Below are 72,089 nucleotides of genomic sequence, written 5' to 3' on the forward strand. Positions count from 1 at the left end.
AGGGTAACAAGATGGGCTTTTACCATAGATATGAGATTGTCCATCTACATCATGTCATCTTGCTTAAGGCGTTACTCTGTTCTTATGAACTTAATACACTAGATGCATGCTAGATAGCGGTCGACGTGTGGAGTAATAGTAGTAGATGCAGAAAGTATCGGTCTACTCGTTTTGGACGTGATGCCTATAGATATAATCATTGCCATAGATAACGTCACCACTTTGCGTGGTTCTATCAATTGCTCGACAGTAATTCGTTCACCCACCGTCTACTTGCTTTCATGAGAGAAGCCACTAGTGAACACTATGGCCCCCGGGTCTATTCACAACTATCGTCTCCACTTTCACTTTTACTTTTCTTTGTTTACTCTTTGCTTTCAGTTCCACTTTGCAAACAATCTATAAGGGATTTACAACCCCTTTATAGCATTGGGTGCAAGCTCTTTGTGTTTGTGCAGGTACTTGTGACTTGACGCGAGCCTCCCACTGGATCGATATCTTGGTTCTCAAACTGAGGGAAATACTTACCGCCGATGTGCTACATCACCCTTTCCTCTTCAAGGGAACACCAACGCTAGGCTCCAATGCCGCGGGGAAATCCTTTGCATATTTGCCAAGGAAGTCCCTATAGGCGTAGCCCGTAGCAGCAGGATTCCTGGCACCGTTGTCAGGGAAGGTCTGTTGTCACAGTAGCAAGTACCCTGACTAAACACCAGGTTATAAATCATCCTTTTATTTATATCTCTATCAAGAAAGTCATGGCGAACCATGCTCTCTCTCGGGAAGAAGAATCTCTTCTTCCTCCTCCAGTCTAATAGGTATCTCAAAGTGTCTAGCAAGACGGGTAGAATAGATACCTCCATAGACAACACCTTTAGAATGGTTCAGGTTCAATCGTTGAGCTACTATAGCGCCCAAGCTATAAGTTTTATCATTATAAAGGGCTTCGCGCAAGACCGCAAGATCTGGGGAACTAAGTGACCCAGCTTTCCCACGGCCAATCAAACATTTTCCCACAAATAATGAGAAGTACCGAAGCACGGGAAAATGAATGCTAGCAGCTCTAGCGCAAGACACTCCTCTCTGCTCTCCTACAGCAATTATATCGATGAAAGCTTCCAAGTCCCATGGACGAGGTTCATGAATATCCCCAACGTAAGGTAATTTGCAAACATTGCAAAAATCCTGGAGTGACATGCGCTGGGGAATATCATAAAGTTTGAACTCAACCATAGGAGGATTCTTCCTCGGATAGAAGTTAAAGCTTTGTACGAAGATATTAGTGAGGAGGTGGTATTGCGGACACTTATCTTCAACGAAGGCAGTAAGGCATGCGTTCTCCACCAAGTGATAAAAGTCCTCATAAATTCCAGCGGCGCGTAAGAACACGTCGCTTGGCCACTCGCACGCTCGAACTTCTGTGACTCGAGGGACCAGATACTTGGGCTTCTTCTCACTCCCATCATTCTTGGGGTCATGGCTTGACGAGCCTCTTAAGAACCTCCTCATCTTTCCCTTTTCTATCTCTGAAAATTTCTGAAATTTTTGGTGATTCTAAGGAAAAGTGAACAAGGCTCAACTAAACTCGTAGCAACTACTCCAACTAGTGCCTAGAGGCCATATCACGCATCAAAACTACTTGGGACCAACTAAAATCAGCATGCAAAGCTCAAGAACATGGCCACCAAGGTAGCAAAAATACGCGGAGTATAAGGCACTAGAGCAAAAACTAATTGGACCAATGGAGGAGTCACTTACCAAGGAGTAATTTCCCCAAAATAGTTCGGAGAATGGTGCTTTGAGCAAAGAGATCGAAAATCCCACCAAGAGGAGCAAGAACACAGGTTTGAGCTGTGAAACAATTTTTTCTGGAGGTAGGAGAACCAGATGAGAGCAAGAATGAGTGGAGGGGGTGTTGGGGAACGTCGCATGGGAAACAAAAAATTTCCTACGCGCACGAAGACCTATCATGGTGATGTCCATCTACGAGAGGGGATGAGTGATCTACATACCCTTGTAAACCGTACAGCAGAAGCGTTAGAGAACACGGTTGATGTAGTGGAACGTCCTCACATCCCTCGATCCGCCCCGCGAACAATCCCGCGATCAGTCCCACGATCTAGTACCGAACGGACGGCACCTCCGCGTTCAGCACACGTACAGCTCGACGATGATCTCGGCCTTCTTGATCCAGCAAGAGAGACGGAGAGGTAGAAGAGTTCTCCGGCAGCGTGACGGCGCTCCGGAGGTTGGTGATGACCTTGTCTCAGCAGGGCTCCGCCCGAGCTCCGCAGAAACGCGATCTAGAGGAAAAACCGTGGAGGTATGTGGTCGGGCTGCCGTGGCAAAAGTTGTCACAAATCAGCCCTAAAACCTCCGTATATATAGGTGGGAGGGAGGGGGGCCTTGCCTTGGCGTCCAAGGACCCTCAAGGAGTCGGCCGAGCCAAGGGGGAGGACTCTCCCCCCCCCCCAAACCGAGTTGGACTAGGTTTGGTGGGAGGGAGTCCCCCTCCCTTCCCACCTCCTCCTTTTTTTTCCTTTTTCCTTTGATTTCTTATCCTTGGCGCATAAGGCCTTTTTGGGCTGTCCCACCAGCCCACTAAGGGCTGGTGCGCCACCCTCATGGCCTATGGGCTTCCCCGGGCTGGGTTGCCCCCCCCCCCCCCCGGTGAACTCCCGGAACCCATTCGTCATTCCCGGTACATTCCCGGTAACTCCGAAAACCTTCCGGTAATCAAATGAGGTCATCCTATATATCAATCTTCGTTTCCGGACCATTCCGGAAACCCTCGTGACGTCCGTGATCTCATCCGGGACTCGGAACAACATTCGGTAACCAACCATATAACTCAAATACGCATAAAACAACGTCGAACCTTAAGTGTGCAGACCCTGCGGGTTCGAGAACTATGTAGACATGACCCGAGGGACTCCTCGGTCAATATCCAATAGCGGGACCTGGATGCCCATATTGGATCCTACATATTCTACGAAGATCTTATCGTTTGAACCTCAGTGCCAAGGATTCGTATAATCCCGTATGTCATTCCTTTTATCCTTCGGTATGTTACTTGCCCGAGATTCGATCTTCAGTATCCGCATACCTATTTCAATCTCGTTTACCGGCAAGTCTCTTTACTCGTTCCGTAATACAAGATCCCGCAACTTACACTAAGTTACATTGCTTGCAAGGCTTGTGTGTGATGTTGTATTACCGAGTGGGCCCCGAGATACCTCTCCGTCACACGGAGTGACAAATCCCAGTCTTGATCCATACTAACTCAACTAACACCTTCGGAGATACCTGTAGAGCATCTTTATAGTCACCCAGTTACGTTGCGACGTTTGATACACACAAAGCATTCCTCCGGCGTCAGTGAGTTATATGATCTCATGGTCATAGGAATAAATACTTGACACGCAGAAAACAGTAGCAACAAAATGACACGATCAACATGCTACGTCTATTAGTTTGGGTCTAGTCCATCACGTGATTCTCCCAATGACGTGATCCAGTTATCAAGCAACAACACCTTGTTCATAATCAGAAGACACTGACTATCATCGATCAACTGGCTAGCCAACTAGAGGCATGCTAGGGACGGTGTTTTGTCTATGTATCCACACATGTAAATGAGTCTTCATTCAATACAATTATAGCATGGACAATAAACTATTATCTTGACACAGGAATTATAATAATAACTATATTTATTATTGCCTCTAGGGCATAATTCCAACAGTCTCCCACTTGCACTAGAGTCAATAATCTAGCCCTCACATCACCATGTGAATTACATTGTAATAAATCTAACACCCATATAGTTCTGGTGTCGATCATGTTTTGGCCGTGGAAGAGGTTTAGTCAGCGGGTCTGCTACATTTAGATCCGTGTGCACCTTGCATATATTTACGTCCTCTTCCTCGACGTAGTCGCGGATGAGGTTGAAGCGTCGTTTGATGTGTCTGGTCTTCTTGTGAAACCGTGGTTCCTTTGCTAAGGCAATGGCACCAGTGTTGTCACAGAACAAGGTTATTGGATCCAGTGCACTTGGCACCACTCCAAGATCCGTCATGAACTGCTTCATCCAGACACCCTCCTTAGCCGCCTCCGAGGCAGCCATGTACTCCGCTTCACATGTAGAATCTGCTACGACGCTTTGCTTGGAACTGCACCAGCTTACTGCACCCCCATTAAGAATAAATACGTATCCGGTTTGCGACTTAGAGTCATCCGGATCTGTGTCAAAGCTTGCATCGACGTAACCTTTTACGCGAGCTCTTCGTCACCTCCATACACGAGAAACATCTCCTTAGTCCTTTTCAGGTACTTCAGGATATTCTTGACCGCTGTCCAGTGATCCACTCCTGGATTACTCTGGAACCTACCTGCCATACTTATGGCCAGGCTAACATCCGGTCTAGTGCACAGCATTGCATACATGATAGAACCTATGGCTGAAGCATAGGGGACGGAGCGCATATGCTCTCTATCTTCATCAGTTGCTGGGCACTGAGTCTTACTCAATCTCGTACCTTGTAAAACTGGCAAGAACCCTTTCTTGGACTGTTCTATTTTGAACCTCTTCAAAACTTTATCAAGGTATGTGCTTTGTGAAAGTCCTATCAGGCGTTTTGATCTATCCCTATAGATCTTAATGCCTAGAATGTAAGCAGCTTCTCCTAGGTCCTTCATAGAGAAACTTTCATTCAAGTAACCTTTTATGCTCTCCAAAAGCTCTATGTTGTTTCCAATCAGTAATATGTCATCCACATATAATATTAGAAACGCCACAGAGCTCCCACTCACTTTCTTGTAAATACAAGATTCTCCAACCACTTGTATAAACCCAAATGCTTTGATCACCTCATCAAAGCGTTTGTTCCAACTCCGAGATGCTTGCACCAGTCCATAAATGGATCGCTGGAGCTTGCACACCTTGTCAGCATTTTTAGGATCGACAAAACCTTCGGGTTGCATCATATACAACTCTTCCTTAAGGAAACTGTTAAGGAACGCCGTTTTGACATCCATCTGCCAGATTTCATAATCGAAAAATGCAGCTATTGCTAACATGATTCTGACGGACTTAAGCATCGCTACGGGTGAGAAAGTCTCATCGTAGTCAACTCCTGGAACTTGTGAAAAACCCTTTGCCACAAGTCGAGCTTTACAAACGGTCACATTACCGTCAGCGTCCATCTTCTTCTTAAAGATCCATTTGTTCTGAATAGCCTTGCGGCCCTCAGGTAGTATCTCCAAAGTCCACACTTTGTTCTCATACATGGATCCTATCTCGGATTTCATGGCTTCTAGCCATTTGTTGGAATCTGGGCCCACCATTGCTTCTTCATAACTCGCAGGTTCATTGTTGTCTAACAACATGATTGATAAGACGGGATTAGCGTACCACTCTGGAGCAGCACGTGATCTCGTCGACCTGCGTGGTTCAACAGAAACTTGAACTGGAGTTTCATGATCATCATCATTAACTTCCTCCTCAACCGGCGTCGCAACGACAGAGGTTTCCCCTTGCCCTGCGCCACCATCCAGAGGGATGAGAGGTTCGACAACCTCGTCAAGTTCTATCTTCCTCCCACTCAATTCTCTCGAGAGAAACTCCTTCTCGAGAAAAGTTCCGTTCTTAGCAACAAACACTTTGCCCTCGGATTTGAGATAGAAGGTGTACCCAACTGCCTATTTTGGGTAAGCTATGAAGACGCACTTTTCCGCTTTGGGTTCCAGCTTTTCAGGCTGAAGCTTTTTGACATAAGCATCACATCCCCAAACTTTAAGAAACGACAACTTTGGCCTCTTGCCATACCACAGTTCGTATGGTGTCGTCTCAACGGATTTTGATGGTGCCCTATTTAAAGTGAATGCAGCTGTTTCTAATGCATAACCCCAAAAGGATAACGGCAAATCAGTAAGAGACATCATAGATCGCACCATCTCTAACAAAGTACGATTACGACGTTCGGACACACCATTACGCTGTGGTGTTCCAGGCGGTGTTAACTGCGAAACAATTCCACATTGTCTTAAGTGAGCACCAAACTCGAAACTCAGATATTCACCCCCACGATCAGACCATAGGAACTTGATCTTTTTGTTACAATGATTTTCCACTTCACTCTGAAATTGCTTGAACTTTTCAAATGTTTCAGACTTGTGCTTCATCAAGTAGACATAACCATATCTACTTAAATCGTCAGTGAAGGTGAGAAAATAACGATATCCGCCGCGTGCCTCTACGCTCATTGGACCACACACATCGGTATGTATGATTTCCAACAAGTCACTTGCACGCTCCATTGTTCCGGAGAACGGAGTCTTAGTCATCTTGCCCATGAGGCATGGTTCGCACGTGTCAAGTGAATCAAAGTCAAGAGACTCTAAAAGTCCATCAGCATGGAGTTTCTTCATGCGCTTTACACCAATATGACCCAAGCGGCAGCGCCACAAAAATATGGCGCTATCATTGTTTACTCTAGCTCTTTTGGTCTCAATGTTATGTATATGCGTATCGCTATCAAGATTCAATATGAACAATCCTCTCACATTCGGTGCATGACCATAAAAGATGTTACTCATAGAAATAGAACAACCATTATTCTCAGACTTAAAAGAGTAACCGTCTCGCAATAAACAAGATCCAGATATAATGTTCATGCTCAACGCAGGCACTAAATAACAATGATTTAAGTTCATCACTAATCCCGATGGTAGCTGAAGTGACACTGTGCCGGCGGCGATTGCATCAACCTTGGAACCATTTCCCACGCGCATCGTCACTTCGTCTTTTGCCAGCCTTCGTCTATTCCGCAGTTCCTGTTTCGAGTTGCAAATATGAGCAACAGAACCGGTATCGAATACCCAGGCACTACTACGAGAGCCGGTTAAGTACACATCAATAACATGTATATCAAATATACCTGATTTTTCTTTGCCCGCCTTCTTATCTGCCAGATACTTGGGGCAATTGCGCTTCCAGTGACCCATACCCTTGCAATAGAAGCACTCTGTTTCAGGCTTAGGTCCAGCCTTGGGTTTCTTCGGCGGATTGGCAACAGTCTTGCCGCTCTTCTTCGAATTGCCCTTCTTGCCTTTGCCGTTTCTCTTGAAACTAGTGGTCTTGCTCACCATCAACACTTGATGCTCTTTACGGAGTTCAGACTCTGCGACTTTCAGCATCGCAAACAACTCGCCGGGAGACTTGTTCATCCCTTGCATGTTGTAGTTCAACACAAAGCCTTTATAGCTTGGCGGCAGTGATTGAAGGATTCTGTCAGTGGTAGCTTCTTGCGGGAGTTCAATCCCCAGCTTAGCTAGAAGGTTTGAGTACCCAGACATTTTGAGCACATGTTCACTGACAGACGAGTTTTCCTCCATCTTGCAAGCATAGAATTTATCGGAGGTCTCATACCTCTCGATCCGGGCATTCTTCTGAAAGATAAACTCCAACTCCTGGAACATCTCAAATGCTCCATGACGCTCAAAGCGACGTTGAAGTCCCGGTTCTAAGCCATACAAGACTGCACATTGAACTATTGAGTAGTCCTCCTTACGTGCTAACCAAGTGTTCTCAACATCCTGATCAGCCGTAGCGGGTGCTTCATCTCCTAGCGCAGCATTAAGGACATAATCCTTCTTCCCAGCTTGTAAGATTAGCTTAAGATTACGAGCCCAGTCTACAAAGTTGCTTCCATCATCTTTCAACTTAGCTTTCTCTAGGAACGTATTAAAATTCAGGATGACTGTCGCGTGAGCCATGATCTACAACACAAATATATTCAAAGTGGACTTAGACTATGTTCAAGATAATTAGAGTTCAACTTAATCAAATTATATGCTAAACTCCCACTCAAAAAGTACATCTCTCTAGTCATTTGAGTGGTTCATGATCCACTTACACTATCCCAAGTCCGATCATCACGTGAGTTGAGTATAGTTTCAGTGGTAAGCATCCCTATGCTAATCATATCAACTATATGATTCATGATCGACCTTTTGGTCTCATGTGTTCCGAGGCCATGTCTGCACATGCTAGGCTCGTCAAGCTTAACCCGAGTGTTCCGCATGCGCAACTGTTTTGCACCTGTTGTATGTGAACGTTGAGTCTATCACACCCGATCATCACGTGGTGTCTCGAAACGACGAACTGTAGGAACGGTGCACAGTCGGGGAGAACACAATTTCATCTTGAAATTTTAGTCAGAGATCACCTCATAATGCTACCGTCGTTCTAAGCAAAATAAGGTGCATCAAAGGATTAACATCACATGCAATTCATAAGTGACATGATATGGCCATCATCACGTGCTTCTTGATCTCCATCACCAAAGCACCGGCACGATCTTCTTGTCACCAGTGCCACACCATGATCATCCATCAACGTGTCGCCATCGGGGTTGTCGTGCTACTTATGCTATTACTACTAAAGCTACATCCTAGCAAAATAGTAAACGCATCTGCAAGCACAAACGTTAGTATAAAGACAACCCTATGGCTCCTACCGGTTGCCGTACCATCGACATGCAAGTCGATATTTCTATTACAACATGATCATCTCATACATCCAATATATCACATCACATCGTTGGCCATATCACATCACAATCATACCCTGCAAAAACAAGTTAGACGTCCTCTAATTTTGTTGTTGCATGTTTTACGTGGTGACCAAGGGTATCTAGTAGGATCGCATCTTACTTACGCAAACACCACAACGGAGATATATGAGTTGCTATTTAACCTCATCCAAGGACCTCCTCGGTCAAATCCGATTCAACTAAAGTTGGAGAAACCGTCACTTGCCAGTCATCTTTGAGCAAAGGGGGTTACTCGTAACAATGAAACCAGTCTCTCGTAAGCGTACGAGTAATGTCGGTCCAAGCCGCTTCAATCCAACAATACCGCGGAATCAAGAAAAGACTAAGGATGGCAGCAAAGTGCACATCACCGCCCACAAAACCTTTTGTGTTCTACTCGAGAAGACATCTACGCATGAACCTAGCTCATGATGCCACTGTTGGGGAACGTCGCATGGGAAACAAAAAATTTCCTACACGCACGAAGACCTATCATGGTGATGTCCATCTACGAGAGGGGATGAGTGATCTACATACCCTTGTAGACCGTACAGCAGAAGCGTTAGAGAACGCGGTTGATGTAGTGGAACGTCCTCACGTCCCTCGATCCGCCCCGCGAACAATCCCGCGATCAGTCCCACGATCTAGTACCGAACGGACGGCACCTCCGCGTTCAGCACACGTACAGCTCGACGATGATCTCGGCCTTCTTGATCCAGCAAGAGAGACGGAGAGGTAGAAGAGTTCTCCGGTAGCGTGACGGCGCTCCGGAGGTTGGTGATGACCTTGTCTCAGCAGGGCTCCGCCCGAGCTCCGCAGAAACGCGATCTAGAGGAAAAACCGTGGAGGTATGTGGTCGGGCTGCCGTGGCAAAAGTTGTCACAAATCAGCCCTAAAACCTCCGTATATATAGGTGGGAGGGAGGGGGCCTTGCCTTGGGGTCCAAGGACCCTCAAGGAGTCGGCCGAGCCAAGGGGGAGGACTCTCCCCCCCCAAACCGAGTTGGACTAGGTTTGGTGGGAGGGAGTCCCCCTCCCTTCCCATCTCCTCCTTTTTTTTCCTTTTTCCTTTGATTTCTTATCCTTGGCGCATAGGGCCTTTTTGGGCTGTCCCACCAGCCCACTAAGGGCTGGTGCGCCACCCTCATGGCCTATGGGCTTCCCCGGGGTGGGTTGCCCCCCCCCCCCGGTGAACTCCCGGAACCCATTCGTCATTCCCGGTACATTCCCGGTAACTCCGAAAACCTTCCGGTAATCAAATGAGGTCATCCTATATATCAATCTTCGTTTCCGGACCATTCTGGAAACCCTCGTGATGTCCGTGATCTCATCCGGGACTCCGAACAACATTCGGTAACCAACCATATAACTCAAATACGCATAAAACAACGTCGAACCTTAAGTGTGCAGACCCTGCGGGTTCGAGAACTATGTAGACATGACCCGAGGGACTCCTCGGTCAATATCCAATAGCGGGACCTGGATGCCCATATTGGATCCTACATATTCTACGAAGATCTTATCGTTTGAACCTCAGTGCCAAGGATTCGTATAATCCCGTATGTCATTCCTTTTATCCTTCGGTATGTTACTTGCCCGAGATTCGATCGTCAGTATCTGCATACCTATTTCAATCTCGTTTACCGGCAATTCTCTTTACTCCTTCCGTAATACAAGATCCCACAACTTACACTAAGTTACATTGCTTGCAAGGCTTGTGTGTGATGTTGTATTACCGAGTGGGCCCCGAGATACCTCTCCGTCACACGGAGTGACAAATCCCAGTCTTGATCCATACTAACTCAACTAACACCTTCGGAGATACCTGTAGAGCATCTTTATAGTCACCCAGTTACGTTGCGACGTTTGATACACACAAAGCATTTCTCCGGCGTCAGTGAGTTATATGATCTCATGGTCATAGGAATAAATACTTGACACACAGAAAACAGTAACAACAAAATGACACGATCAACATGCTACGTCTATTAGTTTGGGTCTAGTCCATCACGTGATTCTCCCAATGACGTGATCCAGTTATCAAGCAACAACACCTTGTTCATAATCAGAAGACACTGACTATCATCGATCAACTGGCTAGCCAACTAGAGGCATGCTAGGGACGGTGTTTTGTCTATGTATCCACACATGTAAATGAGTCTTCATTCAATACAATTATAGCATGGACAATAAACTATTATCTTGATTCAGGAATTATAATAATAACTATATTTATTATTGCCTCTAGGGCATAATTCCAACAGGGGGTGCCTATGGGCCCCACAAGCCTGGGTGGCGGCCAGGGGGGGTGCCCGCGCCCCAAGGGCTTGTGGCCCACTGGTGCAGCCCCCACACAAGCTCTTTGTCTCAGAATTTTTCAAAAATTCCAGAAAAAATCATACTTGATTTTCAGGACGTTCGGAGAACTTTTATTGTAGGGGTATTTTTCTACCGGACGCTGAAACAAAAAACAGGGAAAACTAAACTGAATCTATCATTTTTCTTCTAAGCAACCTAAAGTGAAAGCTTGGAACAGAGGTTTGCGACTCCTCGATTCATCCATCTCATGGTCATCGAAAGAAAATCCCCCAATGAGGTTGATCAAGTCTCCTCGACAATCCTTTTCGAATCGCAAAAGAGAACGGAGAATTTTTGAATAGCCACTAGGTTACCTCAATGGGGATGTGTATCTCCCCAACAAGCAAATCATACTTCATCTTGTCACGAGGAATAGGGCATTCAAAGCTCCCAATAAGAATCAATGAAGTTTTTTCGATAGCATTGATGCAATGTACTCGATATTGTTTCTTCGGAAAGTGCACCGTATGCTCATTACCGTTGACATGGAAAGTGACATTGCCTTTGTTGCAATCTATAACAGCCCCTGCGGTGTTTAAAAAGGGTCTTCCAAGGATGACACCCATGGCATCGTCCTCGGGGATATCCAAGATAACAAAGTCTGTTAAGATAGTGATGTTAGCAACCACCACAGGCACTTCCTCGCAAATGCCGATAGGGAAAGCAGTTGATTTGTCGGTCATTTGCAGAGAGATTTCAGTGGGTGTCAACTTATCCAGTTCAAGTCTACGATAAAGAGAGAGAGGCATAACACTAACACCGGCTCCAAGGTCGCACAAAGCAGTTCTAACGTAGTTACCTTTAATGGAGCAAGGTATAGTGCGCACACCGGGATCACCTAGTTTTTTAGGAGTTCCACCCTTGAAGGTATAGTTAGCAAGCATGGTGGAAATCTCAACCTCACGTATCCTCCTCTTATTAGTCACAATATCTTTCATGTACTTAGCATACGGAGACATCTTGAGCATATCCGTCAAATGCATTTGCAGAAAGACAGATTTGATCATCTCAACGAATCGCTCAAAATCCTCATTATCATTTTTCTTGGATGGTTTGGGAGGAAAGGGCATGGGTTTCTGAAACCATGGTTCCCTTTCTTTAACGTGCTTCCCAGCAGCGAAGCCATTCTTATCGTATCTCTTAGTCTTAGGCTGTGGGTTATTGTGACAGCCCGATGCCGACGTTCCAGAAGATTCCCCTTTTTTCCGATTTCGTCATGTGGCTTATTTTATTTGTCGCATCATCATCGCATCATGCGCATCATCAGCATTGCATCGGCATCTTCGTTTCCGCCCGTTTTCAAAACTTGCATCCGTTCGTAATTGCTGGTTCTCGTCGTTGTTCGTTCTGAGTCCGACCGCACTCGCACGCGCCTATGGCATCGTTCGAAACCCTGTTTTAAAAGTGTGCGTAAAACTTTCTCCGAACGGGTTGAGATTTGACGTGCGGTGTTATTTTAATATAGGTAGGCCGAGTGTCGAATTTCGTCGCAATCGGAGTCCGTCTGGTACCCGAACGGTCGACCGTAGCGGCACCGTATCCGGTCTATCGTCGGACGTTTTTCGGTATTTTAAATCGCGTTGCCGGGTGCCCGTTTTCCCTCTCATCTCCGGCTAACCTACTCTACATGGCCACTTAGCCCGTCCCGCGTTCGAGATCGTTCGGTTCCAATAGCACGGTTGAAACCGGGGCGAAATTCTGCTAAACCTAGCCCCCCATTGTCTATAAATAGACAACCTCCCCTTCCATTTTTAGTCTCCCCTAACCCTGCCTCGAAAACCGCGCCCCTAAAACCCTAGCCGCGCAGCCTCTCTCCTCCCTCCAGCCGACGGGCCCGCGAAGCCCATCTGGGCCCGCCCAAGCCCGGATCCAGCGCGCCCCCAGCCGGCTCCCTCCTCCTCCCGATCTGCACTTCCCGCGCCTCCCATGGCCGCCGTGCCCTCCGGTCGCCGCCTCCTGCCGCCGCCCTTGGCCGAGCCGTGCTGCCGGAGCCGCGACAGCCAGAGACCAGCCCGGCACCACCTTGCCGCCCCGCAGCTCGAGCTCAGCCATCTCACCATGGATGCCGCCGTCGGCCGAGCTCTCCACGCCTCCTCTTAGATCCGGCACCCCGAGGCCAGATCCGGCCGCATGCGCCCTCGCCCCGTCGGCTCTGCTCCCTTCGCCGGCGCTCGCCTCAGCTGTCGCCACCGTTCCTGCCTGCCTCGGGAGGAAGACGAGCAGGGAATGCCCGCAGCCAGGTGGGCGGGCCTCCCGCTCGGCCCAGGAGCGCCCGAGGCCGAGTCGCCCGGCCTCCTTCAGGCCACCTTCACGCAAGGCCCAGCGTCCCCAAGCCCAAGGTGAGGAGCACCCCGAGCCCCTCTATTTTTCACACAGGGCGCAGTTTAGTTAAATCGCGCCATGCCTCCATTTCGGGCCTGGTTACAAATCGGCCCATAGATGTTTTTTTAAAGGCTTAGATTTAATTATTATTTTTCAAAGGAATAGCTGATATTAAAACGCGTATAACTTTTAATACGTGTGTCGGATCAGAATGTGTAGCATATGGATTTTGTGTAGAATTCTGCGTAGATTTCGAATTTCTAACTTGCATAATTATTTGAGGCAGTTTGAAGTGCCTAATGCATTGTTTTGCGTGTTGTTTCAATAGGATCCGTTCCGTAGTAATTTCTCGTGCGTGTCCGGATTGCCCGTATACCATAGATTAAATGTCCATGTTTTAGGAACCATTTTTGCATGTATTTTAGAGCGATCATTTGTATTTTTTCACGTAGGGATTTGTCGCTAGATTATTTTCTGTGTTTAGGACGTTCTCTCGCATTTATGTGTGGAAATATTGTTGTGTTGCAAGCCCACATATTTTATATGTTTTCGGGGTAGAAAAATCCATGGGATTTTTCTGTGCAATTAGTTTTAGCTTTTGAGTAAGTTAGTTCGCGCGATATTTTGCCGTGATGCCCTTTTGTTTATTTTGTAGGATTTATTCCGTGCTCCGTTTGATTAAGTTGTCAACTAGGGAGTTGTTCTTTGATGTTTAGACTAGCCCCTGGTATTTTTGGTTGCAATAGAAATGGATGTTTGGGTGTCGTTTGCTAGCTCTCAAGTTGCTAGAAATAGTGCTGATTTGGAGGTGCTGAAATATTTCTAAGTCTGGAATATGTTATGTTTTGTTGTTGTCTTGTCTTGCTTGTATCTTCTGATCTGTAGCTCTTTTGAGGTTGGTCCAATGGATTTAGTTGAAGCCCTTGTGTTTCTCTAGCATGCTGTGAATTTCCATGACATTTGGAGTCATGTAGCTTATGGTTTTGCTGCTGTCAATATGGCTTCAGATCGAAAAAACTGCACTTTCATGAGGTGTTATTTTCACTAAGTCTGGAATAGTGTGTGGGATGCCATTTTGTGTCTTCTTTCCCTAGTGATCCATGATGCCATGCTAGTTGTTGTTAGTTGTTTGTAGTAGTGCTTCTTGCCCTCTTTCGCGTGATGCCTTGCTTGAGTTTATCGGAGTTGTGTAGCCCGTAGTTGTGGGGCGTAGAAAATGCTATGTGGCTGATTTTCGCAGTTTGTAGTCATTTCTTGTTTTGCTCGTAGTTGTTGAACTGTAGCTCCGATTTGATCGTGTCCTACATGAAACTTGATTAGAATCTCGTGTAGTTTCATTTTATCTTGCTGGTTGTATGTTTTGAAGTGCTTGTGACCGTCGTTGCACACATATTACATTCATGCCATCATATCTTGCGGTGCTTGTATCTTTTGATCCGTAGCTCCGTTGGAGATGATCTCTATGTGCAGTTTGCTTGAAATGACGCGTAGAATCGCGTGAACCTATTTGTTTTGCTGTTTAACAACTAATTAAAGGTATTAGTTCAGATCTGGACAGAATTGTAAATTAACATGTGAGGTCGTCTCGGAGGTGCTATATGTCATTTCCGACCTCATTTAAAATGCCTAGATAGGTAGATTAATTGCGCTTCACCTCTTGCCATGTTTAACCACATTTAATATTGCCGTGTATCTAATCGGGATAGAACTAAATAATTAACGTGGAGTTTCGTCAATATGCAACTCGTCGCATATTGAACTTCACTTAATGTGTAGTGTTTGATTGTGTGAATTGTCATGCCGTGACTTGCATGTATTCAGCTGTTCATGCATCATTGTGTTGTGCATCGTGTGGTGAATTCCGTGTGATGATTTGTGTTTCCGGTTTGCTTCGTCACGATAGAGTTCCGCAAGCGTGTCGGATGTGAGGACCCGTTCGACTACGTCGGTTCGTCTGCTTCACGGAGGCATTCTTCTTCCAAGCGGGATCTCAGGCAAGATGACCATTTCCCCAGATACCATTACTATCATTGCCATGCTAGTTTTATCGCTTCTATCGATTATGTCTCGTTGCCTACCACCTGTTAAATATCAGCCTCTCAACAATGCCATGTTGACCTTCAACTTGTTCAACCTAGCAAACTACTGATTGGCTATGTTACCGCTTGCTTAACCATGTTGTTAGCGTTGCTAGTTGCAGGTGCAGTTGCTTCCATGTGAAAACATGGGTTCCTTGTCATATCACCATATTAATGCTATTTGATTTGATGCACCTATATACTTGGTAAATGGTGGAAGGCTCGGCCTTTCTAGCCTAGTGTTTTGTTCCATCTTTGCCCCCCTTAGTTTCGGCTACCGGTGTTATGTTCCATAAATGAGCGCTCCTAACACAATCGGGGTTGTTATGGGGACCCCCTTGATAATTCGTTTTAGATTAAAGCTGGTCTGGCAAGGCCCAACTTTGGTACTACATTTTCCGAATCACCTAATAAAATTGCATAGGGACTTTCCGGACCCTGAGGATAATTTAATCAACCCCCGGGCCAGTGCTCCTCATGAGTGTTGGTCCCACCTGAGCGATGTCCGGCGCCCCTCTGGTCACCCGGAGGTTTATCGATCCCGACGTCTAGATCATCCGTCGTGTCCTGACAACGAGGTATGCGACTCCTATCGGGTTCATCGACACGTCAGGTGGCCCTGCTGGATTAGTTTTACCTTTGACGAGATATCTTGTGCATCGGGATTCCGGTGATGCTTTGGGTAATCTCAGAGTTGAGGTTTTCCACTAGGGAATCCGACGAGATCGCGAGCTTCGTGATTGAGGATTTCTATGCGGCTTGTGGTAATTTGTGATGACTAGTTGGAGCACCCCTGCAGGGTTAAATCTTTCGGAAAGCTGTGCCCGTGGTTATGTGGCAACGTGGAAACTTTGTTTAACACTGGTTCTAGATAACTTGAAGTTAACTTGATTAAAATATGCCAACTGTGTGCGTAACCATGACTGTCTCTTTCACGAGTTCTTAATCCGATCGAGGACACGGTGGGGTTATGTCTGACGTAGGTAGGTGTTCAGGATCATTCATTTGATCAACAGTAGTTCACGTCCGTTATGCGTAGATCTTCCCCCTCTTATTTCTTGTACTCGTAAGTTTAGCCACCCAAATATATGCTTAGCCGCTGCTGCAACCTCACCACTTAACCATACCGCACCCATTAAGCTTTGCTAGTCTTGATACCTTTGGAAATGAGATTGCTGAGTCCCCCGTGGCTCACAGATTACTACAACACCAGTTGCAGGTACAGGTAAAGGTTACTTGACGCGAGCGCGTTGATTGTTCATTTGAAGTTGCTCCTTCTTCTTCTTCTTCATCGTCTAGGATGGGTTCTAGTCCGGCAGCCTGGGATAGCAAGGATGGACGTCGTTCTTATTTTCTCGTTTGTTTTCGTCCGTAGTCGGACCCTGCTCTTACTCTTGATGTATATGTAATGTACTGTTGTGACTCTGATGTAGCTTGTGGCGAGTGTAAGCCAACTCTTTATGTATATCTCTTCTTTTCAATACATGTACTTGTAACGATATCCATTCTTGCGACACGACGAGATGCGCTTCTATCCCTGACGAGGCCTTTGTGCCAAATTGAGGATAGGGTCGCATCTTGGGCGTGACAGTTAGCAAGATCAGGTTCAATCTCCACATCCTTTTCATTGCAAGGTTGAGCATCATCATGAACATCACTATTGATATTATCATTAGGCTCATGTTCATCATCAGATTGTGTTTCAGCATTAGAGACAGAGACTATTGGGGAACGTCGCATGGGAAACAAAAATCTTCCTACGCGCACGAAGACCTATCATGGTGATGTCCATCTACGAGAGGGGATGAGTGATCTACGTACCCTTGTAGATCGTACAGAAGAAGCGTTAGTGAACGCGGTTGATGTAGTGGAACATCCTCACGTCCCTCGATCCGCCCCGCGAACAATCCCGCGATCAGTCCCACGATCTAGTACCGAACGGACGGCACCTCCGCGTTCAGCACACGTACATCTCGATGATGATCTCGGCCTTCTTGATCCAGCAAGAGAGACGGAGAGGTAGAAGAGTTCTCCGGCAGCGTGACGGCGCTCCGGAGGTTGGTGATGACCTTGTCTCAGCACGGCTCCGCCCGAGCTCCGCAGAAACGCGATCTAGAGGAAAAACCGTGGAGGTATGTGGTCGGGCTGCCGTGGAAAAGTCGTCCCAAATCAGCCCCAATACCTCCGTATATATAGGTGGGAGGGAGGGGACCTTGCCTTGGGGCTCAAGGAGCCCCAAGGGGGTCGGCCGAGTCCAAGGGGGGAAGGCTCCCCCCCCCCCAAACCGAGTTGGACTTGGTTTGGTGGGTGGGAGTCCTTCCCTTCCTTCCCACCTCCCTTTTTTTTCTTTCTCTTTGATTTTCCTTTGTATGGCGCATAGGGCCCTTTTGGGCTGTCCCACCAGCCCACTAAGGGCTGGTGTGCCACCCTTATGGCCTATGGGCTTCCCCGGGGTGGGTTGCCCCCCCGGTGAACTCCCGAACCCATTCGTCATTCCCGGTAACTCCGAAAACCTTCCGGTAATCAAATGAGGTCATCCTATATATCAATCTTCGTTTCCGGACTATTCCGGAAACCCTCGTGACGTCCGTGATCTCATCCGGGACTCCGAACAACATTCGGTAACCAACCATATAACTCAAATACGCATAAAACAACGTCGAACCTTAAGTGTGCAGACCCTGCGGGTTCGAGAACTATGTAGACATGACCCGAGAGATTCCTCGGTCAATATCCAATAGCGGGACCTGGATGCCCATATTGGATCCTACATATTCTACGAAGATCTTATCGTTTGAACCTCAGTGCCAAGGATTCATATAATCCCGTATGTCATTCCCTTTGTCCTTCGGTATGTTACTTGCCCGAGATTCGATCGTTAGTATCCGTATACCTATTTCAATCTCGTTTACCGGCAAGTCTCTTTACTCATTCCGTAATACAAGATCCCGTAACTTACACTAAGTCACATTGCTTGCAAGGCTTGTGTGTGATGTTGTATTACCGAGTGGGCCCCGAGATACCTCTCCGTCACACGGAGTGACAAATCCGAGTCTCGATCCATACTAACTCAACGAACACCTTCGGAGATACCTGTAGAGCATCTTTATAGTCACCCAGTTACGTTGCGACGTTTGATACACACAAAGCATTCCTCCGGTGTCCGTGAGTTATATGATCTCTTGGTCATAGGAACAAATACTTGACACGCAGAAAACAGTAGCAACAAAATGACACGATCAACATGCTACGTCTATTAGTTTGGGTCTAGTCCATCACATGATTCTCCTAATGATGTGATCCCGTTATCAAGTGACAACACTTGCCTATGGCCAGGAAGCCTTGACCATCTTTGATCAACGAGCTAGTCAACTAGAGGCTTACTAGGGACAGTGTTTTGTCTAAGTATCCACACAAGTATTGTGTTTCCAATCAATACAATTATAGCATGGATAATAAACGATTATCATGAACTAAGAAATATAATAATAACTAATTTATTATTGCCTCTAGGGCATATTTCCAACTGTCTCCCACTTGCACTAGAGTCAATAATCTAGTTCACATCACCATGTGATTCCAACGAATCCAATACCCATATAGTTATGGGGTCTGATCACGTCTTGCTCGTGAGAGAGGTTTTAGTCAACGGTTCTGAAACTTTCAGATCTGTGCGTTCTTTACAAATCTTTATGTCATCTTATAGATGCTGATACTACGTGCTATTCGGAATTGCTCCAAATATCTACTCTACTATACGAATCCGTTTAACTACTCATAGTTATTCGGATTAGTGTCAAAGCTTGCGTCGACGTAACCCTTTACGACGAACTCTTTAACCACCTCCATAATCGAGAAAGATTCCTTAGTCCATTAGTTACTAAGGATAAATTTTGACCGCTGCTAGTGATTCAATCATGGATCACTCTCTGTACCTCTCGACAGACTTTGAGTCAAGGCACACATCAGGTGCGGTACACAGCATGGCATACTTTAGATTCTATGGCTAAGGCATAGAAGACGACCTTCGTCTATTCTCTTTATTCTGCCGTGGTCGGGTTTTGAGTCTTACTCAAATTCACACCTCACAACGCAACCAAGAACTCCTTCTTTGCTGATCTATTTTGAACTCCTTCAAAAACTTGTCAAGGCATGCATCTTGTTGAAACTTCCATTAAGCGCTTTCGATCTATCTCCATAGATCTTTGATGCTCAACGTTCAAGTAGCTCAATCCAGGTATTCCATTGAAAACTCCTTTCAAACAACCTTGTATGTTTTACAGAAATTCTACATTACTTCTCATCCACAATATGTCAACCACATATACTTATCAGAAATTCTATAGTGCTCCCACTCACTTCTTTGGAAATACAAGTTTCTCATAAACCTTGTACAAACCCAAAATCTTTGATCATCTCATCAAAGTGTATATTCCAACTCCGAGATGCTTGCACGAGTCCATTGAAGGATCACTGGAGCTTGCATACTTGCTAGTATCTTTAGGATCGACAAAACCTTCTGGTTGTATCACATACAATGTTTGCTCAAGGAAACCGTCGAGAAAACAATGTTTTGACATCCTACGTGCAATATTTCATAAATAATGCATCAGCAACTAACATAATTCTAACAGACCTTTAGCATCGCTACGAGTGAGAAAGTCTCATCATAGTCAACTGTTTGATCTTGTCGAAAACATCTTTGCGACAAGTCGAGCTTTTCTTAATAGTGACTTATCACCATCATCGTCTGTCTTCTTTTAAAGATCCATCTTTACTCAATAGTCTTATGACCATCAAGTAGTTCTTTCAAAGTCTACACTTTGTTTTCATACATGGATCCTCTCTCGGATTTCATGGCTTCCAGCCATTTGTCGGAATCTGGGCCCACCATTGCTTTCTCCATAACTCATAGGTTCACTGTTCCTCAACAACATGACCTCCAAGACAGGGTTACCGTACCACTCTGTAGTAGTATGCGACCTTGTCAACCTACGAGGCTTGTAGTAACTTGATCCGATGCTTGATGATCACCATCATTAGCTTCCACTTCAATTAGTGTAGGCGCCACACGAACAACTTCATGCGCCCTGCTACACACTGGTTGAAGTGATGGTTCAATAACCTCATCAAGTTCTACTACCCTCCCACTCAATTCTTTCGAGAGAAACCTTTCCTCGAGAAAGGATCCGTTTCTAGAAACAAACACTTTGCTTTCGGATCTGAGATAGGAGATGTACCCAACTGTTTTGGATATCCTATGAAGATGCATTTATCCGCTTTGGGTTCGAGCTTATCAGACTGAAACTTTTTCACATAAGTGTCGAAGCCCCAAACTTTCAAGAAACGACAGTTTAGATTTCTCTAAACCTCAGTCTATACTGTGTCATCTCAACGGAAATACGCGGTGCCCTATTTAAAGTGAGTGCGGTTGTCTCTAATGCATAACCCATAAACGATAGTGGTAATTCGATAAGAGACATCATAGTATGCACCATACCAAATAGTGCATGGCTATGACGTTCAGACACATCATCACACTATGATGTTCCAGGTGGCATGAACTGCGAAACAATTTCCACATTGTCTTAACTGCGTATCAAAACTCGTAACTCAGATATTCATTTCCATGATCATATCGTAGACAGTTTATCCTCTTGTTACGACGAACTTCACTCTGAAACGGAATTGAACTTTTCAACATTTCAGACTTGTGATTCATTAAGTAAATACTCCTGTATCTACTCAAATCGTCAGTGAAGTAAGAACATAACGATATCCACTACGTGCCTCAGCACCCATTGGACTGCATACATCAAAATGTATCACTTCCAACAAGTTATTATCTTATTTCATCTCAATGAAAACAAGGCCTTGCTCATGTGGTATGATTTGCATGTCACTAGTGATTCGAAATCAGGTGAGTACAAAGATCCATCAGCATGGAGCCTCTTCATGCAATTTATACTAACATGACTCAAGCGGCAGTGCCACAAGTAAGTGGTACTATCATCATTAACTCGTATCTTTTGGCACCAATATCATGAACATGTGTAACACTACGATCGAGATTCAATAAACCATTGAAGGTGAATATTCAAGAAAATAGAGTAACCATTATTCTCCTTAAATGAATAATCGTATTGCAATAAACACGATCCAATCATGTTCATGCTTAACGCAAGCACCAAATAACAATTATTTAGGTTTAACACCAATCCCGATGGTAGAGGGAGCGTGCGACGTTTGATCATATCAACCTTGGAAACACTTCCAACACGTATCGTCACCTCGCCTTTAGATAGTCTCCGTTTATGCCGTAGCTTTCATTTCGTGTTACTAATCACTTAGCAACCGAACCGGTATCCAATACACTCATGCTACTAGGAGTACTAATAAAGTACACATCAACATCATGTATATCAAATACACTTCTTTCGACTTTTGCCAGCCTTCTTATCTACCAAGTATATAGAGTTGCTCCGCCTCAGTGACTGTTCCCCTCATTACAGAAGCACTTAGTCTCGGGTTTGGGTTTAATCTTGGGTCTCTTCATTAGTGCAGCAACTGTTTTGCCGTTTCACGAAGTATCCCTTCTAGCCCTTTCCTTTCTTGAAACTTAGTGGTTTTACAAACCATCAACTATTGACGCTCCTTCTTGATTTCTACTTTCGCAGTGTCAAACATCGCGAATCGCTCAAGGATCATTGTATCTATCCTTGATATGTTATAGTTCATCACGAAGCTCTCACAGCTTGGTGGCAGTGACTTTGGAGAACCATCACTATCTCATCTGGAAGATTAACTCCCACTTGATTCAAGTGATTATCGTACTCAGACAATCTGAGCACACGCTCAACGATTGAGCTTTTCTCCTTTACTTTGTGGACAAAGAATCTTGTTGGAGGTCTCGTACCTCTTAACAAGGGCACAAGCATGAAATCACAATTTCATCTCTTTAGAACATCACTTATGTTCCGTGACGTTTTACAACGTTTTCGGCGCCTTGCTTCTAAGCCATTAAGTATTTTGCACTGAACTATCGTGTAGTCATCAGAAACGTGTATGTCGGATGTTCATAGCATCCACAGACGACGCTCGAGATGCAGCACACCGAGTGGTGCATTAAGGACATAAGCCTTCTGCGTAGCAACGAGGACAATCCTCGGTTTTACAGACTCAGTCTGCAAAGTTTGCTACTATCAATTTTCAACTAAATTTTCTCTAGGAACATATAAAAACAGTAGAGCTATAGCGCAAGCTACATCGTAATTCGCAAAGACCATTAGACTATGTTCATGACAATTAGTTCAATTAATCATATTACTTAAGAACTCCCACTCAAAAAGTACATCTCTCTAGTCATTTGAGTGGTTCATGATCCACTTACACTAGCTCAAGTCCGATCATCACGTGAGTTGAGTATAGTTTCAGTGGTAAGCATCCCTATGCTAATCATATCATCTATATGATTCATGATCGACCTTTCGGTCTCATGTGTTCCGAGGCCATGTCTGCACATGCTAGGCTCGTCAAGCTTAACCCGAGTGTTCCGCGTGCGCAACTGTTTTGCACCCGTTGTATGTGAACGTTGAGTCTATCACACCCGATCATCACGTGGTGTCTCGAAACGACGAACTGTAGCAACGGTGCACAATTGGGGAGAACACAATTTCGTCTTGTAGTGAGAGATCACCTCATAATGCTACCGTCGTTCTAAGCAAAATAAGGTGCATAAAAGGATTAACATCACATGCAATTCATAAGTGACATGATATGGCCATCATCACGTGCTTCTTGATCTCCATCACCAAAGCACCGGCACGATCTTCTTGCCACCGGCGTCACACCATGATCTCCATCAATGTGTCGCCATCGGGGTTGTCGTGCTACTCATGCTATTACTACTAAAGCTACGTCCTAGCAAAATAGTAAACGCATCTGCAAGCACAAACGTTAGTTATAAAGACAACCCTATGGCTCCAGCCGGTTGCCGTACCATCGACGTGCAAGTCGATATTTTCTATTACAACATGATCATCTCATACATCCAATATTTCACATCACATCGTTGGCCATATCACATCACAAGCATACCCTGCAAAAACAAGTTAGACGTCCTCTAATTTTGTTGTTGCATGTTTTACGTGGTGACCATGGGTATCTAGTAGGATCGCATCTTACTTACGCAAACACCACAACGGAGATATATGAGTTGCTATTTAACCTCATCCAAGGACCTCCTCGGTCAATTCCGATTCAACTAAAGTTGGAGAAACTGACACCCGCCAATCATCTTTGAGAAACTGAGTTACTCGTAGCGATGAAACCAGTCTCTCGTAAGCGTACGAGTAATGTCGGTCCGAGCCGCTTCGATCCAACAATACCGTGGAATCAAGAAAAGACTAAGGAAGGCAGCAAAACGCACATCACCGCCCACAAAAACTTTTGTGTTCTACTCGAGAAGACATCTACGCATGAACCTAGCTCATGATGCCACTGTTGGGGAACGTCGCATGGGAAACAAAAAATTTCCTACGCGCACGAAGACCTATCATGGTGATGTCCATGTACGAGAGGGGATGAGTGATCTACGTACCCTTGTAGATCGTACAGCAGAAGCGTTAGTGAACGCGGTTGATGTAGTGGAACGTCCTCACGTCCCTCGATCCGCCCCGCGAACAATCCCGGGATCAGTCCCACGATCTAGTACCGAACGGACGGCACCTCCGCGTTCAGCACACGTACAGCTCGACGATGATCTCGGCCTTCTTGATCCAGCAAGAGAGCCGGAGAGGTAGAAGAGTTCTCCGGCAGCGTGACGGCGCTCCAGAGGTTGGTGATGACCTTGTCTCAGCAGGGCTCCGCCCGAGCTCCGCAGAAACGCGATCTAGAGGAAAAACCGTGGAGGTATGTGGTCGGGCTGCCGTGGAAAAGTCGTCCCAAATCAGCCCCAATACCTCCGTATATATAGGTGGGAGGGAGGGACCTTGCCTTGGGGCTCAAGGAGCCCCAAGGGGGTCGGCCGAGTCCAAGGGCGGAAGGCTCCCCCCCCCTAAACCGAGTTGGACTTGGTTTGGTGGGTGGGAGTCCTTCCCTTCCTTCCCACCTCCCTTTTTTTTCTTTCTCTTTGATTTTCCTTTGTATGGCGCATAGGGCCCTTTTGGGCTGTCCCACCAGCCCACTAAGGGCTGGTGCACCACCCTTATGGCCTATGGGCTTCCCCGGGGTGGGTTGCCCCCCCGGTGAACTCCCGGAACCCATTCGTCATTCCCGGTACATTCCCGGTAACTCCTAAAACCTTCCGGTAATCAAATGAGGTCATCCTATATATCAATCTTCGTTTCCAGACTATTCCAGAAACCCTCGTGATGTCCGTGATCTCATCCGAGACTCCGAACAACATTCGGTAACCAACCATATAACTCAAATACGCATAAAACAACGTCGAACCTTAAGTGTGCAGACCCTGCGGGTTCGAGAACTATGTAGACATGACCCGAGAGATTCCTCGGTCAATATCCAATAGCGGGACCTGGATGCCCATATTGGATCCTACATATTCTACGAAGATCTTATCGTTTGAACCTCAGTGCCAAGGATTCATATAATCCCGTATGTCATTCCCTTTGTCCTTCGGTATGTTACTTGCCCGAGATTCGATCGTCAGTATCCGTATACCTATTTCAATCTCGTTTACCGGCAAGTCTCTTTACTCGTTCCGTAATACAAGATCCCGTAACTTACACTAAGTCACATTGCTTGCAAGGCTTGTGTGTGATGTTGTATTACCGAGTGGGCCCCGAGATACCTCTCCGTCACACGGAGTGACAAATCCCAGTCTCGATCCATACTAACTCAACGAACACCTTCGGAGATACCTGTAGAGCATCTTTATAGTCACCCAGTTACGTTGCGACGTTTGATACACACAAAGCATTCCTCCGGTGTCCGTGAGGTATATGATCTCATGGTCATAGGAACAAATACTTGACACGCAGAAAACAGTAGCAACAAAATGACACGATCAACATGCTACGTCTATTAATTTGGGTCTAGTCCAGCACATGATTCTCCTAATGATGTGATCCCGTTATCAAGTGACAACACTTGCCTATGGCCAGGAAACCTTGACCATCTTTGATCAACGAGCTAGTCAACTAGAGGCTTACTAGGGACAGTGTTTTGTCTATGTATCCACACAAGTATTGTGTTTCCAATCAATACAATTATAGCATGGATAATAAACGATTATCATGAACTAAGAAATATAATAATAACTAATTTATTATTGCCTCTAGGGCATATTTCCAACAAAGACATCGTTTGGACTCTCAGGTGTAGCAGCAACAGGGTTGCTAGCGTGCAGGTTCCTATCATCTTTCTTCTTCTTTCTAGGATGACTAGGTGCATCAGTGCTAACCCCTTGAGAATCTTGTTCAACTCTCTTCGGATGACCCTCGGGATACAAAGGTTCGTGGGTCATTCTACCGCCTCTAGTGACGACTCTGACGGAATTGTCATTCAACTCATTGAGCAAGTCATTTTGAGCTTTAAGTACTTGTTCTATCTGAGTAGTAACCATAGAGGCATGTTTACTCAGAAGCTTAAGATTATTGACGTTTCTGTCCACACAAGCACTTAAATGACTAAGCATACGAGCATTCTTTTCCAATTGTCTGCTAACATAATCATTGAAACTCTGTTGTTTGGCAACAAAGTTATCAAATTCATCCAGGCATAGGCTAGCAGGTTTATCAAAAGGAATATCACTCTCATCAAACCTACGCAGAGAATTTACTTCTACCACCTGTATCGGGTTATCAAGACCATGGATCTCTTCGATAGGTGGTAGATTTTTGACATCTTCAGATTTAATGCCTTTCTCTCGCATAGATTTCTTAGCTTCTTGGATATCTTCAGGACTGAGGAATAGAATACCTCTTTTCTTTAGAGTAGGCTTAGGAGGTGGTTCGGGAATAGTCCAAGCATTCTCATTGCACAAGATGTTATTCAATAGAATCTCAGCTTGTTCTACAATTCATTCCCTAAAAACACTACCGGCACAACTATCTAAGTGGTCTTTGGAAGCATCGGTAAGTCCATTATAGAAGATATCAAGTATTTCATTCTTCTCAAGAGGGTGATCACGTAAAGCATTCAGTAGCTGGATGAACCTCCCCCAAGCTTGTGGGAGACTCTCCTCTTCAGCTTGAGCAAAGTTGTATATTTCCTTCAAGGCAGCTTGCTTCTTATGGGCAGGGAAATATTTTTCAAAGAAGTAGTAGACCATATCCTGGGGGCAACGCACACAACCAGGAGCAAGGGAAGTGAACCAGGTCTTAGCATCATCCTTTAGCGAGAAAGGAAACAGCTTGAGGATATAGTAGTGGCGGATCTTTTCCTCACTAGTGAATAGGGTGGTTATATCGTGCAGTTTGGTAAGATGGGCTACAACTGTTTCAGACTCATAACCGTGAAAAGGATCAGATTCAACCAGAGTGATTAAATCGGGGTCGACAGAGAATTCATAATCCTTATCGGTCACAAAGATAGGCGAAGTAGCAAACTTTGGGTCATATTTCATCCTAGCGTTCATAGATTTTTCTTTCCACTTGTGTAGTAATTTCTCAACATCATAGCTATCCTTACACGCAAGAAAATCCTCAGCTATCTCTCCCTCCATAACATAACGCGTATCAGGCATATCAGGCAATTCAGGCATAGGAGAGCTAGTTCTAGCAGGCAAAATAGCAGGTTCTACTTCAATAGTATCAGCAGTTTCAGAAGTATCATCACATCTAGCAGCAACTCTAGCAATTTGTGCATCAAGTAATGCACCTAGTGGCAAAGCAGTATCAAGCATAGCATCAGCAGGCATAGTATCAAGAATAGCATTATCACGCATAGTATCAAGCATAGCATCATCAGGCATAGTATCAGGATTTCTAGCACGAGGCGATGTCGCAAACTTACTCATAACTGAAGGTGAATCAAGTGCAGAGCTAGATAAAAATTCCTTACCTGTCCTCGTAGTGGAAGGCAAGATTTCAGTTCTTGGATCTTTCGGATTCTTCATAGTGACCAGCAGACGTAAATCCCAAGTGACTCAGAGAATATAGTTGTGCCTCCCCGGCAACGGCGCCAGAAAAAGGTCTTGATAACCCACAAGTGTAGGGGATCGCAACAGTTTTCGAGGGTAGAGTATTCAACCCAAATTTATTGATTCGACACAAGGGGAAGCAAAAGAATATTCTCAAGTATTAGCAGCTGAGTTTGTCAGATTCAACCACACCTGAAAGATTAGTGTCTGCAAGCAAAGTATCAGTAGCAAAGTAGTATGATAACAACGGTGTCAGAAAAAGATCTGTTGACGGCAGTCTATTCCTAACTGTTGTATCAATGGCGCCAGTAAATAGCACGTTGACGGGAGACTATTCTTCCCCAGCAACGGTGTCGGAAAAGTCTTGCAACAAGTAACAGCAAAGTAACAGCAGTAGCGACAATAGCAGCAAGTAACAGCAGTAGTGACAATGGTAGCAAGGAACAGCAGTAGTGATAGCAGTAGCAAGGAACAGCAGTAGTGACAGCAGCATCAGAGTAACATCAGTAGCAACAGTAGTAGCGACAAAGTAACGTAGCAAGGACCAGTAGTAAAAGACTCGTAGGCAGTGGATCGGTGATGGATGAGTATGAGGGATGTGATTCATCATGTAACAGCTATAACACGGAGAGATATGTAACTAGCCCCCGTTCGTCAATCTAATGTAGGCACGTATTCCGTATGTAGTCATACGTGCTTAGGGAAAAGAACTTGCATGACATCTATTGTCCATCCCTCCCGTGGCAGCAGGGTCCTAATGGAAACTACGGGATATTAAGGTTCTCCTTTTAATAAAGAACCGGACCAACGCATTAAGGTGAATACATGAACTCCTCATACTATGGTCATCTCCGGGAGTGGTTCCGGCTATTGTCACTCCGGGGTTGCCGGTTCATAACACATAGTAGGTGACTACAACTTGCAAGATAGGATCTAAAACACACATATATTGGCGACAACATAATAGGTTCAAATCTGAAATCATGGCACTCAGGCCCTAGTGACAAGCATTAAGCATGGCAAAGTAGTAGCAACATCAATCTCACAACATAGTGGATACTAGGGATCAATCCCCGTCAAAACTAACTCGATTACATGATAGATCTCATCCAACTCATCACCGTCCAGCAAGCCTACGATGAGATTACTCACGAACGATGAAGAGCATCATGGAATTGGCGATGGAGGAAGGTTGATGATGACGATGGCGACGATTTCTCCTCTCCGGAGCCCGGAACGGACTCTAGATCTGCCCTCCAGATGAAGAACAGGGGGTGGCGGAGCCTCCGTATCGTAAAACGCGATGAATCCTTCTCTCTGATTTTTTTCCCAGGAGAGACGGAAGATATAGAGCTGAGTTTCGAGGCGGTGGTGCCACGTGGGCCCCACAAGCCCTCATGGCGCGGCCAGGGGAGTGGTCGCGGCCCAGGGGCTTGTGGCCCACTGGCACACCTCCTCCGGTGGATCTTTGCGCAGGTATTTTTCATTTATTTCAGAAAAATTCTCCGTAAATTTTCAGGACATTCCGAGAACTTTTATTTCTGCACAAAAACAACACCATGGCAATTCTGCTGAAAACAGTGTCAGTCCGGGTTAGTTCCATTCAATTCATGCAAATTAGAGTCCAAAACAAGGGCAAAAGAGTTCGGAAAAGTAGATACGACGGAGACGTATCAGGCGCTCATACCAAATACTTTAGCTACCTTAGGAGCAGAAGACGAGCCGCTAGTTTTCCTTTTATTTGCTTGTGCTCTGAGATGTAAAAGCAACAAAGTTAAGACATGCATCGGTATTGGGAAGGAAAAAGTCTAGTAAAGGAACTTGCCCCTGAACATGAATCATTGGGGGGAGAGTCGACATTAATGAGTCGCCGGATGAAGGAGGTGAAACCTGACGAACGAAAATTCAAGAGTGAACGAATGGCAAAGAAAATCTTACCAAGAAGGAAAATATGCTCGCGGGAACATACCTCACTTTGTCGTTTTCGACCAGTTGCTTTTTCGGGTAACCCATACATCAAGTCGCCGGAATGGCTTCGGGTATGGCGTTTAGGGGTGTAACTCGCCTTCTTCAAAAGGAAATTGGGGTCCAAATGAGCATTCGGGTGAGACATGGGAACTTTTGCACAGATCCGCCTGGCCGGCCTGGGGGGAGAAGAAGTTGAGTCGGAAAAAATAGAAATTACCTTGACAGCGTCATCTTGGCTTCCATAGCCATCATCCTACGGACAAAGGTAATGGAGCATAAGTATAAGACAGAACGCAATAATAAGGAAAAGGTAACTTTTACCTCTGATTGCTCTTCGGCAGCCCGAGACTCGCCAACGATAGATGACTCCTTGGCGGTGGCTTTCCCCTTGTTCTTCTTCTTCTTTGGAGGCGGCTTGGTTGTTTTTTGGACAGTCACTTTGGGCTTTCGAGACCAAAATGCTGAGCCCCTTTGATTGATATAATGACAGTTCGGATCAGGAACATGGGTAAACATATTGAAAGAATAAAAGGAGGCGACTTAGGTTGTTACCACTGGAGCCGGGTTGGAGAGACAGAAGGGCTTGAGTCCAATCTTGGCGCAGTTCTCGAAGGGCTCGCTAGTTAACTTCTTGATAATTTCAACAATGTCTTCTTCAGTAAGTCTTGTATGGAAGAAACATTGGGGGTGGTTCAAGCTACCATCATACTCGCACATCACGTCGTCCCAGCGACTCAAAGGCAGAATCCTCCACTCCACCCAACAACTGATTAGGTCAATCCCAGTAAGACCATTGTTGGTCAAGGACCTTAGCTTGGAGAAAGCAGGGATAAAAGTTGATTCTTCTTCTTCAGTTAGTTTTTCTGGCAGCTTGAAATCCATGGGCAAGCGTTCTTCTCTGAAACCCGGAAGTGGGTTCTCGTCGGGTGGAGATGTCTTGCGGCAATAGAACCAAGACCCTGCCCAACCTTTGGTATGGTTGGGCAAAACAACAGATGGGAACCCGCATTCACGATGTCGTTGAATGTTAATGCCCCCAAGTTCCAAGCAGGGCCCGCTGGCGAACTCGGTCTGGCAGTTCAGATGAAAACAATTCCTAAACAGTAACACTGTGGGTTCTATCTGCAGATAAGCTTCGCAAAACACTTGGAATTGGCAGAGATTGCTGATGGAGTTTGGCCCCAAGTCTTGAGGATGAAGGTTGAAAAAGTGCAAGGCATCTCTGATAAACTTGGAACCAGGAGGCTTGAAGCCTCGTTCAAGGTGATCGGCGAAAACAACTACTTCTCCCTTTGCGAGTTGAGGAATTCTCTCGCCAAAGGCGGTTCGCCAACCAACAACTTCTTTGGGGTCAAGATAAACCGCCAAAACAAACTTATCAAGATAAGCATCATTGACTTTGGTTGGCAGCCAGTTGCATTTCGAGATAGTGCCCATAACTACAAAAGAAAGGTGCAAGGCGGGTCATCAGAAACCACAAAATGTTCTAACTCGCCAGTTGAGTGATTTATGGTGTCTCTGCAGGGATATTATGACTCTCCAGCTAAAATGATCAAAAATGTATCTATGGGAATGTTCTAACTCGCCATGGTGAAGGGTGATGAGTGGCGGTTCTAAAAAGGGTTTTTTCCTTAGGAACATTCTTGATTGGAGACAAACATGTTTCTAACATCAAATGGTAATTTACGGATCTACGAGCGTTTCCAGCCAAGAAAAATAATGTTGGCCAAGGGTTCGAACACTACAAGAACACGGAAGAACACTATGAAGAATGGTGCGTAGATCTACGAACAACGGATTGATAGGAGACTTAACAAGAACTACCGCAATTACTATTTCGTGGATCTACGGTACCGCATCTAGGTTTGACGACAAGCAAGAACATGGGGCATTCATGGAGCTCTAACGGCGCCCTAAGAAATATGAAGGTTTGGATCTACCTCTACCGAGAAAGAGAAGTTTACCTGGAAGAAGAAGAAGATGCCTGGCGAGGAAGACCTGCGATGACGGCCGGACGTTCGACTGGGTCAGGAAGTGGCCGGACGGCGATTGTTTGCGGCAGAACACCGGCGGCGACGAAGCAGTCGAGGGGCGGTTGGAGAAGATGATGCGTGTGGAAGAAGGAAGTGGGGGTAGGTGGCGTTGCCTCCCCCCCCCAGCTATTTAAAGGCCTGGTGCTTGAGACGAAGCGGCAGGCGCGGGAATAGAGGCGACATATTGAAAACCAACAGTGATGGCGCCTAGATTTTCAGGATAGCAGGATGAAAACGAGAAAAAAGATCAGATGGGAATGATGTCATCAAATCCCGAAAATGAAGGAAAAAAGTGATGTCATCAATAAGTAACCTGGCGGCTTAGACAATTTGGGAGAGATGGCGACTTGTCACCTATCAAAAGGATGGGAGTAGTACGAGTCGCACAGGATGAGCATGAAAGTTTATTGGCATGGATAAATTCAAGTCAATCTGGGGCCTAATGTTGGCGATATTACCTGCGGTGTGACCCGCCCTAATTGGGTCGGGTCAGGAAAGCGGCGACTCATACATGGTTAGTATAAGCCTTGGCCCAGGGCTGAGGCGTGTTGAGAGATATTCTTCAGAAGGCCGCCGGGGCCCATGACCCGAATGGCGGTTCAGGATTGATGAAGAAGATAAGCCGCCAAGGAGGTTTCCTGGCTTGGTAAACACGACGACTTAGAGATATGGAAGGCCACGATTTGTAATGTGGCCAAGACTTTTGTAAACCCTAGGGCCTCGACCTGTATATAAAGGCGAGTCTCTCGGGCAGATAGATCAAGTTAGAAATCATCGAGACCTAGGTCAGGCGAGTTACGCCCTCCTTGTAATCGAATCCACCACCAATATACACAAAGCATGACGTAGGCTTTTACCTCCACACGAGGGGCCGAACCTGGGTAAATCTGAGTCTCGCTTCCGCTCACCCCCTTTGAGTCGCCACCAAGGTGCGATGGCTCCTTCACTAAGTCCTTTCACGAGGACATCTGTCATGACAAAACCACGACAGATGCCACGAGTCCGATGAGAAGTGGTGGTTGGATGATCCATGTTCTATACTTTCTTTATTGTCTTTGGTATCTAGCAGCTATCTACATATTGCTTCTTATTTGGTTATTCCTGAGACTCTACTTTTACTGGTTAGTTGATAGAAAGCTAAGATAGTTGTTCTGCATAACAACACCCCCTTCCTGTGACTGGTGCGCCAGTATGGAGAATTTGGAGGGAGTTGGAGCTCAGGGTATTCCTCTATAGTGCTTGCTTTTGGTACTTGTCGGCAGCTTTGTTAGATGCTTTTAGATTGGAGTAGTAGTTTTCTGTCGTCCTTAAGACTGGTTGATTTTTAGTAATTAAAATCGAAAGGGGTGAAAGCCTTTTCCTAAAAAAACTTTGTTAAAAACATCACAGCTGATCGAATGACGCTGACCACCGGGCAGACAATCTGATGTGACAGAGGCCGGATCAAAAGATGAGAACGGGATAATTATTGATTTGGTGAGTTTTGACCTTCACAGTTCGGCTATACCTTATTCGACAATATGCCTTGTCAATAGCTGAACCGATCTCTGATGATTATTGATTTTACCATAGGCATGATTAAAATTGCTACAAGTAACTAAAGAACCTGACAAGAATTCTAATAATGAAGTCTGAATTGCAAATATAGATTAAGCATAAGATAATGATGGGTTCCTGATAGTAAATCTAAATAAGACGATAGTACTACATGTCTCGCTAACACGAATTATAGCAAAACTAAACAATGTCTAAACAAGAACTCAAGTCCAAAACTGATTAATCAAGAAATATATAAACATGTTATCAAAAGGAGACAATCAATCTATTAAAAAATTGCACTCGGCTGACCCACCGAATTGACTTGTACGTTGGTTCAGGTTGGGAGTGTATCTCGTGCACCCGGGCAATTGATGCTACCGGTGCACGGGACCCGTTTGCACATTTTAAAATGTTCAAAAAAAATCCAAAAAAATAAGCATTGACACAACACAATGTATGTTGTCACAAAAAATCAAATCAAAATTCAAAACATTATTTGAGATAAAAAAAATATAAATTTGACACCGAATAGTACATAACACAAGTTAGGCTTCAGATTGGGCCCGTTAGCACATTGATGCCAAATTTGTCATTTTTGTATTTCGAACAATGTTTTGAATTTTAGTTTGATATTTGGCGACAACATATATTGATGTTATGTCAATGCACTAAATTATTCTTGGATTTTTTTGAACATTTTAAAATGTGCAACGGGGATCCGGTACACGAGATACATCCCCAGTTCAGGTTGTTGAACTATACATGATATGTTTATATGGTTTCTCATCTGAACTGCACATCTATGATTTGCATATCCATATGTATATATTTTCTGTGTTTTCATCTCGCATCTTGACAAGTGACTTGTACAACTCTCCATTAGTTCTACACACACAAAGATTGTGTCGTATTCCTATCTGGAGAAACAATATAAAAATTCATATAATAGGTAATATAAATCCTTTAATTATTGGGTAGAGACCATGTCCACATGACATGACCCGTTTGATTTGGCTTTTCTTCTATGATTTCTCTCCTTCATAACCAACTCCTAATCAAATGGTAAAATGGGCCACGTAGATTCCCTCAAAAGCAGCCAAAAAATGTAAACCCAAGTTTAGCAGAGTCGTCATATCTTCGGCGAGCATATGGGATATGGAGTGCACTCGTATGGGTAAGGAGGCCGTGGCGGCTAAGCGCAAACATGGATTTGTCAAAAAGACATCTACCATATATTTCTTACATTTGCATTCCACTTGTCATTGACTATAACGGTTCTTACCCAAAAATCTAGAACATATAACAATTTCATCCAACCTTCACTTCAATTTCATTCCCCACCTCAACAATGCGAGTTTTTCAATATAAGGTTAAATGTGTAAGTCCACTAGGATTTCAACATTAATTTACATGCCAGACTTTAAGACAGATTACAACTATTCTCTAAATTATGGGTTCTTCCTCCTCTTAGAAGTGACATCATAGGCGGTGAAGGCTTCGGCTGCTGCGACTTCCGCGACCACAAGTGGAAGAACGAGATAGGACCATAGTTTTGAAGGCCGGTGTGCGTGCGTCGGTCATTTCTATGGCAGGGGCATCAAAATACGGTCAAAGTACTCTAGGGCAGCGTGGAGGCAAGTGCGACTGAGGACCAATTCAACCTTAAGACACATGTCATCCTCGAACCATTCTGATTACTCACATGCCCTCTCTTAGAACTCTCTCTCTTTCTCTCGCGCGCGCGCGTGAAAAAAGATGGGGTAGAGGAAAGATAGGGAACGGGGTGGTGGTCGACAGGGGAGGGGAGGTAGATAGGGTGAGTGTGGTGGTGCAGAGGAAGGAGGGGATGGGGGTTATATACTCGAAATGGGTGTGCTCCACCGAGAAACATGGGGAGGGGATTTGGCACATGTGGGTGGGGAACTTGTGCAAAATGCGAAGATAACCATTAATTGGGGATCTCCCTGGTCGATAAACAACTATCGCATTGGAAGAGGCGGACTCGGCAAGTGTACATATGTTAACGACATTGACTGAGCGACGCACGGGAGGAAGAATCCAAACTGAAAATTCCCTCCCACACGAGCGGTTACGGATGGAGGTCGCTCTATATCAACACCACTGCCGCCAAATATGGAGACACGTGGACTGAATATGAAGTACGCTCCATAAATGATGTAGGGCAAGGGGCGGATAACAACTCACCTAGAATGACACTTTTAGATAAAATTGTCATATTTGTGGTTGTTATGCCAATTGACCAATAAGGTAACTCTGTGGGAGTTGTTGTAATTACGGGTGAAAGGGCCCCCAAAGAGTTCTTTTTCCCATTTCCTCGCTTTTCATTCATGGTTCCTTGAGATTTACCATTGGACTTGATGTAGAATTGCCCATCGCTGCGACACAAAGTATCGAACTAGTATAGATTCTGCAAAGGAAAATAATTCAGAACGACTTCTGGTCGGTTGCACGTGCACCGTTCGATCAATGCCAGATCCCATATGCTCCCACCAACCAACTGTCACATCGAGAACTTATCCACGAAAGGATAGAAGCGCTCCCAGCCACTCATTATTTTCTCCCTCGCACAATTCTCATCTCGTTTCCCATACCTCAATGGATTCCTTGCCCGCAATGGCTCCTTCGAGCTTCTTCCTCGACTGCAATAGGCCCTTTCCACCCGGTCCGCTGGGAATGAGGGTGTTGCTACGCAAAGGTCGATGTTGCCGGAGAATATACGCCCAGACACAATGGTCCTACAACCATGACCTATCGGCACCAACCGTTACTAATAGGAGGAGCACTATTTGCTACAACTGACCAGCGCAGAGATGACAGAATCACATGCTGGAATCGGACGTTACCCCCGCCAGTTCAAAAAGCTGCAACCATTGACGATAAAAGTGGCAAACTCCTGACAGGGATGCTAGAACAGGTGTTGGCTTAAGTTGTGATCAATACCATCAGTGTTGGGGACGACGTGATCGGACACCTTCATGCTACAACCGACACCCATTATTGCTAGAATGACGACCATCATTTCTTTCAATTCTCCAATGCACGACATGATGACACCATGATACGTCTCAAACGTATCTATAATTTTTTATGGTTTCACGCTGTTATCTTGCCTTCTTTGTATGTTTTATGTACCTTTTTATATCTTTTTGGGACTAACTTATTAATTCAGTGCCAAGTGCCAGTTCCTGTTTTTCCGTGTTTTCGACTCTTTTCAGATCTGATTTTGGAACGGAGTCCAAATGGAAGAAAAAAAATCCTGAAATGATTTTTTCCCAAACGGAAGAAGGCCAGGGGGCCTTTGGGCCAACCCAAGTGGGCTCCAGGGAGCCCACAAGCTCCCACCACGCCACCAGGGGGAGGCGGCGGTGGGCAAGCTTGTGGCCACCCTGGCCGCCCCCTGACCTAGGTCTTTGGCCTATAAATTCCCAAATATTCCGCAAAAAATCAGGGGAGCCTCAAAAATACTTTTCCGCCGCCGCAAGCTTCCGTTTACGCGAGATCTCATCTGGAGACCCTTCCCGGCACCCTGCCGGAGGGGACTTTGGAGTTGGAGGGCTTCTTCATAATCATCATCGCCCCTCCAATGACTCGTGAGTAGTTCACTTCAGACCTACGGGTCCGTAGTTAGTAGCTAGATGGTTTCTTCTCTCTCTTGGATCTTCAATACAAAGTTCTCCATGATCTTCATGGATATCTATCCGATGTAATCTTCTTTGGCGGTGTGTTTGTCGAGATCCGATGAATTGTGGACTTGTGATCAGATTATCTATGATATATATTTCAGTCTTTGCTGATTTCTTATATGCATGATTTGATATCCTTGTAAGTCTCTCCGAGTCTTGGGTTTTGTTTGGCCAACTAGATCTATGATTCTTGCAATGGGAGAAGTGCTTGGTTTTGGGTTCTGCCATGTGGTGACCTTTCCCAGTGACAGTAGGGGCAGCAAGGCACACATCAAGCAGTTGCCATCAAGGGTAAAAGGATGGGGTTTTTTATCATTGGTTTGAGATTATCCCTCTACATCATGTCATATTGCTTAAGGCGTTACTCTGTTCTTATGGACTTAATACACTAGATGCATACTGGATAGCGGTCGACGTGTGGAGTAATAGTAGTAGATGCAAAAAGTATCGGTCTGCTTGTTTCAGACGTGATGCCTATAGAAATAATCATTGCATAGATATCGTCACGACTCTGCACAGTTCTATCAATTGCTCGACAGTAATTTGTTCACCCTCCGTGTATTTGCTTTCATGAGAGAAACCACTAGTAAACACTACGGCCCCCGGGTCTATTCACATCCATCGTTTACAACTCCGCTTTTACTTTGCTTTGTTACTTTGTTGCTTTCAGTTCTCACTTGGCAAACAATCTATAAGGGATTGACAACCCCTTCATAGCGTTGGGTGCAAGCTTTTTGTGTTTGTGCAGGATCTTGAGATACTCTTCCGCCGGATTGATACCTTGGTTCTCAAACCGAGGGAAATACTTACCGTCGCTGTGCTACATCACCCTTTCCGCTTCGAGGGAACACCAACGCAAGGCTCCAAGGCCACGGGGGAAATCCTTTGCATACTTGCCTAGGAAGTCCCTTAAGGCGTAGCCGTGGCTGAAGGATTCCTCGTGCCGTCGACACAACTATTTCTGGCGTCGTTGCAAGGGATACACAACAAACATCAGAAGTATTTCTAGCGTCGTTACCGGGGAGGATAAATCATGATCTATCCAAGTAGGTCTCACAAACTCTTCTCTTGCATTTACTTTTGTTGCCAGTTGCCTCTCGTTTTCCTCTCCCCCATTTCACATTTGCCGTTTTCATTCGCCTTTCTCCTTCGTCGTTCTCTTTTGCTTTTTGCCTTTCCCTTTCGCCGCCTGCTCCTAGGTTTGTTCGTCAGAGATCTTTCCTCACGGCCAAACCAAACTATTTCAGAAAATTGGAGGAGATTGAAACTAATATCAAAGGTTTCATGTCTTCACAGTTTGACCAAAATAGTTACTTCCGTAGGGAATTAAGAGAGCAAAATTCCTTTTTGGTCTGCTTGAATAAAGAGGTTGATGATATGGGCAATGATTTTCTTGCACTTAGTTCCCAGTTTGCTAATCTTGAAAAATTGGTGGGCCAAATTTCTGACAAGCACGCTACCTTAGTCAATAAAATGGGAGCTAAACCTGAAATTTGTGATGAAAATCACGAAGATCTTAAAGTACTTGGTGTGTCTCCTCTTGAATCTTTGTTTTCGCGTGTCAAACCTACTTATGGAGGGGCTGGATATGAATCCACTTTGGTTGAAAAACGCCTCAATGATTCGGAGTCCACCTATCTTGATGATAAAGGTGTGGAGAGTGGAGTAGAAGAAGTCAAAATTTTGGTTAGTAATGAAACTCCCACTTTGGATTTCAAGGACTTCAATTATGATAATTGCTCCTTGTTTGAATGCATTTCTTTGATGCAATCCATTGCAAACTCTCCACATGCTTATAGCCAAAGCAAAGCCTTTACCGCTCATATCGTAGATGCTATGATGAAATCTCTTGAAGAGAAGCTCGAACTAGAAGTCTCTATACCTAGAAAACTTCATGATGAGTGGGAACCTACTATCAAAATCAAGATAAAAAACTATGAGTGCAATGCTTTCTGTGATTTGGTGCTAGTGTTTCCGCGATTCCAAAGTCTTTATGTGATATTCTTGGTTTTCATGAGATTGAAGAGTGTTCTCTTAATTCGCATCTTGCAGATTCTACTGTCAAGAAACCCATGGGGTGGATCGATGATGTTCTTATTGTTGCAAATAAGAACTATGTACCTGTGGATTTCATTGTACTTGACATAGATTGCAATCCTTCATGTCCCATTATTCTTGGTAGACCTTTCCTAAGGACTATTGGTGCTATCATCGATATGAAGGAAGGGAATATTAGATTTCAATTTACCTTAAAGAAGGGCATGGAGCACTTTCCTAGAAAGAAAATAAGATTGCCTTATGAATCTATGACGAGGGCTACTTATGGTTTGAATACCAAAGATGACTATACGTGATTCCATCACTTTCGCCTAGCTAAGGGCGTTAAACAAAAGCGCTTGTTGGGAGGCAACCCAACGAATCTATCCTTTTTCTTTCTGTCTTGTGTTTTCCACACTTTCATAATTCTGTTATGATTGTGTTTTTTGTGTTTCTTTTTGCGTTTGTGCCAAGAAAAACCGTTATGATTAGTCTTGGGGATGATCGTTTGGTCATGCTGGAAAAGACACAAACTTTCTGCTCACGAAAAGAATTGTCATTTTTTTCTGTAAGAGCTTTTGAGTTGATTCTTTTTGCTGCTGATTTCTACTCAAATTCTTAAGACTGTCATAATTTTTCAGAATTTTTGCAGTACCAGAGGTATACGAAACATACAGATTGCTACAAACTGGTCTGCTGTTAACAGATTCTGTTTTTGTTGTGTTGGTTGCTTATTTTGATGAAACTATGGATAGTATCGGGGGGTATTAGCCATGGAAGATTGCAAGTATAGTAAACCAACATCACACAAGTAGAATTTAAAGTTTGATACAGTACCTAAGGAAGTGGTGGTTTGCTTTCTTGTAGTAATGTTATCACGAGTTTCTGTTTAAGTTTCGTGTTGTGAATTTTCAAGTTTTGGGTGAAGTTCTTATGGACAAAAAGATAAAGAGTGGCAAGAGCTCAAGCTTGAGGATGCCCAAGGCACCCCAAGAGATTCAAGGATGTCGTAAAAGCCTAAGCTTGGGGATGCCCCGGGAAGGCATCCCCTCTCTCGTCTTCAATCCATCGGTAACGTTACTTGGGGCTATATTTTTATTCACCACATGTTATGTGTTTTTGCTTGGAGCGTCTTGTATCGTAGGAGTCTTTTATTTTGTTGTGTCACAATCATTCTTGCTGCACACCTAGAGAGAGAGACATGCACACACCGTGATTTTGTCGAGCTTCACTTATATCTTCTGGTAGACAATTCAGCTCACATGTGCTTCACTTATATCTTTTGAGCTAGATACTTTTGCTCTGTGTGCTTCACTTATATATTTTAGAGCGCAGCGGTGCGTGGCTTGGTAGTTGATCTATGCTTTGAAAGTAGTCTCAAAAGGGGTAGTTATCTAAAGGGATACGAAAACTTCCACCTTCATGTGCATTGAATAGTTAGAGAAGTTTGATTCATCTCAATTAGTTTTGAGTTGTGGTTATGGTAATATTAAAGTCATGCTAGTAAGGTGTTGTGAATCTAGAAATACTTGTGTTGAAGTTAGTGATTCCCGTAGCATGCACGTATGGTGAACCGCTATGTGACGAAATCTGAGCATGATTAGTATATTGATTGTCATCCTTTGCGTGGCGGTCGGGATCGCGCGATGGTTTATACCTACCAACCCTTCCCCTAGGAGTATGCGTTGAATGCTTTGTTTCGATTACTAATAAAACTTTTGCAAAAAGTATATGAGTTCTTCATGACTAATGTTGAGTCCATGGTTTAGATACACTTTCACCTTCCACCATCACTATCTTCTTAGTGTCGCGCAACTTTCGCCGGTGCACAAAACCCACCATTAGCCTCCCTCAAAACAGCCACCATACCTACCTACTATGGCTTTTGCAAAGTCCTTCCGAGATATATTGCCATGCAACTACCACCATGACATGTGCCACCACGTCTACATTTCCTTTGCATGATCGTAAGATAGCTAGCATGATGTTTCCATTGATGTCTATGCCATGCTAGATCATTGCCACGGTACACCACCGAAGGAATTCCATATAGAGTCACAATTGCTCTAAGTTTTGAGTTGAAAGTGTGATGATCATCATTATTGGAGCATTGTCCCATATGAGGAAATAAAAGAGGCCAAAGAAGCCCATAAAAAAGAGGCCAAAGAGCCCACCAAAAAAAAGAGAGAGAAAAAGAGAGAAGGGACAATGCTACCACTTTTTCCACACTTGTGCATATTGAGCACCATGATCTTCATGATTGAGAGTCTCTCGTTTTTTCACCATCATATAGCTAGTGGGAAATTTTCATTATATAACTTGGCTTGTATATTCCAATGATAGGCTCCCTCAAAATTGCCTTAGGTCTTCGTGAGCAAGCAAGTTGGATGCACACCCACTAGTTTTCTTTAAGAGCTTTCACATACTTGTAGCTCTAGTGCATCATTTGTATGGCAATCCCTACTCATTCACATTGATATCTATTGATGAGCATCTCCACACCTCATTGATACGCCTAGTTAATGTGACTATCTTCTCCTTTTTTTCTTGCAACCTCCACCACATTCCACACCATCTATAATGCTATAACCATGGCTCACGCTCATGTATTGCGTGAGAGTTGAAAATGTTTGAGAAAGTAAAGGTGTGAAACAATTACTTGGCCAATACCGGGGTTGTGCATGATTTAAATTCGTTGTGCAATGATGATAGAGCATAGCCAGACTATATGCTTTTGTAGGGATAACTTTCTTTTGGCCTTGTTATTTTGAAAGTTCATGATTACTTTGCTAGTTTGCTTGAATTATTATTGTTTCCACGTCAATAGAAAACTATTGTTCTGAATCTAATGGATCTGAACATTCACGTCACATAAGAGGAATTACAAAGGACACCTATGCTAGGTAGCATGAAAGCATCAAAAATTCATTCTTATCACTTCCCTACTCGAGGACGAGCATGAGTTAAGCTTGGGGATGCTTGATACGCCTCAAATGTATCTATAATTTTTGATGGTTTCATGATGTTGTCTTGCCTTCTTTGTATGTTTTATGTACCTTTTTATATCTTTTTGGGACTAACTTATTAATTCAGTGCCAAGTGCCAGTTCCTGTTTTTTTCCATGTTTTTGACTCTTTTCAGATCTGATTTTGGAACAGAGTCCAAACGGAAGAAAAACCCCAAAATGATTTTTTTCCCGAACGAAAGAAGACCACGGGGCCTTTGGGCCAAGCCAGGTGGGCTCTAGGGAGCCCACAAGCTCCTACCACGCCACCAGGGGGGAGGCGGCGGTGGGCAAGCTTGTGGCCACCCTGGCCGCCCCCTGACCTAGGTCTTTGGCCTATAAATTCCCAAATATTCCACAAAAAATCAGGGGAGCCTCGAAAACACTTTTCCGCCGCCGCAAGCTTCCGTTTTCGCGAGATCTCATCTGGAGACCCTTCCCGTCACCCTGCCGGAGGGGACTTTGGAGTTGGAGGGCTTCTTCATCATCATCATCGCCCCTCCAATGACTCGTGAGTAGTTCACTTCAGACCTACGGGTCCGTAGTTAGTAGCTAGATGGTTTCTTCTCTCTCTTGGATCTTCAATACAAAGTTCTCCATGATCTTCATGGATATCTATCCGATGTAATCTTCTTTGGCGGTGTGTTTGTCGAGATCCGATGAATTGTGGACTTGTGATCAGATTATCTATGATATATATTTCAGTCTTTGCTGATTTCTTATATGCATGATTTGATATCCTTGTAAGTCTCTCCGAGTCTTGGGTTTTGTTTGGCCAACTAGATCTATGATTCTTGCAATGGGAGAAGTGCTTGGTTTTGGGTTCTGCCATGTGGTGACCTTTCCCAGTGACAGTAGGGGCAGCAAGGCACACATCAAGCAGTTGCCATCAAGGGTAAAAGGATGGGGTTTTTTATCATTGGTTTGAGATTATCCCTCTACATCATGTCATATTGCTTAAGGCGTTACTCTGTTCTTATGGACTTAATACACTAGATGCATACTGGATAGCGGTCGACGTGTGGAGTAATAGTAGTAGATGCAAAAAGTATCGGTCTGCTTGTTTCAGACGTGATGCCTATAGAAATAATCATTGCATAGATATCGTCACGACTCTGCACAGTTCTATCAATTGCTCGACAGTAATTTGTTCACCCTCCGTCTATTTGCTTTCATGAGAGAAGCCACTAGTAAACACTACGCCCCCCGGGTCTATTCACATCCATCGTTTACAACTCCGCTTTTACTTTGCTTTGTTACTTTGTTGCTTTCAGTTCTCACTTGGCAACCAATCTATAAGGGATTGACAACCCCTTCATAGCGTTGGGTGCAAGCTTTTTGTGTTTGTGCAGGATCTTGAGATACTCTTCTGCCGGATTGATACCTTGGTTCTCAAACTGAGAGAAATACTTACCGTCGCTATGCTACATCACCCTTTCCGCTTCAAGGGAACACCAACGCAAGGCTCCAAGGCCACGGTGGAAATCCTTTGCATACTTGCCTAGGAAGTCCCTTAAGGCGTAGCCGTAGCTGAAGGATTCCTGGTGCCGTCGACACAACTATTTCTGGCGCCGTTGCAAGGGATACACAGCAAACATCACACCACATGCTGGAATCGTTTGTCATCCATAGAGCGGAAAAATGTTGCAACCATTGAGAACTAAAACTCCAACCTCTCGGCAGTGATGCTAGAACTGATATTGGTTGAAGCTGTGACCGACGCTCGTTGAGGATGGAGAAGAGGCGCCCGGACGCCATTGTGGTACATCCCTCACCCGTCGTTGTTGGAATGATGAACACCATTTGTTGCAATTGTTTGGCACCAGAGCTGACGACACCGTATGCTAGAATCACCCGTCTCCCTGGACAGTGGAAAAAATCTACAACCATTGTTGACAAAATATGCAACCTCCCGACGGCAATGCTAAAACTGATGCCGACAGAAGGTGCGACGAACAACCGTTGGAGTTGGAGAAGACGCGCCCGGGCACTGTGATGCTACAATGGATTCATGCCGTTGCTGGAACGAGGACCACCATTTACTGCAACCGGCCGACGCCGGGGACGATGACACAACATGTTGGAATCGGCTGTCACGCATGACAACGACAACAAGTTGCAACCATTAACGACAAAAGGTGCAACCTCCCGACCACAATGCGAGAAGCGACACTGGTTGAAGCTACGACCGACGTCAGTCGGGGCTAGAGATGACACACCCAAATGTCGCGTGCTACAACCGGACGGCGTTGAAGATGACGACACCACATGTTGGAATCGACAATCAGGCCCGGCAGCGACAAAAATGTTGGAACCATTGACGAGAACATTCACAACCTCCTCACGATGATGCATGAACCAGGCCGAGCATCATCGGGACTGTCACTCTTAGTGACCGAAGCTATAGCTGTGATGGGCGGCAATTGCAAATCCTCGATGGTTGTGTTGCAACGGTTGACGGCCGCATTCAAAGGCAAGGACTGGAATCCTAAGACGAGGTCATGCCAGAACCAAGTGCTTCGAGGGCGGCAAGCCGACATGCTTCGAGGACGATAGCCGCGCGCATCCATTGCGGGTGTCAACGGCGCCCATTGCTTGCTCTTTGAGTCTCGCAGTGCATGCTATTTGTGTGATTTTTGAGGGCAAAAAGAAAAAGAAAAAGAAATATTGTGAGGGACTGATCTGACGGCTGGGAAACAACGCAATTGGCGCACGGGATGCAACCGACCCGGAGGCTGGCGCCGGTCGACCGCCGCCAAGGACCGCGCTTCGGCGAATCCCTGAGACATCGCTGGCCTCGGACGCGAGCCTTTCTCCTCTTCCTTCTTCTGGCGATTAGGGTTGCCCCCAGCGCCGCCGGCCAGCTGCTGGTCGTCCCTGCCGGCGCAGCGCCGGCCGCCTCCATCCCCCCATACACCTCCGTCGCCAGAGCCTGTCCGCTCCGCTGCCACCCCTCATCCCGAGGACTTCCTGCTAGCCGCCGCCGGCAAGAAAGCCCGAGGACCACCACCTGTTCGCGACCAGGCCACTGTCGCCTCCTCGTCCACTGTTTCGCTGCTGCTACCGCCTCTCTGTCATCTGCTTCAGCAGCTGCAGGTTTGGTGCTCCAGCTTTTCTAGTTGATGAACTGTATATTCTTGGTATCTTAGAAATTTGGTGGACTTCATACGGCTTGATGCTTTCTTTTGAACTAAATTACAAGTGCGCAGATCCTCTGACTTGAGTCACCAAAGCATCTGCTTACATTAGTGCCTGGTCAAATACCAGTGCAAACTGAACACAAGCCCATAAGTTTACCTGGAAGCCAAGCTGTGCCTTAATCGCAAATTAATTTACCTCAACAATTGTTCTGTGTGTATCTAGATCCACCCCGGCATCATGTCTTCAGAGGAGCTCACAACAAGGATGCTAGATTTGGCGGTGGCTTCGCAGGCCCCGATGGCCAGCCAAATCAGTTCTTCAGGTGATCTGTCTTCTGAAGGCGGGGCGCAGGTCACCTGTTTCAGTGAGGACCTGCACGACGTCACGCTCCATTTCCAGATCATAAGGATGTCTAAACAGGTAATCACGAGGTTTCACTTGTAACTTATTGCCAAGATACTCACAACTTAGAAGGTTTGATTGAAGTTCTGAAATGTGAACAACCTTTGGTTGGTGACTCTCGACTACAGTTTTAGAGTTATTTGCGTCATGCTGACTAAAAAAATCATTGTTTGTGTCGAGCTCTGGTGAAAACTATCTAATTGAGACATTGCTTAGTTTGGATTAGAAATCTTACCTATGAGACTGGGAGCGGGTGGGGGGGGGGGGTTGTCTTGCAAGGCTGTGTTTCTTTGGATGCAATTTTCAGACAGTCTGCCGAGGTGGCGAAGAAAAAACATGTCATAAGCTGTCAAAGGGATGTTCTACTAGATGTCGATTCAGTTAGTTGAGGTCATGGAGAAAAATCATTTCATTTGTAAAGGTGCCAAAGGAAGATGTTCTAGCAGCTGTCCATGTTTAGTCTCAGTTAGTAAAACGAGTAATTTTTTAACATGGAGCTCTGATCTTGTCTTAAGCATTTGTTGTATTAACATGATTAGATGAAGTATGCAAGTGTAAGTGTTTGTTATCATCCCCGTGTGACTTAAGCTTGATTCATTTCTACACAAACATGGAATATGGGTAGCCATATTTTGGATGAATGTTTTTCTTTGAACCATACGTATTTATCCACAATGTGATATGATCTCCGTTCTGCTCTTTGTCAAACATTCGTGTGTTATCTGTTTTGAGCCCCTCTTTTTTTTCCATGCAGATCTATGCATGGATAGGATGCAACCAGTCGGCAAAGTTTGGACATTTATATGCTGCTGCAACCACTCGGCTGGTAACAAGCAATCAATATGACCTTAAGAACTGGTGTATATTTATTTTTATTGAGGCTGATCATTGCACCATCATGGCCTTGCAGGGTGATGGAGTGAGTGTCACATCTGTACTTGGAGGAACATCTGATAACACTGGATCAAGCATGGCCCGCCGCTTAGGTACTTCAGTTTCTGCTGCAGTTGACCCACCTTTGTCATATTGGTATGAAAAACACCAAGCTCACGTCACCTCATGTTTCAGTGCTGAAGACAGGTCTAAATATAATTTTAGCTTGTAACATTCCGAAAGACAGCCCCATGCTTGAGGTACTACTAACCGGAACATCTTCTTTGTTAGAATTGCCAAGTTCTGTATCTGATGGGAGCACTGTTTTCAGGCTGCTGCAGAGAGGAAACTTGTAGAGAAGCTGAGAAGTTTAGGCTATATCAGATCCAAACCAGTAGAGGCTAACGCTTCCACAACATGCTGATGGATACTTGTGAACTGTCAAGTCACTCGTAGAGAAAGTCACCACTCTTATGTATTCGAAACATTTCTAATGGTTATGAAAGCTCAGCGGGGGCTTACTGAGTGTAGGGCATGATGATCTGAAATTTTTGTGAACGACTTGGAACTGCTTCATGTTCACAGAATTATCAAACATGTGGCAAGTATCACTTCTGGCATGTTTTATACGTTTGTGTATGTTCACAGGATCTTTGAGCGATTGACTATTTCAGTGCCTCGCTTGTGGAACCCTACATTGAGGTATTGTGCTCACAGAAATGAAATGATCTTTGCTGGTCTTGTTTGACCCGTGCCAGTTTATGGAATCGCAAGTATATTTGATGCAGTATCGTGGCCTTTTACCTCTGCACATTATGCTTTAGAAGGAGAGCTTAACATGGATATGTATGGTCATTTCTCAGTAAGTCTCTTGGTCCGTGCGTAAGTTAGGTGTGCTAATTCGATATAGTGGAGTGTGAGTTTAGGCACAAAACAATCTTTTTTTTTTCCTTTCCCGCAAAGCATCGCAACTTTAGTCAACACGGCAAATCTCGATGAACTTGAACTCCTGTCAATTTTACCTTTCAAGACGGAGGATAAGCGTATACACAGGGTCGGACCCAAGAATTTGAAGCTGTGTACTAAAAATGTATACGTATACTGAAGCATGTGTACTATTTAAATCGACTAAAAATATAGATTTAAAAAGAAATTTAATTAAAGAGCGCATTTAGCACCATGATCTTAGCTTTGTCGAAAAACAACATTTTGGCAGTCTATTAAGAACATAAATTTGAACATTTTTATGCGGTGAAAAAAATAAAATTTGTCAAGAAATTTATAAATTAATTAAGATGATGATCAAAATAAATTGTCCAAGAAAGTAAAAACAAAAAAGGTGCAAAGGGAAAAAAGTTGTTAGTAATTTAGAACATAAGGATAAATACTTATGAAAAATAATTAAGCAAAAATGCTAGTAACGTCTATGGCCTCTTATTTTGAGTCCCAGTCCTAGTGTAAGTCACAACCAACTAAGCTACAAGTAGAACATGATAACCTTTGGTGGTTTATTTTTGTTATTTACTACTCCCTTTGTCCCAGTGCCAAAAGTGTTCTTATATTATGGGACGGAGGAGTAGATAATGACCCGTGCAAATGGATGTACATATTCTGGTATGCTAACCCGTGCTTTATCTGTCATGTTAATGTGATTGTGCACAGAAAACAAAATTTTATTTTGGTAAGTCAATAACAAATGGAGTAGTTGAGGCAGTTTAGGAAAATACTGTGGAAGTAAAAATAATTCAAAACATGGAAAGGGAGAGGGGATCATAAGATCAGATGAAAGACGAACGGAACTTCTGAATGCGAAATAGGGAACCTTAGGTGATTTTTAAGTTGTAGAGATAGCGAGATCACATAGAACAATACATGTTTTTTTTAGAAAAACTTGGGTACTCATTTGAATACCAATACATGGTGGTGGGCCTACCCATGAACATACATGGCAACCACAATCTTCTTCTTTTGGAACTCCTTTGCCACTAGGTAACTCTAACTGTGACAAAAATTTATAAACATCATCATACCCAAAAATCATCTCAAAAGTTCCACCTTCAATCTTCATCTTGAGCATGGCTCTGATTGATTGGACATAAAATTTGCCGTTGGTTTCAGCTTGTGAGAAGAAGGCTGGTGATGGTAATAGTCCGAACACAAAACAGTCGCCCAACGGGTTCCGAGATACCTGGCTAATATACAATCATTTGAACAAATGTCTTACTGCACAATTTCATAGCTCTTTATCTATAAAAATCAACTTTTCTCCTACTGCAAACAAACCACATCTACAACAAGATATGGATGAAAGAGCAATAGATGTTTCTTCGGTCGTAGGTTCCATTGTTCACGTACTACTTCCGGCGCAATCTAAATTGCTTGCACCCAAGGATATCACTGAATTTTGTAAAGAAGGGACTTCTATTGTGTATGTCGTCACTAATGTTTTTCTCTCCTGTTGTCTCCCGGAACAAAGCAGTCATGAAATCTGAATAGATGGGACATTTTGGAGGCTCACCAAGCTATGAAACATTAGGGAAAACCGAGCCCAACCTAGCAACCAATTGGGTTACCTCCTCTTGGGTAGTCCTATGGCCATTTCGAGCCTCTTGAAGGCAACACATTACACTTTCATGTTCCAATAGGAACTCCAACACGCCAACCTCCTCAATGGCTTAACCGTGATGGCAAGAGCAATGTCAGTGTGGGGTATGCTTTGCTTGTCTCCACAGTGCTAGAAGTGGTGCAAGTGCAATTACCAAACTATTGTGGTGGGCCATGCATCTCATATACCATAGATTGACGAGACAATGATTTGTGTGTCAATACTCACATGGAATCCGTCAGGCTTGAGTATGACTTCTTGCTATTTTGCTACCTAACTAAGGCAAGGTTTATGGATTATTGTCTGTGCAACCACGTGGCAAAGCTTATTGTAGTGACTCAGGTCCACCATGAACATGGATCCCAAAATGCTACTTAACATCAAACTACCTTTTCTTCTAATAAGAAGATATCCAAATACATTCAATAAATGATGAACAAGAGTACACATATACAGGGCCGGCCCTGAGGGGGGCGGGAGGGGCGGCCGCCCCAGCCCCCCAAAGTCCAAGGGGCCCCCAACAGGTGCGCACTATAGGCTTGGTCAACTCAAAAGAAAAAGCTTATGGGCATGGCCCAGGGATTAGGCAAGGGGACGCAAAACTACACAAACGAACGTATGTAGCCCACCACAAGTGCACGACGTCTGATCGAGTTGCAGTTGCCAGTTTTCTACAGAACGCGACTATCCCTATTCTATCCCCTCGACCCCCGATCCCGAGTTGTTGCGCTGGACTAATAGCAGAAGTACACCAACGAGCTCTGTCCTCCAATCTATGGGTGCTCGTTTGTAACGCCCCGGACACACCCGCCGGCGGTCGTTACTCCTGGCAAGATCTAGACTGGCCTCATATATCAATACTAGTCTTTTCTACGCACTTTATCCTCACTCATGCGCATCCGGGATCAACTTCCCGGTCGATCACTCATCCTAGAACTACTCCAAGCTGAGCACGCTTAACCTGGGAGTTCTGTTCGAATGGGCTCCCGAAAAAGAAGGAATTCCTTATTAATATGAGTAGTCTATCATCCCTAATAAGCCTGCCGTGTGCCACGACGGGTCACAAACGTCATGAACAACATGACCGCACACCTGTCCGCAAACATCCGTGTAACCGCGAGGGTCGCCTCTGATACCAAACTTGTAACGCGCCAGACACACCCGCCGGCGGTCGTTACTCCTGGCAAGATCTAGACTGGCCTCACATATCAATACTAGTCTTTTCTGCGCACTTTGTCCTCACTCATGCGCACCCGGGATCAACTTCCCGGTCGGTCACCCATCCTAGAGCTACTCCAAGCTGAGCACGCTTAACCTGGCAATTCTGTTCGAATTGGCTCCCGGAAAAAAAGGAATTCCTTATTGATATGAGTAGTCTATCATCCCTAATAAGACAGGTATCACATCGTTCTCCTTCTCTATCCCACCTGACTACCCCAAATTCAGATACAAAAAACCTAATCCTAGCTCATAGGTCGTGGGTTGTATGGTGCATATGGTCAACAAATCCCTGTCGGACGTCGGCCTGTGATTTGCCGCTGACCCGATTCGGGTTTGGCTGCAATAAAAAATTTCTTATTCAATCAAATATTTTCCTGCTGCTCCTACCAGTTCGCTAGAATACTGGTTCACGCGTTCATACAAGCAAGCCATCAAGGTGTGTTAGTTCAATCCACTCAATGGATATGTACCACATGTAGCAAATGTATGTTTAATTATATGTTCTAATTAAATTGTGTTAATTCTATCATTTTCTAGGATTGAAAGATTTATTTTAAAGGCGCCTCTCGCAAAAGTTCATATTTCATATGGGATTTTTAGATGAGATTAATGTTGATATCACTGACAATGACTTTGCATATATGAATGTAAGAAGAAAATTTTATGACAATGCTTTCAAAAGCATGCAAGTGTTACTACTAACATTCTCTATATACAGACTATTATTTTGATGATTATACCAACATGCCTCAGATTCTAGTCTCGCCCTGGGCCCCCGAAATGTCAGGACCGGCCCTGCACATATAGGAGTATAGCACGACATGTTATTCCCTAGAACATACATCGTTGAATAAATATTTCAATAACATCAATTCTTCTTGCTAGGCTTTGGACATGCACGATAACTTTGTCGCCCATCAACTATGCAAATCATACCAACTTAAAGTAAAATGAGCAAGCTAAGATAACATGGACCTTGTTTAACAGGATAAAATTGATATGTTGCATTGTTGGCTAGATAATGTATTCATTTTTTTTCACATGCCCTTTTTCCATTATTCCTGATATTGCACCTTGAAGTGAATGTCCTCTTATACATCACACATAGCTTTCCAACTAGAACATAGGGGGAACATCTGGTATAGATGATGTGGTCATCAACAACAAAGAAACACAAAAAAATGGTGCGGAAATCGGTACGTGCAGAGACTAATAGAATTAAAAGTGAACTTAAGAATTTGAATGTTGGTAGTGGTGAGTAATGTTGCAAATAATGTAGAAGAAAAGACAGTGGCCATGGGAGTGGAGGAAGTGTTCTCTAGTCTGACCAGTTGGACAAGGGAGAAAATGCTATTAAATAACAGAGCTCAAGTGAACTGTGAGATGAGTGAGGAACTGGTAAGCTAAATTTTATGAATGTTTAGGACAGAGGGGTTGCTGGTGAGGATCGGCAAAATAAGCATAGGTGAACATGACAATGAAGAAACTTGGGAACCGACTGATGATCAACTCGTGGATTATGAAAACAATGGTCAGATGGAGATTGAAACAAAGGATGTGGATTGTGCATGGGTGCAAATTTGCTAAAAATCTAGGTTTTAGCATAGAAGCAATTGAAAAGCTCAACCAGGGGAATGGAGCCAATGAAACTGACAGAAATGAAGCGAGCAAGAAATAAGAGAATGGAGAGGAGGGACAAATTTAGACTTCAGACGGAGCCGACAAGAAGAAGAACAATGGAGGGCTCAAACAATATGATTTGATGTTGAATGAGAGAAGGATCAATAGCAGAGTGGATAATGATCATAATGTAATGGACAAAGCTATGTAGAGAGATAAAATGAAGAATTTGGACCATGCACAAGGTAAAACGTGTTCTAAGTCTCACCCCAATTGTGCACATATCAATTTGATGAACTTTGATCACAAATTAGTTGTGAGATTGGGCAATACTAAAGATGCTATTAGAGAACATATGAATGTAGTTCGACAACTAGAGAAATCCATATGTGCCTTATTCATTGCTAGCAAATGTCATGCACATAGTTTATTTGTGGACAAGGGGGCAGAGTTGGAGATCATTGTACCTAAACTTAGGTATAACAATTTGTAACAGTGAATTTTCTGATAGTAGTGACAGTGCCATAAACAATGTTATTAGTTGTTTAGCTGGCTTAGAGCAACTCTAGCAGACCCCGCATACCGCCCTGACCCAGAAAATAACCGCCAAAATGAGGGTCGGAACGGGAAAACCTGCCCGATCAGACCCCGCATCCCGCCCCGGCCCGCAAATATTTTTACGGGGCACGGCAAAATCTCGGACCCAACCAGCGTATTCGCGGGTTTCCACCTCGCCGCTGCGGTGCCCTGCATATGAGCGAAAGCGGTTGGTGGGGGGACATTTCAGCTCGCGCTTTCCCCACCAAAGCATATTCCGCAAATATGATTTTTTACGGGTCCGTTATGCGGGGTCTGCATCCGCGTCCGTGCGCGCCGGCCCGCATAAACTTTTTACGCGAACTGCAAACACGTTTTGCGGGCCGGAAGAATGCGGGGTCTGCTAGAATTGCTCTTACAAGGTAACAATGCTGGTAGATGCGCTAGAGGTAGAGGAATAGATGTAAGTAGTAAGCATGCAATAGAAACTAGGAAATTTAGGGGCACATGTTGTAATGTTAGTTAGATTATTTTTTTACCTCCTCTCATGTTTACACATGTGAGGTCTGTTGTGGAATGCTAGGGCTCTTGGAGACCATGAGAAAAGAACTATTATTTCCCATGCTAATAGGAAGTAAAATCTTATTTTGTTGGTATTTCAAAGTCAAAAAATGCAGGTTTACACCAATCAATTTGTAGACTCATTTCTCATGTTGTTAATTTCAAGCGGTTGTTTTCCTACTAGTGGTTTGTTAGTGGGTATTTTGTTGGGATGTAGATGCTTATGATATTTTGGAGGAGGGCATAGGAGATTTTATTATTATCTTAAGGCCTTGGCCAAGTCTAAAATTACCGGTAAGATCTGGATTTTTGTGTGTGCATATGGTGATGCCCAGTCAAGAGAAAAATACATTTAATTAATAGAACCGGTCCATATGCTTAACAGTAGTACCTTATCTTTTTGTGCTAGTAGGGGAGGTGATATTTTAATATTATTAGAAAAACCAGTGAGAGTAATAGGAGTAGAAACTTTCTAAATAGTCTAATTTGTTTAATGTTGTTATAAAAAATAATGAGTTGAAGGAGGAGTTAGCTAGTAGATGTTTCACTTTATCTAATTATCAGCGGAATCATGTTATGCAAAAAAAATAGATATGATATTAATTTCTATAGAGTGGGAAAATAAATTCCAAATGGTATTTGTTAGAACCTTGCCTAGAACTTTTTTGCATCACTCCTTTTGTCATGGATGTTAATATGACAAAAGTGCAAAAAAACAACTATTTCCAGGTTCGAATTATGTTGGGGTTTTTTAAGTTCCAATGCAGATGAAGTAGTGGTAAAATGTCGGAATGATAATAATCTTTGGTATAACTAAATTGTATAAATGTTAAAATATAAATAGGAAATCTTATGAGGGTATTTAGAGGGTGGATAGTAATTGTGAAGCAACCTGTGAAAAGAGAAGAAGAGACCTATAAAGGATACTAATGCTGTAGATAATAGAAGTGAGGGTACCATAACATCCGTCAATTTGCAGCTCTAACAGCTCATGGACATCGAAGTAGTTCGTGTATTGAGACCCGAATCAGGGTAGCATGCGAGACAAATTAAAGCGTTGAAAATTGTCCATCTCTCCATGTTTGCATCTAGGGATGACAATGTATACCCATTACCAATGTAACCTGTCGATAAAAATTCTATTAAAGTAAGGGTATGAGACAAAATGTCATGATTTATGAGCTCAGAAGGTATGGCTATGTATTGGTGTTTCTGACTATGTGATGTTGTTTTGATGTGTTATTGTTTATGAGAAGTGATGTTGTTTATTAAATGTGTTTTGGTTTATGGTGTGTTGTTATTATATATATTTTGTAAATTATAAGAGTATGTTGTTGTTTATGACTATGAGTTGTTCAAATTAATACTTTGCAAATATAGATACTTTACTCACGGGTATCCACCTACTCTGTTGGGTAACAAGTATGAAAAAAAACATATCCTTTGAAAGATATGAATAAATGTGACGGATAAACTCGAGAGGGAAGGGGTAAGGATATATGATGGCTTCATCGGTGCACAAACCCTGCGGATGCCATCCCTATTTCCACCCCACTATATTGCCGCGACGACGACGCAAACCCAAAACGTGTGCTGCGCTTTTCAATCCACCGCACCCAGCCCTGCCTCCCCCGATCGATCGGTTGTCAACGCTTATCAATCGGGAGTACATATATATCTGCCGTGCACCACCTACCGTGCAACACCACTTTCTTCCCTGGCTAGTTCGCTTTCTCCCTCCCAAAGTACTCCAGTATTCTTTTCTTCTCACAGAGAGAAAGAAAAGACAGGCCGAGATGAAGCTCGTGTGGTGCCCGGAGACCGCGTCCCAGGCCTTCATCGCCGGCGTCAGCGCCCTGTCAGAATCCGAGCACAGCCCCGCGGGGTCGGCGGGCGTTGCCGAGCTCGTCTCCGCCATGGCCGGGGGATGGAACGCGCAGCTCGTCGTCGAGGCGCCGGAGCTCTCGGCTCCCGACTCGGCCTCCACGAGCCTCGCCCTCGCCGCCGCCGCCGGGCGCACAGGAGGTCGCTACGCGCGCGTGCTCCCGGACAAGGACGCGGACCGAGCCATGGCGGAGCTGGCGGGCGTGGACTTCTTGGTTGTCGACGCGCGGAGGCGGGACGCCACGGCCGTGCTGGCGGCGGCCAGGCCTGGGCCGAGAGGGATGGTGGTAGTGCGCCACGGCGACGGGAGGCGGCGTGGCACGAAGGCGCTCGAAGCGTCCATGGCGGCAGGGACGAGGGTAGTGCGGTCCGTGTACCTGCCGGTCGACAAGGGCGTCGAGGTCCTCCACGTCGGCGTAGGCAAGGGGCCGAGCCTGCAGTTCCGGCGCAGCCGGAGCGCGTCAAGCCGTTGGATCCGGCACGTCGACCAGGAAACCGGCGAGGAGCACCTCTTCCGCCGGCAGTAATTCAAGCGCTAGCTTCCCCGTACATACACATGCCGGCCGTCCAGGGGAATCAGCTAGGTGGCCATGTTGTCCGGGTTCTTTGAATCTGCCGGCCGGCACGCTTAGGGCTTGTTCGTTTAATCCTTTTCATAAAGGGATTGAAAAGGTTTAGAGAGGATTGAGAAAGAATTTGACTTAAAGGGTATTTAATCCTCACAATTCCTCTTAATCCTCTTCAAACCCTGTGCAACCGAACAAGGCCTTAAGATGCAGGGAGGAAATTGTGGTGAATCATGGTGTAAATAAATAAATATCCCGCTGACTGGCTAGCTTCATTGTGAATTTGAGTTGCTTTGATATGATACTGAGTCATCCATGTGGATGGTCTCTAGCTAGTTTACCCGCAAAACAAACAAACAAACAAACAAACATCGTAGTATAGTTACATCGTTTGCTTTAAGTGTGTTCCTTGTGTCGAAATTAGGAAAGCATCCCAAAATTATAATAGTCGATGTGACTAGAAGGTGTCTTGCCGCTCTTTGTTCATAAAGTCGACGACGCAAGGGACCTTTCCCTTCGGCGAGACAACAACACAGTCCGCCCACCCACCCACACACATCAGCAAAAAAAATTGATAGAGACCAGCATCGTCCCTTTCACATACGTGTCGGACATGCACAAAGATAACTCAGTGCATCCCAACAATGCATTCGTACCAGCACTGTCAAATGAGATACAAAGAGACATAAGTACGCCACCAACTCTGACACATGAAACGCTAAGAGCCATACGCATAGCACACATAAATGCACTAGGAACAAGAGCCCTACACAACCGGATGACCCCTTTACATTCAGGGGTGGTTAGGCTGGTCACAATGGGGAGTAACATAAGGTAGGAACCTAGACACTTTTCTAGACTATATTCCTACCTCCACAATGGGGAGTAACATATATGTAGTGTCATGCAACAATGCATTTATTAGGCTATAGACTCATTGTTTGTTGGAGTGTGTGATGTTCCGGTAACTTAGCTAGTTACCACAAGCACCTCTCTCTTCATTAAATATGTGCCACATAAGCAAAGTTGTATTGGAGTGTGTGATGTTACTGCTAAGTTCCTCCCCATTGTGACCAGCCTTAACCACAATGCACCACAGGGTTCCCTTTCTGAGGGCTTACCAATTGTATGAATATTTTAGAATTGACTGACATGACCATTCTGACAATAAATATTCCTATAACCGGCTAGCTTCCTAGCATCATTGTGAATGATATCTTGTTTGTTGCTCTAGTACATAAGTGTATTTGATATGATGATGAAACATCCATATAGCTGATTTTCCAAGTACAACATCAGAGTCCATTATTTGCTTTAAGCGTGTTGCTGGTGTTGAAATGAGCAAATCGTCAAAATTGCAGTATAATGACTCTGGCTAGAAGATGTGGCACCGCTCTTAGTTCATGGGAACACTTAACTGTTGGTGAATGTGTTTCTTTATTTTCATTGTAGAGGAGTTGACGGTGCCATGTGGGAAAATAAAGGCTGGTGACATAAGGGGCTCCTCTACTCTACAAGGCAACAACACGCCAATCCCACCCACCTAAAGCGGCAACAAGAATCTATAGAGATGAACACCGTGCCCTTTCACACACATGTCGACCATGCAAAGAGGCAACTCAACACGTCCAAGCAACACACTTGTACTAGCACCGACACGTGAAGCAAAGGTGCATACACATGACACGCTTACCTGCAAGTAGGCCCAATAGACCTACATAGCCGTAACAACACCCACTTATGTCCGGTCCCAAGCGGTGCCCGAGCCCCAATGCACCACAAGGCTCCTATTCTAGGGGGCTTAGTAGTTTTAGAGTTGCGTTGTTTGGTTAGAAGATTGCGATGGTAGGATTCAATAAACTTATCCACGCCTCACTGTGCTAGATGAAAGGAAAAGGACATGTCCATTCCCTCACAAAAAATACAAGGACACTATTTTGGAAACTTGCATTCATAGTTGCTCGCTTCCTCAGACGAATATGAGAAATAAAGAGCATCCATCATGATGATAAGTGGATTAATATTTTCAATTGTACTTATTTTTCTTATTTGGCACGGTATGAGAAAACCATATGTTGGTTCGAAATTCAGACTCTTGGCAATCTGCATTGACTTCAACTCTTCTTTCATGTCAATTCCAAGTGTAACCCATCAAGGAAGGCTTTGGTAATCCCTAGATGGTCGTGTTGGAGTAGGATTCCACCAATACTTTGTATAGAGCTGAATTCCTCAAGTACACCAATTTGCAGTCGTTATTCGAAACTCCTTATGCAACCATCACCTCCAGAAACATTATTTCAGAAGGTTGATTGTAATCATGCACCATTTTTTCCATTTAAGAGTAGGCTTGATATACCTCATATAGATGGAGCTAGTTCACCGGGGGAAACCCCGGGTCCTGTTCACCATACGAGACGGTGGCAGCCCAACGTTGTGCACCTTCGTGAAGGTGCCTTCTTGGCTGCTCATGGTGTCTTTGGTGTTCAAATTGGCGGCGTTGGATGCCATGTTTCGTTTTGGGTTGTTTCACAAGGCATTGGCATCCGGCTGCAATGTACGACATCATCGGTGTTTCCTCCATAGCTTCTTCCTCATGTCCGATCCGATCATGCAGCCCACTTGCCGACTCTTCATGGCACTTTAAAGTGGGGGTACATTGATTTTCTTTGTCCCGGTGACGTGGACGTGCGGCGGTGATGGCTGGCTTTGTTCGTGGCACGCCATACCTGCTCTGGGTCTCATTTCCTTGCCTTCCATGGCTGGTTTAGGCTAGGCGAGTCTGTGATGTGTTGTATCCCTCTCCATCTCCTCTTTGTTACTCTGTTCTCTCCACTTATCAATGGAAGTTTGGGTGTTCGCAAAAATAATAATTGATATACTTTACTCTCATGCATGACAAAGCTTCAATATGTTGGTCTTTTCTACCACTCTTCATCTCTTTCATCCCATTGCACATGGCTACATGACATGAGCATGTCTCGTCTTCACCTAGGATATGTAAAGCTCAACTAGTGTTATGCAAATACTTTCTCCGTTCGAAAATTCTTGTCTTAAATTTTTCTAGATATCAATATATCTAGTCACGTTTTAGTATTTAGATACATCTATTTTTAGACAAACCTAAGAAAAAATTTCGGGACGGAGAGAGTATCATATAAAGTTTTGATTGGCTTTACCTAGTTATTTATCAATACGGCTTGGTACCACTTTTCAACATATTATGATAATACTAACGGACATGGTTGCTCCTGCATCAATGATGAGATCTACTCCCTTCATTTTTAAATATAAGTCTTTTTAGAGGTTTCACTAAAAAACCACATATAGATGTATATAGACATATTTTAGAATATAGATTCACTCATTTTAACTCGTATGTACTCCCTTAGTGAAATCACTAAAAATACTTATATTTAGTAACGGAAGGAGTAAAAGGCATGATTATATGCATTAAAAGGGTTATTTTAGGCATGACATATACAAAGATACAACATTTTACACACAAATTCACTCATAGACCTAAATAGAATACTCAATCATTTGTTTGATGCTTACATGTACTTTATGCAGAACCCGGGGATACCCCTTTCCAGGGCGAAAATTCTCAGTCAAATTCATGGCGGCTCAGGTATAAATGAGAGCTGGTGGTTGTTAACATGTACAGTATGAAAACATATTTGAAATGTTTATAACGTTCCTCATAAAAAAGGGAATTTATATAACCTGATCACGAGGATAACCATGAAGGCATGAATACAGCTGATAATAACAACACAGAGCGATGACCAGATCAGGGAGTAAGCTTGTCTCTTTGTGTAAACAACCGGCTGGCGGCCGGCAGCTAGGCTTCCCTGTTTTAGATCTGCATTCTCCATTTTCCCTCCTTTTAATAACTTCCAAGTTGCAGCTTACCATCGTCAGCAGGAATCTTTAACAAACATACTAGTATGATACTACTACCAGCCAGAGAGGTAACTTGTTTCTCAGCTCAAGAGTTTGACCTGCTTATAATACAGAGACGTGTTACCAATATTAAATTTCCATCCCTTCGTCTTTCAACCCTTTCGGCAGCTGGTTGATTGGGATCTTTGTCATTTGATCCGTTCTTGTGATAAGCGCTTGTACGGACAGCATGGCTACTTAAGAAAAAGCGGAGCCAAAACTTTGTCAATACGTGCCTACTTGGTCCTAGTTTTGGAGTACTAGATTGGTACGCACACCGTTACCACGATACGTGCACTGCATTATTCTAGAGCTCTTAGTTGACAAAGAGAGACAAAGACATGAGGAAAACACATTCTTAATTAGTTGGCTGCATATCACATCCATTCTTGCATTTAAGTTTGAATTCTTGTTGCCGAAGTGCTGTCGAAATTTTGTTTGAATTCTTATTTGTTTCTCTTATCATTCTTCATCTCTTCCAACCTTTAAGGATCGTTGGTTTCACTCGTTTTTCAAAGAAGCAATTAAGTTTTACCTCTTGCTCTTCTCTTCCTCTTCTTTTTTTTTCATTCTTAGATCTCGGGGTGAGATCTCTTGTTAGTGTAGGAGAGTTGTGACAGTCCGAGACCGACGCTTCAGAAGATTCCCCTTTTTATTTCGTTGATATCCTATGATTATTTGTTTGTCGCATTCATCATCGCATCATCTGCATTGCATCGACACTCCGTTGCCGTCAGTTTTCAAAACTTGCATCCGTTAGTAGTTGCTGGTTCTCTTCGTTTTCGTCGTTGACCGTTTCGAGACCATCCACACACGCACGCGTCCGCGTCATCGATAAAATCTTGTTTTTAAAAGTGCGTAAAAAACTTTCTCGGATTGGGTGGAAACTTGGCGTGCAGTCTTATTCTAGTGTAGGTAGGCCGTCTGCCAAATTTCGTCACAATCGGAGTCCATTTGATACCCGAACGGTTGACCGTAGCGGCACCGTCTTCGGATTATCAACGAACGGTTTTTCGGTGTTTAAAAATACGGTGTCGGGCCATAAACCTCCCTCTCTTCCCGACCTAGCCTATTCTACACACCCCAAAACATCCGCCAAGCCTACCCCTTCGTTTCGGACCGTCCGATCGAGATCCAACGCCCCAAAAATGGATGAAAACCCAAACCCTAGCTACCCCGACTATAAAAGGAAGGCTAGCCCTTCCTAAAATGGCTCCCCCTAATCCCTCCTCGAAATCTGCGCCGCCGCCAACTCTCTCCAATCCCCAGCCGCAGCCCTTGTCTCCCACCTCCCAGAGCCGCCGAGGACCGCGCAGGGCCCGCGAAGCTCGTCCGCCTCCTCGCTCTAGATCGGGAGAGGAGCTCCCGATCCAGAGCCTACCGCGCTCCCTGCTCTGCCTTCCTTTGCCGGGCTGCCGCGCCCCTCCGACGAGCCACCACCGCCAGGCCCGGATCAGGCCGGAGCGCCTCCTCCCTCTCCCTTCTTCTCCCTCTCTTTTTCTTTCTCTCAACCAGCTCTCTCCCCTCCCGTTGCAGGTCCCCGTGGCCATGGGAGCGAGCTCGAAGCCGCCGCCCCAACCCCGAGCTGTTGCCGGCCGCCTCGCTTCACATCTGGCGGCCTCGAGGCCAGATCCGCCGCTGGGAGCCCCAGTCCTGCTTCCCCCTCGCCGGGACGAGCTGTTGCCACCGCTGTTCTAGCTCCCATGGCCACCTCCCTCCTCCTAGCCGTGGAGGACGAGGGGAACGCCAGCGCTAGACGCTCGCCAGCCTGTGCGTGGGCCACGAGGCCCAGCCGAGGCAACCAAGCCCAAGGACGCAAGGCCCAGATCCACGCGAGCCTCGGCTCTCAATCGCTGCAGCAGGCCCATCACCGACCTGAGCCGAAGCCCACGAAGGTGAGATTCCCCCGCCCCCTCTATTTTGCGCCCAAAGCGACCTTTAGCTATCCAGCACCCGTGCTCCGATTCGGCCCTTAGACAAATTCGGCCCGTGTAGGTTTTTTTAGCACCTGCGATTTAATTCTTTTTCAGAAAAGAGCATAATATTTAAACGCCGTAAGTTTCAATCCGTGCGTCGGATCACGGCGAGTTATATAGGTAATTTGGCTAGAATTTTGTGTAGATTAATATTTTCCAACTCTCATGCATATTTAAAGTTGTTTAGCGTGTTGTTTGCATCGATTTGCGTGTCAACGTGATAGAAATGATTTAGTCCGTAGTTAATTAACCATAGCTCCGTTGGAGATGAGCCATATATGTAAATGGACTAAAACGACAAGTAGAATCACGTGAACCACTTTGTTTTGCCTCTTAACAAATATAAAATGTGGTTAGGACAAATCTGGACAGATTACAAAGTTAGTGCGTGGGGTCATTTCGGAGATGCTATATGTCGTTTCCGGCCTCATTTAAAATGCCTAGATAGGTAGTTTAATTTGTGCTTCATCCCTTGCCATGTTTATCAACATTTAATATTGTCGTGTACCTAAACGGGGCTGAACTAAATAATTCGTATGTGAAGTTTCGTCAACTCGTTGCATATTGAGCTTCACTTAATGTGTAGCATTTGACTGTTGTGATTTATCGTGCGATGCCTTGTATATTTGAAAGTGATCATGCATCATATGTGTTGTGCATGTCGTGCATGTGCCATGGTGAATATCGTGTGTTGATTCTTGTGATCAGTGATGTCTCGAGCTCCCAGTGCTTGCAGTTCATTTGATATGTCAGTGAGGCGATCAAAGGTGTCTTGGCAGCTTTCATTGTCATGTCTCTTGAAGCGATTGAAGAGATTGCGAAGAATATCAACACGAGAGTCACGCTGGGTTGATACTCCTTCATTTACCTTGCACAGTCTCTCCCAGATCAGTGTTGCTGAGTCCAAAGCACTTACTCTTCCAAGCTGGCCTGGGCTCAGATGGCCACAGATGATGTTCTTCGCTTGAGAATCGAGTTGCTTGAATTTTTCACATCAGCCGCAGTGACACTGGCAGAGATGATGGGGACGCCATGTTCCACAATATACCAGAGATCATTATCAATAGCTTGTAGATGCATTTGCATTTTGTTCTTCCAGAAGGGAAAGTTCTTTCCTTCGTAGGTAGGACATGCTGCAGTCACCTTAAACATGCCTGCAGTCGACATAACTAAAACTTCAGGTGGTTAAACCAAAATCACACAGAACAAGGGAGTACCTCGCTCTGATACCAATTGAAAGTGCGTTATATCGACTAGAGGGGGGTGAATAGGAGATTTTTAAAATTTCATCACTGAGGAAATTCCTCACTGATGACTAACTTACAGCGGAAACAGTAAAGGATCAGAAGTGCAAAGTTTCACAACAGCAGATTGAAGAATGTGAAAACAGATTGCACAGTGAGAAAGCACGCAGGATACAGATGTGGATTAACTGACGTGAAGAATTTGGGGTTGAGGAAATTCAGAGAAAGTCTTCAGCAAATTCTTCAAACAGTTGCAGTGAAAGTCATCAACACATAATACGAGGAAAGTAAGGAGTTGAGGAATTAGAACCCGTTTCTCAGTGAAGACAATCGTTGATGACCCAGTTCCAACTGTTGTGGCAGTCGTACATGTGACAGCCCGATGCCAACGTCCCAGAAGATTCCCCCTTTATTCCGTTTCCATCGTGTGTTTAGTTTTATTCGTTCCATCGTCATGTAGTTGCATCATCGCATCATGCATGGCATCATGTCAACTGTGTATTTGTCGGTGTTGCTTGTGAGAGTGGCGTCGTTTGTTGGCGTGTTGAGAGTGCGTGCGTGAGAGTCACCGCTAAACCCTGTTGCCCCGCCGACCTAAACCGTCTCCCTTTCTCTCCTCTCTCATTTGTTTTTGTGGTTTTGCCAAAGTCTTCGTTTAAACCCCTATTCAATAGGGTGCATCTTCTTCTTTTCAATAAAAGCCCTTTTATTGAATGTAGGGGCAGCCCTTAGGTTTTTATTTTATTTCTCCGTTTGTTTTATTTTAAAACCCTCCCGTTTTATTTTCTCTTTTAAAGGCTTTTATTTATTCTTTAAATAAAGAGGTTTTATTTAATTCTTTTTAAAAGGGGTTATTTTTATCTTCTTGTTAAAAGGGTTTTAATTTAATTCTTCAAAAGGGTTGTGATTTTTAATTCTTTTAAAAAAAGGGTTTTACTTTTATTCTTTAAAAAAAGGGTTTCATTTTTTTATTTCTTTTAAAAAAATGCCCAATCTATTTATAGTTGGGGTTGTTTTAAAGGGGTCAAAAGGCATTTATTTTGGTTTATTTTATTTTGTTAAAAAAACCTTTCTTTATTTACAGATTTCGGTTTTTTTAAGTTTTTTTTTTAAAAAGGGTAAGGTCATGAGGGGGAGGACCCAGGCCAAGGCCGAGCCGGCCAAGGCCCAGGCCTCCCCTCGCCAGCCTGCCCTAGCCTGCGTGACCTCCCTCTCCTCCCGTTCTCCTCCCCACTCTCCTCCCGATCCTCTCCTCACCCACGCCGCCATGGCCGCGAGCAGCCCCAGCGCTGGCCTCCTCTCTGCTCCGCGCCGAACCGAGCCGCCATCCTCCACCTCGCGCGCGCCCTCGCCTCCAGCGCCCCTCCTGCCGCGCCTCCCCGTCGCCGGGCCGCTTCTCCGCGTCGCTGTGGCCGCCGTGCTGGCCATCCGCGCAGGCCTGCGCGCGCCGCCCCCTCGAACCGCCTGCCCGCGCCGCCGCCGTGGCCGACGCCGCGCCGTCCTGCCCGAGCTGCGTCGCCGCTCCTTCCCTCGGCCTCGCCGTGCCGCTGTTGCCTCGCCCCTGTGTCCGTCCCCTACGCCCGCGCCGGACGCCGCGCCCTGCCGGCCCCGCTCGCCATGCCCTCTCTGGCCGCCGCGCCCGCGTCCCGCTATCGCCTTCCCGAGCCTCTGCGCCGCCGCCGCCAAGTTCCCGAGCTCGCCGCCATGGCGTTCGCCCTGGCCTCCCGAGCCGTTCCTCGCCGGCTGCTGCTCGCCCCGCCGCTGCCGCTGCTTGCGTGAGTGCTGTTGCTATGCCAATTTGCTGCTACCATGGGCTAGGTTGCGTTAGCGTTGCCGCATGCCTGCCGTTGATGCCTGCCGTCGCTGCCGAGTTGTTGTTCCGATGTTGTTGCTGTTAGCCGCTGCTGCTTGGAGATGCCGGCACGCCGCTGCTATAGCTGTCGCCGTTGCTGCTGGTGGCATGCTGATGTTGCCGTGCTTGAGTCGCTGCCGTGAAATTGCTGTTGTAGCTTGCTCTGCTGCTGCTAGTTTGCATTGCTGCTAGTGGGAGGTTGGTGCATGCTAGTGCTAGTTGCTGTGCTAGACTGCCGTTTTGCTATGCTGCACCGCTTGCCTGTGGTTGCCAGCTGCTTAACTAGTTGCCGTAGGTTGCGGCTTGGTTGCCGTGCTGCTTGCCGTTGTCTACCAGCGCCGATGCATTTGCTGTGGTGCCGCATGCGTCGCCGCGTGCGCCGTTCCCCTCCGCCGTGCAACCGACAAGTTCGCCGCGAATACGACATCTACGGATTCGTGAACGACTACCGACGCCGAAGACCGTCTGCCGACGCCGAGAGTACGACTACCGTCGACGAGACCGGTACCACTACTTCAACTACCGGCGCGTGTACGTCTACTTCCACGACGACCATGACGTCCGCTTCGACCGAACCCCTCCGATTCGCACGCGTCGAAGGTATACCGAGGGGACATGTCGTGTACCGTGTGCTAGTGATGTACGAACGTATGAGTTGTTTGAGTTGAATGCATGTATGCACCGTATGAATGCACCGTTGTTTGCCCGTGCACGCTGTCTTCCTTGTCGTCGTGCCCTCGACACATGGGAACCCGAGATACGGGATCACCCCATCTTTATTTGCCGGTCCCGCACGCGTTCCTATACGTTGGCACCGGTTTCTCCTCGAGTTATCGGAACCAGAATGTTGTCGTGGCATCGTTTCCGATTTGCCGCCATGGTTTCCTCTCGCTCGCCGTGGCGACATATGTTTCTTCTCCTCTTGTCGTGGTGTGATAATTCGCATGCATAACGCATTCATGGCATATAATTTTGTGCTGCATGTTCTTGTTCCCGTAGCTACGTTCCATGCTCCGTTTGATAACCGACTAGGATGTCATGTAGGTTCATCGCTTCACCCTTGCCATGATAACCACAATGTAATATTGCCGTGATAATTAACGGGAGTTAATTAATAATTAAATGTGGAGTTTCATCGATATGCAACCCGTTGCATATCGAGCTTCACTTAATGTGTAGAGTTTGCGTGAGGTGAATTGCCATGCCATCCCTTGCATCATTGAACTCATCATGCATCATATTAGGAGGTGCATCATGTTGTGCATTTGCCGTGGTGAATATTTGTGTTGATGTTTGTTTCCGGTTTGCCCTTCTCGATAGAGTTCCGCAAGCGTGTCGAAATGTGAGGACCCGTTCGACTACGATGGTTTGCCGACTCCACCGAGTTGTTCTTCTTCCAAGCGGGATCTCAGGCAAGATGATCATTTCCCCAGATACCATTACTATCATTGCTATGCTAGTTTACCGCTTCTATCGATTATGTATCGTTTCCTACCACTTGTTAAATATCAGCCTTTCAACAATGCCATGATAACCTTCAACCTGTTCGACCTAGCAAACCACTGATTGGCTATGTTACTGCTTGCTTACCATGTTGTTAGCGTTGCTAGTTGCAGGTGCAGATGCTTCCATGTGAAAACATGGGTTCCTTGTCATATCACTATATTGAATGCTATTTAATTTAATGCACTATATACTTCGTAAAAGGTGGAAGGCTCGGCCTTTCTAGCCTGGTGTTTTGTTCCACCTTTGCCCCCTTAGTTTCGGCTACCGGTGTTATGTTCCATAAACGAGCGCTCCTAACACGATCGGGGTTGTTATGGGGACCCCCTTGATAATTCGTTTTAGATTAAAACTGGTCCGGCAAGGCCCAACATTGGTTCTACATTTGCCCAACGTAATAACTTTGTTAATATTGAAATGCATAGGGCGTCATGAACCCGAGGAGTAATTTTACATAAACAGGGGGGCCAGTGCTGATGGTGTTGGTCCCAAACGGTCTGCCTGCGGGGCCACCACGGGGAAACTCGAGGTTTGGCACCCGTAGCTAGTTCCATCCGGCGTGTCCTGAGAACGAGATACGCGGCTCCTATCGGGATCGTCGACACGCCGGGCGGCCTTGCTGGATTAGTTTTACCTTTGACGAGATATCATGTGCATCGGGATTCCGGTGATGCTTTGGGTAATCTCAGAGTTGAGGTTTTCCACTAGGGAATCCGACGAGATCGCGAGCTTCGTGATTGAGGATTTCTATGCGGCTTGTGGTGATTTGTGATGGACTAGTTGGAGCACCCCTGCAGGGTTAAATCATTCGGAAAGCCGTGCCCGCGGTTATGTGGCAACGTGGAAACTTTGTTTCACACTGCTTCTAGATAACTTGAAGTTAATTAATTAAAACTTGCCAACTGTGTGCGTAACCGTGACTGTCTCTTTCGTGAGTTCCTTCTCCGATCGAGGACACGGTGGGGTTATGTCTGACGTAGGTAGGTGTACAGGATCATTCATTTGATCGTCAGTAGTTCACGTCCGCTATGCGTAGATCTTCCCCCTCTTATTTCTGGTACTCGTAAGTTAGCCACCAAATATATGCTTAGTCGCCGTTGTAACTTCACCACTTAACCATACCTTACCCATTAAGCTTTGCTAGTCTTGATACCTTTGGAAACGAGATTGCTGAGTCCCCCTGTGGCTCACAGATTACTACAACACCAGTTGCAGGTACAGGTAAAGGTTACGTGACGCGAGCGCGTTGATTGTTCATTTGGAGTTGCTTCTTCTTCTTCTTCTTCATCGATCTAGGATGGGTTCCAGGCCGGCAGCCTGGGATAGCAAGGATGGACGTCGTTCTTCTTTTGTCGTTTATTTTCGTCCGTAGTCGGACCCTGCTCTTACTCTTGATGAATATGTAATGTACTGATGTGACTCTGTTGTAGCTTGCGGCGAGTGTAAGCCAATTCTATATATCTCTTCTTTTCAGTACATGTACTTGTAACGATATCCATTCTTGCGACACGACGAGATGCGCTTCTATCCCTCACGAGGCCCTCGTGCCAAATTGAGGATAGGGTCACATCTTGGGCGTGACAGTACATCTGGTTTGGAGCGGCTTGGTATTGAAACCAAAAGACACACAGTCTCGGGACACACAGTCCCTACCGTATTCTCCTTGAGCTAAGGACACACAGTCCTCGCCCAACACTCGTGGTATGTCTTCAGGGAAGACTTCCAAACCCTCACAAACTTGGTCACCCGACGATCCACAATTGACTGTTGGAAAGCTCTAGACCATGACGCCTAACCGTCTGGAGGATGCGCAGTCCTCAAAGGTAAAAGGCTTCAGTCCCACACAGGAACAACTTCTTCAGTGATGCTCAATCACTAGGTTTGGTTTGTGGTTTTGGTGTATGGTGTATTTCCTCACTGATGAATTACTCTCGAAGGCTCTGAGGAATTGGGTTGCTCTTATTACAAGTATCAGTTTCTAACGGAGCAGCCAACCAGCTAGTGGTTGTGGGGGGTGGCTATTTATAGCCTGGGAGCATCCCGACATGATTTGACACTTATGCCCTTAAATAATATGACCGTTGGAATGGATAAGACCAATGACTTGGCGTGGCTATCGAAACGGTCGGGACCCTCAACTGTGAGAGTCCTCATGTCACTCGTATTCCTCACTTGAGGCTTTTGGTAGGATTTAGGCTTGGGTTGAGCATCATTAGGAAATTCATTCCATAGTGTAACTTCGACCCCCTTTAAAAGTACGGTGTTCCTATTACTCAAATGCGAAGAAAATAAAATAGAAAGTGTAAGTCTTCATGCTTCAAATTCTTCAGAGTGATTTTCTTCAGGACACACCGGACTTCTCAATATCAGTATCTTCATGAGGAATATCAACTTCATCGCAGATTCCTCGCGATTTATTTCTTCAGCTTCAGACCAATTTCTTCAACTGAAGACATATATTTTTAGGGGTCGATATTCTTCAAATATCTCAAACTCCTCAAAGACTTATAGATCCTGTGTATACTCACAAACACATTAGATACTTAACCTATAAGTCTTCAAACCACCAAAATCACTAAGGGGCACTAGATGCACTAATCTCCCCCTTTTTGGTGGTTGATGACAATTAGGTTAAGTCTTCAACAGGTATCAAAAATAGGAAGTGTAAATACTCATTTGAGGAATTTGAAATCAAGATTCAGAGAGACTCCCCCTGAAGATGTGCATATCTTGAAGATTTTGCTTTTCACAGCAAATGCACACTGATGATTTATATCATGGAGATCTCCCCGTGAGTCTTGTAAATCATGCATACTTCTAACGTATCATATGAAGAAAATGAAAAATGCATGATGACGAATGGTATCTGACGAATTCCAGCATGCGTGCATTAAAACTTGAAGAATAAGCATGCAAAGAAAAACGTTCAAAAGCGTCAGAGTACCATCGGGCTTAAGTTACAACTCATTACATAAAAACTTCAGAAGAGCCAAGAGTTTGTAACTTAAATATAGTTCATAAGCCCCAAAAATATCCCGCTTGAAGACTAACTCTCAAGTTTCTCCCCCTTTGTCATCAAGTGACAAAAAGGGACAAACCGAGGACTAACGTCCGTGAAGATTTCACTTCGTGGTAGTTGAGGAAGAGTCGTGATGCTTCTTGGGAGTAGTCTTCTTCCTTGGACCGGTAGCAGTGTCGAGCTGTTCTTCATCAGCTTCAATAGTGCGGAATGAAGAAAAGGAGCTGTCTTCAAGGTCTGGCACTGGAATAGGCCTGAACTTCTTCTTGGGAGGCCACGACCATTCAAAGTCTCGCTCAAAGTCCATTTCTTCAAGCTCAGTCTGAGTCTTCAGATGTGCAAGTGTAGCCCAGGTGCGATCAAAAACCTCATGCAGATAGTGATGGTTGAGCTTCACAGAGTTCTGTGTTTCAGTGAGGGTTTTCACAATGGCGCCAAACTGGCGTTTGACCCACTTGTGATTGCGATCCACCTTCTGGTGAAGACTGAGGAGGAGCTCTCTTGTATTCATAACGCGAGGAGGAACGGGGCTTGCCGGACAAGTCTCAGTATCATTCCATGATGAATAAGCTTCTGGCTCTCTGAACTGACCATCAAGGGGCCTACTGCCTTCTTCAATCACAGATTTTCCTTTTCCTTCAATGGACTCGAAAGTCTTCTTGTTGACCCGGATAGGAGGCATATAACCAACATGGTTTTGGAAATCAGGGTGGAAGTTGATGCCTGTCCTTGTCCTGATGAATCTCATGATCCATGGGGCATATATCTTGTGATCAAAAGGACACATAGCATTGTCGGCCAATGTCCTTAAGAAGAAATCATGGACGTTGATAGTAATACCATGGATAATATTGAAGAGGATATTCTTCATGAGGCCTACAACATCTTCTTCATCATCATGGCCTTTGATCGGTGCAAGCACACTGCAGAGGATTCTGTAAACAGACCTGGGTGTATACTTGAGCTCGTGGACGAGGAAGGTTGTTCTCGGAGATTTTCCTTCAGCCAAAGGTTTCATGAGGACTTCCATCATCCCATTGGGCAGCTCACACTCACCATAAAGCTTCACAGCCTCTTCTCAGGGAATTGGTACAGGCAGTTCTCTGAGGAGTTCAGTAGCAGGAGCCTTGTAGTGAGTGTTTTGTGACATCCAATCAAACACCCAAGTGTTAATGTCTTCAGGGTTGCCACATATGTGAAGAGTGGCATAGAACTGAAGAATTTGCTAGCTGTTCCAGTCAGAGATGTCGGAGCACATTGGGAGTAAACCAGCATCATGCAGTACACTGAGGACTGGCTCCAGGCAAGGTATTGCTTCAAGTTCAACATGAGGAATATGCATGTGCTGGAATATCTTGTTTCGTCCACATAGCACAGATGCATAGTAGTTCATCTGAGTCCTAGTCCAAAACTTCAGATGCCTCATTTGAGGCTTGTCATATGGGTTCTCTCCAATGAAGTACATGCGTTCTTCAAAGAAGTTTTCCTTTTGAAACTTAGGACGCTTGGAGAATGGCTGACGCTGAACTGGCTTAAGATTTTGCTGAGGAATTGGAGGGGAGACAACAATGGCAGTCTCTGGGTTGAGCACGATGAATGCATTGTCTTGTTCAGGTGCATTCTCCTCAGCAGTTTCCTCGGGGTGAGGAATTTCAGCGGCTGGTTCTTCAGGCTGAGGGGCTTGCTCTGGGTGTGCATCAGGCTGAGGAATAGCTTCTTCTTGCTCAGTTTGAGGAGTTGGGTCAGCATGTTCCTCATCTTGAGGATTCTTCTCAGAGCATTGAATTTCATTAGCTTGAGGATTTTCAGTTTGTTCTTCCTCAGCTGGCTTGGTGGCAGATGCAGTTTCATTAGCTGATGCAGCTGATGCTTGAACAGTGTCTTTCTGAGGAATGAAAGGCTGAGGACTTTCTTCTATCTGAATCTCCTCATCAGTGTGTTCCTCAGAGGCGGCATCCTTCATTTCCTCATCTGCCTTTTTCGTTGGATCATCAATGATGACCATTTCATAGGAAGGAGCGACATTCAGTGGCACAGGGTCCAGAGGAGCAGTTTCTTCAAGTGATTTGAGGCGCTTGGCCTCTGTTTCTTCTTCTGCTGAGGAGGCCTTTCTCTTCTTGGCTTCCTTCTCAGCAGCCCTGGTTTTCTTCACGTCTGATGCAGATGGAGTCATCTTCTTCACCGTTGAAGCTTTTTGTGAAGGGGTTTTCTTGATAGATTCTTCAGCTGGTATTGAGGAACCAGCTGGAACAGAGTCATCAGCTTGCTTTGGCGAAGCAACTGGGTCAGGGGCAGTCTCATCAGCTGCAGCAAATTCATCAGCAGGAGTTTCCATGATGATTTCTTCAATAGCCGGTTCATCCACATGGCGTTCTTGGTGTACTTCCTCAGCTTGAGGAGTTTCCTCATCATGAGGAGATTCATCTGCTGGCTCCTCAATCAGGGGCTGAGAAGTTGGTGCTGGGGGTGCGGCCTTCTTATTGTATTCATCAACAGCACTAGTGGCCAGCTTGATGAAATTGCTCTTGAGACTTTTGCGATCTGACAGCTTGGAGTACTTGTTGGTCAATTTCTTCAGCTCTGCCTGTGTTGACACCAGTGCATCAGGAGTTAATTTGAGGAGATTCTGCTTGAGGAATTTCTCCTTTTTAATCTTTGCAACTTTGGCCTGCCTGGCCTGCTGTTCTTTCCACTTGGCTTCATTGATGAAAGTGGTCACCATGTGACTGATGCCAGGTGGAAGCTTCAAATCATCAAGTGGAGTCTTTGTGTCCTCATACCAGATGTTGATGTAGTCAAGGAGGACCTTGGGGTCCATTGCCAGAGGAATGGCACTGCCTGATGCCTCAGCAACTCTTTCCTGCTTGTTTCTGATGATGGCTTGTAGGGTTTCATCATCATATTCATCACTGCCCTCTGATGCAGACGGGACGGTGATGATTTTGCTGGGGCTTGGCAGAGTTGCACGTTCAGCAGTTACCAGAGTCTTCGCAGGAGGTGGTGAAGACTTTGTCTCCGAGCTGGTTGCAGCTGGGAGTGAGGAGCTGGAGCTGGCGGTCATAGGCTTCATGACTTGCTTTTGTACTGGTTTCTCTTGAGGCTTTGGTGGTGGTGCTGAGGATTTTGGAGCTGAGGAGATTGTTACTGAGGGCTTTGGCGCTGATGGTTTTGGTGTTGAAGGTTTTGGTGATGAGGGTTTTGTGACTCACGCCTGAGCAGACTTCTCTTGAGGCTTTGGAGCCCTTGGCTTTGGCGGCACAGATTGCATTTGAGGAATTTCTGAGCCAGAGGTTTCTGCGGCAGAGGAAGTAGCAGCAGCTGAGGATTCATTGAATTTCCTCACTGCAGTTTCTGCCTGCTTCTTGAGCTTAGCCAGATGCTTTTCTTTCTCATCTGGATAGTCA

At 45.1% G+C, this 72,089-nt stretch overlaps 2 protein-coding genes across 2 annotated transcripts; both read left to right on the forward strand.

Annotated features, from left to right (window-relative positions):
- Window positions 1-44,536: 44,536 nt before the first annotated feature.
- Window positions 44,537-46,775, forward strand: LOC123397528 (proteasome assembly chaperone 4). The gene is made up of 6 exons (XM_045092056.1): window positions 44,537-44,835; window positions 45,103-45,300; window positions 46,037-46,108; window positions 46,193-46,268; window positions 46,351-46,415; window positions 46,487-46,775. The coding sequence occupies exons 2-6, from the start codon at window positions 45,118-45,120 to the stop codon at window positions 46,577-46,579; spliced, it is 489 nt and encodes a 162-aa protein (XP_044947991.1). The 5' UTR covers window positions 44,537-44,835; window positions 45,103-45,117; the 3' UTR covers window positions 46,580-46,775.
- Window positions 46,776-54,266: 7,491 nt separating this feature from the next.
- LOC123397612 lies at window positions 54,267-55,486 on the forward strand. The gene has a single exon (XM_045092147.1). The coding sequence runs from the start codon at window positions 54,496-54,498 to the stop codon at window positions 55,108-55,110; it is 615 nt and encodes a 204-aa protein (XP_044948082.1). The 5' UTR covers window positions 54,267-54,495; the 3' UTR covers window positions 55,111-55,486.
- Window positions 55,487-72,089: the final 16,603 nt, after the last annotated feature.

This window comes from Hordeum vulgare, chromosome 5H (assembly GCF_904849725.1).
Source record: "Hordeum vulgare subsp. vulgare chromosome 5H, MorexV3_pseudomolecules_assembly, whole genome shotgun sequence".
NCBI lineage: Eukaryota > Viridiplantae > Streptophyta > Magnoliopsida > Poales > Poaceae > Hordeum > Hordeum vulgare.

Excerpts from the sequence above, each read along its gene's own strand:
- LOC123397528 (XM_045092056.1), top strand. The coding sequence starts at position 45,118 with ATGTCTTCAGAGGAGCTCACAACAAGGATGCTAGATTTGGCGGTGGCT. Across the intron at positions 45,301-46,036 it reads TCATAAGGATGTCTAAACAG|ATCTATGCATGGATAGGATG; the intron begins GTAATCACGAGG and ends TTTTCCATGCAG. Across the intron at positions 46,416-46,486 it reads AAGACAGCCCCATGCTTGAG|GCTGCTGCAGAGAGGAAACT; the intron begins GTACTACTAACC and ends CACTGTTTTCAG.
- LOC123397612 (XM_045092147.1), top strand. The coding sequence starts at position 54,496 with ATGAAGCTCGTGTGGTGCCCGGAGACCGCGTCCCAGGCCTTCATCGCC.